Raw genomic sequence first — 72,089 nt, forward strand, 5'->3', positions numbered from 1 at the left:
GCATCGTTAAATTACGGAGTTCCCAGGCCTCTATTGTAGAACATGAATAACCGGTTCGGAAGACATTGTGCGAAGTTCAGTAAATTTTTCAGAGATGTTTTACGAACATCAGAAAAGCTCACGAGTTTTTGGAGTAGTCTCAATAACCTCAGAAAGACCCAAAGAACCACTTAAAATCATTTTTTTTTTTGTTGGGGGGAGTTGAATCACTGCGTCCATTATTTGAACTTTTGTGGTACCCTTGTTTACTGTTCGTATCATGCAAGCTGACCATGCCTGGACATGTCCTTTCCCAGTCAGATATGATATGGTTTATGAAACCAACTATCTTTCCAGGATTAGCAGACCAAATTCCACTAGGTTGTATCACCCTTTGTTCTTCCCAGCGTTTGAGTTCCATTTTTACCGCACAGTTTGATATTCCACAGTATGGTTCTGGGCCAATAAACGGTGAATTGGAACCTAATTTTGCGAGATCGTCTGCCCTTTCATTCCCTTCATTGCCACAGTGTCCAGGAACCCAATATAAGTTTACTGAGTTCTGTTTGCACAGCTGCCACAACAAGAGAGTACATTCCCAGACAATCTTTGATGTACATTTGTAAGCATGAAGCGCTTTTAGTGCTGTTTGACTGTCAGAAAAAATACAGATATTTGCACATCTATATTTTCTCCTCAGGCAAACACTTACCAATTCAAGTATGGCCACGATTTCCGCTTGAAACACTGTTGGACAATGTCACATCGCTACTGAAATATTTGTCCCAGGGCCAAAGATTCCTGCACCTGTTTGTGTTCCAATTTTTGAGCCATCTGTGAAAAATATGATTGAGCCTTGACGAACGCTAGGACCACCGACTTCCCAATCCGAACGCAACATTTCACATACGTTGAAGGGAGTGTCATAATTGCCCTCTGGTTTCATCCAGTCTCCATTCATACTCATCACTGGTCACTCAGCTTCTAGTTGGCTGAGGAGTTTAGTAAAACTATAGTAAATTTAATCATAACGTCAGAAATAGTTCAACAATCCATCGTTGCTTATGTCTTTGTTGTCGTTTGGAACCAGTTTTGCGAGGTAGGCGACGATTGTGCGTATTTCTCGCTTAACTTTTGAAAAGAGCCTATTTATAGCCTGAACAATACGTAAAGAGCAAATTGAAACATTGAACGTCGCGTGAAAGTGGAACTTAATGAAGGCCTAAGTACTTTTTCGTAGTTTTTAGTTTTCGGATTTGAAAGATCGTCGGTTACAGTGGCCTGCTTACTGAGCAGAAAAACGCGGTCCCAGGTCCTTACATATCAAAGAGATTTATGGTAAAATCGCTTGTGTATCGTGTATTTTGCGAAACTCGTTGTTGTCGTTGGTTCCGGGTTTGAATGGATACAAAAATTTGTGCAACGGTATTATGTGATATGAGGGGCTCGGTGGCCTTAGAGCAACCGTTTTTGCTTACTGAGCAGAACATCATGAGTCTAATCTCAGGCCCATCCACATTCAAGATTCGTCAATCGTTTTATTTGTTAATATGACTACATGGTAATAACAGCAACTCGGTGATTAAAAAGGTTCTCGTCTGCCTAGTGGCAAACGTTTTTGCTTACTGAGCAGAAGACCGTGGGTTTAGTCCCAAGCTCCTTCGCGTTATATGATCGTTAGGACATCAATTCAGCTTATCGTTTACCAAAACGAACCCTGCTGCAAACCCAACCCTCTTATCCAACATCCCAGGGATTCCTCGTGGAAGTACAGAGGTGTTCTCGGCTTCCATCAAAGCGAGTGTCATGTCAACACAATCCTTCCCATTCCTTTCTTGACCTGTGTTCGGGCGCGGCCGGCGCTGGTATTGCCTAATTTAAGATTACCAGTTTTTACACATTGAGGATGATTGCTAGTCCCAAGCATCGTCTATTGGTTCTCTGTGTAATTACAGCTGATCTGGCAATAACAGAGTAGCAACCGTGGGCGGTCAATCAAGCTCAAGCTCAAGCTCAAGCTCAAGCGCAGCAGAATTTTATCGTAAAGTTTGGAAAAGCTGGGGACCAAACATCAGTCGAGGTTCAACTGTTTTTTATACAGACGGTTCAAGATTGAACAATCGTGTGGGGGCAGGGGTAACTGGTCCAGGAATAGAAATCTTAAAATCTATGGGTTACTAGACAAAACGTGTTCCAAGTTGAAATTCAAGCAATTCTTGAATGCTCTGTAATGTGCTTGCGCAGAAATTATAATCATTCGAATATCTGTATTATGTCTGATAGTCAAGCAGCATTAAATACTTTAAAATCAGCTACATGCAATTCAAAACTCGTATGGTAATGTGCAATGTCCCTTCAGAAATTGGCCTGTCAACACCATGCAAACTTATATTGGGTTCCTGGCCACTGTGGAATTGAAGGGAATGAAAAAACCGACACGTAAGTCAGGCTAGGAGCATCTCATCAATTCATAGGACCAGAACAATTCGGTGGAGTTTCTGCTTGTTCTCTTAAAATGAAGATCAAGAAATGAAAAAAAATGAAACCAATTCGAACAACACTTCCATTTCTAGGTAATTGAAACGGTACATAACTTCGAACATTTCAATTACTAGCAAAATTCTTGAATTATCAAAGAGAGATCTCAGTGATCTCTATACTGGTTTGATAACTGGACATTTTCCATGTCACTTGAAGTTAATAGGAAAACTTCAAGAGGATATGTGTCGATTCTGTGACATAGAAAAGGAATACTTTGAACACCTGCTATGCTCTTGTACATCAGTCAGTAAAAGGCATATTTTTCTGGATAAGGGGCTGGCAGAACCCTTTGATATTTGAAATGCAAGGCCCAGTCAAGTAGTATATTTCATTTGAATTGTAATACCTGGCTGGGAAAATGCTTTTGGCTAGTCTATGTTGGTCGTTTCACAAAATTTAAATGTAAAACGGGGAATATATCGCATTAGCTTAATCAAGACAAACAGAGGCGAGAGCCCCTGCTATCGAACTTAGTTTCCGTGCTACAATGGGCGGTAGACCACTATCATCATCACAAGATCTAATTTAAACAAGGCCTTCAACTGTTCAATGTATTCACTAGCAGATGCTGAAACGATCGCCTTATCTATAACAAGTATCCTAGGATTGAAGGATGGTTTCGGATTACATGACCAGTAAATGGAAATACAATCTAGGTGAGTTTTGTTCAGTACTTTGTGAGCTAATTCCTACATTGTTAAAGTTTGTTTGCATTTTATAGAAGCATGTTCCTACGGTTCCCTACCTAGAGGCAAGAGCTTCATTGTATCAAATACGTCCAGGAGGACATACATAATAAAACGCTACCTAATAAATTTAACAGATCCAATCAAACGTGTTGATTGCTACTCGTTAGCAAGCAACTACTGCCCCGGTACAGTCATGTCCCTTCAAACTCAGGCAAACTTCCGTATTCCGTTGCACCTGAAGCAAACTGCACATGACGTGGACAGAAGAAAAAAAATGAATTCAACTTAACATCATCGATTTGCCTCCCGTGTGGTTGCACCTTACGGAACCTTACCTGTCACGACCAGAACCCTTCTATCTGGGATAGGCTGAAGAAGAAAAAAACCCGAGCCAAGCTGACTCATGCACGAGAGCCCCACGAATTCATCAATCTCCATCAACAGCAGTATGGGGCAAAGTCCCTCGATTTCGTTCGAATGTGAACTAGTGAGTATTCGGTTTTTTCAGCACCGTCTCACACACATCCCCTCACCCCGCCCACTACGAAGGCTCCACTCACTTTATTCAATTAACGCGGTTTCTATATCGACTCGTGCTGGTGCTGGTGATTTTTTTTTGTTCTGTTCGCCCGCATCGAACGGTGGGAAAATATTAAAACAAAAGCACCTGTTGTACCAGAGTCGAACACAGGGTTTCGTTGGTTAAGAGTTCTAGAAACTAGAAACAACAGAATCAGGACCTGGTCGACCCCGCCAGCCTGCCTGTCGTCGTCGATGCTAATGCTGGTTTCGTTTTGAGTCTCGCACATAAGCACATAAATACAGAAAGCGTTGGGGAGGGGTGAAGGGGTGGTAAAGTAAGAGGCAGGCATGACATTTTCCCGGGGGCCCGGTCCCGGCACTGTAGCTAGAGCAGTAATCGCGTCAGGTGAGGAAAAGTAGAAATCAATTATTTCCCACCATCAGCCAGCAGTCGGCAGTAGCAACAAGCAACAACAGCTAGCGACTGGAGCTGTGATTCTGCCGCCTATATTGACTGGAGCAAATTTAATTATATCTAGCTTGGAAATCTATTGCTGACGGCATGAGTGAGATGTGGGTATATGGCTCCGTTCGAGTGGATTGATTTTAACGGCGGAAAACAAAGAGAATTATCCCATGGATGGAAAAGAACAACGACTCAGAATGATGAAAGGTTTTAGGTTTGTCGTTGGGGCAAAGCCAGTAAACAGATACCGAGAGCAACGAGCACTAATTGGTCGATTAGATCATGTTTAATTGCGGGACCGGTGAGATCATTTTTCGTGTGCCGATTTCTGTTGAAAGTTGAGAGATATTGCACGATATGTACGATATTACAGTATGTGCTGGTATGGTGTATGGGTAGTTAAAGTTATGCATTAGGGTGCTTTATTAAAAAAAAAAGTATTTGCAATCTTATAGCCCTTCTTACAGTTTGATTAATTACCCCAAAATATGAGTCTGCAAAAAAGAAAATGGTAAATATTGATGAATCAATTCCAAGCAGAAACGTTTTTAAATAATATAAATGGTTAAGTTTTTCAAACTGTGTAAAATTAGATTGATGTTCTCATTCTTTGTGCACACGCAAACATTGTGTGTTCCTGAGCTGCTAAAAAGTTTACATTGCTTGAGATGGAGGTTTGTATATGAAGAGAATCCAATTTTTGCGTGGATTTTATTAAATCGTTTTTAAGCAATCTTTTTTGAATGGCTTGTCGTGTGCTTTCATTTTGCACAGACACATAATCTTTTTGACCAGGCATTGCTCGGCTTATATCATCATCTTCAAAAAAATGTATGACTAGGTACCTCTTTTGTTTCATCACTTTAGGTTTTGCCATATCTTGCGGTTTTCGACGAATGACCTTTCTTTATCAACTTCTATTGCAATATATCTACTTGCAAGAAATTGATCCATAACTTTTTGTGAAGACCATAACTTTGGCAACAACGATAAAACTAATGTGTTTTCATTTCTTGTAGTGGTAAGATTTGAAAATTGTCCCTTCATGTTTTTAATAACTTCGTTGAATTCATTCTTGTCATCATCTTCAGGCTGTTATTTGAAAAGATGCTTCCTAATACCTTCGTTGAGTTCACGGTGCTTCTTTTCGGGATGGTGGACGTAGTTGAGCTTTTCAATGTCTATCGGTGATTCCTGGATTCCTGTAATGCCTCGGTTGAATATTTAAATGTTGACTGGTTGAGTTAATTCCTGGTACGATTGAACTGTAGTTACTGATGTCACAGATGGTTCAGTTGTAAGGCTTTCAGAGCTTGGGACCTCAGATGTTATCGCTTTTTTGGCGTCTTTGAGCTTCCGGCAACATGTTGTTCCTTGCTTGATATAAAAAGAGCTTGTTTATCAACACGAAGACGGCAGGACGTGCAAATGCGAAAATCAGTACTCAATTCTCAGTCCGCATCGTGCTCTCTTGCCGTGCGGATCTATTTGCTTTTTGCTGAAGGAAGTGTTACTACTACCTAAAGCTACAACAAATTTAAACAGCACTTTTCAGTGCTCAACCTGTAAAAATTTTTCTACCTTGTTCAACTCTTATTCCTCTTCGATCCTTGTTTGGACCCTACCCGAGGTAATCCTTCTTGGATATCGATTTGGAAAATTCCTCTTCGATCCTTCAGATTCTTATAGTAATCTGCTTGGAACTCGATTTGGATAAAAATTTACTGCCGCCATGGCGCCTAAACGCAAAAGAAAGGGGCAAACTCTTGACCCCCCTTCTGATGAAATTAATTTGAGTAATCAATTTGATTTGCTCCCGAATGATGAGAATGATCCATCATCCAAGAAAAATTATAGTAAACTTTCCCGGCTTAATGCCAAGAAGGAAAAGATTCCCCCTATTGTGATAACCACTACCGATTTCCATGCTCTTCGCATGGAACTTTTGAATTTCGTGAAAGTTAAGTTTTCACTACAAATTGGACGTCGGGGTGAATGCCGTGTATTGGCTGAAACCTTGGACGGATTTAAATGTCTTCTCAAGTATCTTACTGAGAAGAAGCACAAATTTTTTACTTACGACACCAAAACTGAACGTGTGTTCAAGGTTGTCATGAAAGGACTGCCCAGTGGTGAATCCCTGGATCAGATCAAAGATGAACTGGCAAAATTACTTGGAGTTGTGCCACTCCAAGTAATCAAAATGAAAATGAAATCCCGTCCTGGCGATTCGCGCAACGGGATTTCTAATGATTTTTATTTAGTTCACTTCAAGTCTAGTGAACTAAACAACCTTAAGGCCTTAGAAAAAGCTAGCCTTATGCTCCATGTCCGAGTGAAGTGGGAACACTTCAGGAAGACTGGAGGAAATTTCCAAAACCTCACCCAGTGCCGTAAGTGCCAGGGATGGGGTCACGGAACTAAAAATTGCTACATGCCAGCTAAATGCATGAATTGTGGTGATTCCTCTCACGCAAAGGACGACTGTCCTGTGAAGGAAGATCCTAAGAAATTTAAATGTTCAAATTGTGGTGAAAACCACAAATCCAATTTTTGGGAATGTAAGACTCGCAAAGCGATCCTACAATCTCGTTCTAACCGTCAGGTAGGAAACGCTCCACGTTTCCGACCAGGTACAAATTCCTCTGCTGTTAACAACGGTCAGCGAGGAACAAATTCTACATTCGTACCCGTAGGTACAAATATCTCCGCTGCTTCAAATGTTTCATCTGTACCTACTCCCCTCGCTGCTAACAATGTTCAGCGAGTTAATGGAGCTACCTATGCTGCTATTGCAGTGGGTAGAAATCAAAATACTAACCAACGTTCTAATGGAAATTTTGACAATTTTGACTTAGGAAGCATTACTGCCCCCAAAATGGAATTTTTACAGAATTCATTAATTGACATGATTTCTGATATGCTTAAATCTAACTCCATGTTTGATGCTATTCAAACTGGAGTAAAATTTGCAAATAATATTGTCATGACTTTAAAATTCAGTAATGGATTTTAAAGCATTAAATATTGTAAATTGGAATGCTCGATCTCTTAAAGATAATGAAGACGAGCTATTTAACTTTTTAAGAGTTCATAACGTGCATATTGCCGTTATAACTGAAACGTTCCTTAAACCTGACCATAAGGTTAAGAAGGACGCAAATTACTTGATTTATAGAAATGATCGTCTTGATGAACCCTGTGGTGGCGTTGCCATCATTATTCATAGACGAATCAAACATAAAATTCTTTCTTCATTTGAAACCAAAGTTTTTGAAACTTTGGGGGTTTCTGTTGAAACAAAATTTGGACAACTTACGTTTATAGCTGCCTATTTGCCATTCCAATGCGTAGGCCAGCAAAAGAATTTTCTCAAGGGTGACCTCCAGAAACTTACCCGTCATAGGTCTAAATTCTTCATTATTGGTGATTTTAATGCAAAACACCGCTCATGGAATAATGCTCAAAGCAATTCCAATGGTAATATTCTGTTTGATGATTGTTCTGCAGGTTATTACACTATTCAATATCCAAACAGCCCAACATGCTTTTCTTCTGCAAGAAATCCCTCCACTATTGATTTGGTCTTAACTGATTCATGTCAACTTTGTAGCCAATTGGTTACCCATGCTGACTTCGGTTCTGATCACCTTCCAGTAACTTTTGAAATATCCCAAGAAATAATTTGTAATCCCAACAGCTCTACTTTCAATTACCATAGAGCTGATTGGGAGCAGTATCGAACATTTATGGAATATAACTTCGATCCAAACATTCCTTTGCAAACCAAAGATGAAATTAATTATGCTCTTGAATCTCTGGTTACTTCTATAGTTGAAGCAAGTTCTGCCTCAGTACCAAAATGCGAGGTTAAATTCGATTCAATTATAATAGACGACGGTCTTCAGCTCTTGACCCGTCTTAAAAATGTCCGTAGGAGACAATATCAAAGAACACGCGATCCTGCCATGAAAGTTATCTGGCGGGATTTGCAAAAACAAATTAAAAAGCGATTCTCTGCCCTGAGGAACAAAACTTTTGAAAATAATATTTCTAAATTAAACCCGAGTTCCAAACCCTTTTGGAAACTCACAAAAATTTTGAAAAAACCTCAAAAGCCTATTCCAGCGCTTAAAGAAGGTGGTAAAATTTTGATCACAAATTTGGAAAAAGCTCAGAAACTTGCTAAGCAATTCGAGAGTTCCCATAATTTCAGTTTGGGTCTTACTAGTCCTATTGAGAATCAGGTTGCTCGGGATTTTCTGAATATTTTCTCTCGGGAAAATATTTTTGATGATTCCTGGGGGACTGATTTGGACGAAGTAAGGTCTATAACTAAAAATTTTCAAAATATGAAAGCTCCAGGTGATGATGGAATTTTCTATATCCTCATCAAAAAACTCCCAGAGAGTACCTTGTCTTTCTTGGTAAAATTATTTAACAGATGTTTCCATTTGGCATACTTTCCTGATAAATGGAAAAATGCAAAAGTTGTTCCAATTTTGAAGCCGGATAAAAATCCAGCTGAAGCTTCTAGCTACCGTCCAATAAGTTTGCTTTCTTCAATAAGTAAACTTTTTGAAAAGATAATTTTGAATAGAATGATGCTTCACATCAATACGAACTCAATTTTTGCAGATGAGCAGTTTGGATTTCGCCATGGGCATTCAACTACTCATCAACTCTTAAGAGTTAACAATTTAATTCGTTCAAACAAATCTGAAGGCCACTCAACTGGAGTTGCTCTTCTAGACATAGAAAAAGCATTCGACAGTGTTTGGCATGAAGGTTTGATTGCTAAATTGAAAAAGTTTAATTTTCCACTTTATATTATGAAATTAGTTCAAAATTATTTAACTGACAGAACACTGCAGGTAAATTATCAAAATTCCAAATTTAATCGACTACCTGTTAGAGCAGGAGTTCCTCAGGGTAGCATTCTTGGGCCTATATTGTATAACATTTTCACTTCGGACCTCCCTGATTTGCCTCAGAGTTGCCACAAATCTTTGTTCGCTGATGACACAGGCATTTCCGCTAAAGGAAGAAGTCTTCGTGTTATTTGCAGCAGACTGCAGAAAAGTTTAGATATTTTCTCTTCTTATTTACAAAAATGGAAGATTTCTCCCAACGCTTCCAAAACTCAACTTATAATATTTCCACATAAGCCTAGAGCTTCGTTTTTGAAACCTAGTAGTAGTCACATAGTCACTATGAACGGAGTTCCAATTTCCTGGTCTAACCAAGTGAAATATCTTGGATTAATACTTGACCAAAAATTAACTTTTAAAGATCACATTGAGGGCATTCAAGCCAAATGTAACAAATATATTAAATGTTTGTATCCTCTTATAAACAGGAAATCCAAACTTTGCCTGACGAATAAACTTCTAATATTTAAACAAGTTTTTAGACCGGCCATGCTTTACGCTGTGCCAATATGGTCTAGTTGCTGCACTACCAGGAAAAAAGCACTTCAAAGGATTCAGAACAAAATTCTGAAAATGAGTTTGAAGTTGCCTCCCTGGTACAGTACAACCGAAGTACATAGAATTTCGAATGTTGAGACTTTAGCACAAATGTCCAACAAAATAATTAATAATTTCAGGCAAAAATCGTTGCAATCCTCAATTGCAACGATTAATTCCCTTTATACTTAGATAAGATTTAGTTTTAGTTTTTAGTTTTAAGATATCAATTGTTATACTGACATGCAGGTTAAAAAACCTGTTTAAAATACTGAATTGCCAAGACATGAACAATGTAAAAACACTTAGATATATATCATAACAATTAAGGCTGGTACGTTACTGCAGTAACTGGAGCACCTAGGTTAAAATGAAATGTAATTTATTTTGAATTTGGAACAAATAAAGAGTTAAAAAAAAAATAAAAAAAAAAAAAAAAGTACTCAATTCTGATGCTTTGGAATATCCCATGGATTTTAATTTACTATCCAAAAGGCTCCTCAGCTATTTCGAGCACTTTACTTGCTCAAACGGCTGAATGCACCTGATTATATATGCTCGTTTACTCTAGCAATGGGCGATCTTGGATCGAAACACAAAAGATCGATTCTTTTGGTTCGATTAATCGATTTTTTGAATCGATCACATACGACAAAAATTGACTGAATCGATCCTTTTCATTCGATTTTTGTTTCGATCCAACAACAGTCAGTGGCACGTCGGTAGCATTGGTGCTCAGCACGGAAAACAAGATCGACGGAAAAAACAAACTAAAAGAAAAAAAAAGTGCATTTGTATTTGCAATTTAATATTGACCTGTACCTGTAGTCTTCAGTTAACGTTTGGGCAGTTAAAATTGTGTTTGAGCAGATTTCTAGTACCGAAAGAGTATACGATATGCATAGATATGCACACACCTGTCCCCCTACCAAAACCAACTGGAGGCCTGTGGGATATTCATGACGAAATGGTAACGAAAGTTATTAATCTACATATGTACAAACATTCACTTCTTATGACATATTTCAGAATCATCAATCCTCTGCTATGTCAGATCTGGATCACCATGGGGGCATATCGGCAGAATTACAAATTGTCTTGCATCAGCCTGTTTTCCCACGTTCTGTCGATCCTTTCGATTTCTTTGGATCCCTTTCGGATGAGTTTTGGGATATCTGAATTAAGTACCTTCCGTACTTTCCTGCTCTTACATTCTAACCATCTAAACCTTTTGTTTCATATGTTTATCGTTCGTTTTTTAAATCGTTCATTTAATAACAATAAAACGAATATGATAACCTGTTAAATCACTTACCTAATCAAGTATACTGAGCAAAAACTTCCACATGTCAAATTAAATCAAAATAGTCATTTACTATATTCTCACGTACTTAGACCATCCGGAAAAGAGTTCGATCCGCGGTACATGGTAAAGACCGTAAAGCATGGAGGTGGTAGTATCATGGTTTGAGGCTGTTTTTTTTTGTATGGAGTAGGTCCCATTTTCCGTATTAATTCCATTATGACCAGGTTTGAATACGAAGAAATCATGGAAGAGGTTATGCTCCCATATGCAGAACAGCATTTTCAGCAAGACAATGATCCGAAACACACTTCTAAGTATGAAAAATAATGGTTTCGTGCATACAAAGTGTCGGTTATTTCATGGCCTAGCCAATCTCTTGTCATCAACCCCATCGAAAATTTATGGAACGAGCTTAAAAGAAAGTTATCTGGTCAAGCATTTTGAAATAAGGATCAACTATGCACCACAGTTCAAAAAGAGTGGAATGCTATACCTAAGGAAACTTGTCAGTGATTGGTTGAGTCAATACCAAGAAGATTGAACAAGGTTCTACTTAACAATGGAGGGCTCAGCGGTTACTAAGCGTCATTAGTGTAATAAAACTTTTACGATTATTTTCAAGCTGTCTATTCTATAGTTTTATGCAACACACCTATTTCACTGACCAGGCATATTTTATGTTTGAATCTAATGAGTGAGTCATTTCATGTTTTAACATTGAGTGCAATAACTTCATTTTTAGTACACTATCAAATGTTTAACTTTAAAGTCGAATAAAATGAAGTTGAATGAACATAACCTAAAATTTCACATTTTTTGGCCTACACCTATTTTAATAACCAGCAGTGATGTATGTTACATTCACAACATTTACTGCGTACGTACTACACCATTTATTTCTAAATGATATCAATCATCACACTAAATGACTATTATAGGTGAAATGTCATAACAAGATAGCTAATGTAACGTAATTTGCACCAACTTTCCTATGATCCGTTATATTTGAAACATTTTCGTGCCATTTTGAAAAATGAATCGGATCAAAAGATCGATTGAAAAAGATCGATTAAAAATGATTGATTAAATCGGTGAATCGATTATTTTCCCAAAAATTAATCGATTCAATAACATCGATCCTTGCCAAGATCAAGATCGCCCAATGCTAGTTTATTCATGTTGCTTCCTAGATTAAAAAAAATATCAGAATTGAAAAATGATTTCATTCAAATACAATTATTATTAATGCTTACCTTTTTACCAAATAGTGTTAAATTTATTTCCTTAAAACCCTTTATATCTTTCAATCTTCAAATTCGTTATAATGCGGCAGTAAGCAATCTTTGTGAACAACTGCTAGTTTTCACCTTTATAACTCCTTTCAGTATCAGATTGATGTGTTCAATTTCTACATTTAGTACAGACAGATGTTTTTGGTGTTCACTACTACAACGTTGAGCATTGGACTGATTATTGTTAATGTCACTGCTACGGATCGAAATTTTAAGTTTAAGTTAAACATTCATCTTGAAGAATTTTCATTTCTTTTTAATAACAAAATCCCAACTACTTCTCCAATAGTGTAGAAAAGCGCTAATGAGATAAATATAAATACGCTGCAAAACGGCTTTTTTGATTTTAATGTTGTCATGAGGAATGTTGTGCGGTACTTGTAAAAATGTACACTGTTTAAGAAAATGTGCTTCAAATAAAAATTTAAAAATCGTAAAATTTTTGTTTATTACCAAATTTTGTCAATAAGTTGCAAACATTATGAGCTTTAAAAAATAACAATTGTGCAACATTTTAGTAAAATCGTAAATAGATTTAAAAAAAATAAATTCGTCAACTTGAATGGAATTGCTCCATAATGAAACAAGTGGTGCTACAAACTTATACTATTTTGATGATGTTCCACGTTATTATCTTTCTTGAATCGCTACCGAATGAACAGTAATAGCAACAAATTCAATTTTACATCGTTTGGACAACTAGAGCCAAAAATACAGCGATGTTTGTGAAATTTAAACTTTTTTTCCATTTGAGTGATGAACCAGCTCACGGCTGAAAATCACCTCAATACAGTTTTAATAAAAAATACAACAAAAGATAAACTTCTTCCTTTGTAGTATTCAAACCTTTTCCTAAACCTTCATCAATCTTTACCGCTTCTTATCACAGACTCATATATTGGGGTTATGAATCAAACTAAAAGGTGGCATATAAGATTTTAAACATTTTTTTCAAAATGAAGCATTGATTATTTCTCATTTCTACGACAAGTTAAATTTGAGCTAGCACAAATCTTAGCTTTCTGTTTTTTGCAGTGACGCAACCAAGAAGCAGCAGTTTATATATTTAGTGGAAGACATTTATGCTTTTGGTGCTTCACGCTAATACGTTAGTATCACCTATAACTCTGCCTTTTTTATTATGGGGGGGGGGGCTGAAAGGTCACTTCCTTTCATTGATGAAATTATCACCACTTGACAGTGATCCAGAATGGGAATTTAGCAGTAAAGATGCATTTAGAGCCTGAAATTGAAACATTAGAGAGTCTGCTTAGCTCGATGAGGGGAAGCGGAAAATTGACATCCGCCGCCATTTTGAAATCCAAAATGGTGGACAAAAATCCAATATGGCAGCCCCTGGACAGGGAATATGCATCTAAACCCAATATTGCAAAATTCAAAAATGGCGGCGGATGTCAATTTTCCACTTCTTTTCATCAAGACCATTCTGTAGATACTGATTTTGCATGGGTTTAGAAGAATATTCCTAGTCCAGGGGCCGCTATATTGGATTTTGGTCCGCCATTATGAATTCCAAATCGCGGTGGAAAACAATATTCATAAAACTCTGGTCAAGGCTATTTTGTCATTAATGCATCCACCAAAACCTCATTAAGACTAGAATATGTCTAGTTGGCCCACCCTGGAGAAGGTTCTGAAGGGTGTATTCTCGAAGTTCTTCAAGATTGGTTTACTGCAAAAGGTTGTATGACAAACGCATTGAGAACCATTTGAAAGCTACAACAAAAGCTAATTAGCAATAATAAAAACCCTTTCCGAGCCATTTCCCCTAGCTACTTGCTAAATCTACTAGTAAAGCATCAATCAAGATAGAAAAGGATTTATGAAACCGATCCTACCAAAATAATTAAAATAGAAAGTGATAGTATAAAAATCTTGTTGAGTATCCAACTTTATTACAATAGTTCTTTTTAAGTGCCTAGTTTTATGTGCCTTATTAAATATTTTGTGAAATTTACGTGAAAACATTGAAAAAAAATAAATCCGCCCTCGTAAAACGTCGATTTTAATAATTATTTCACATTGAAAAAAAAAATTATTCTTCTGATCGAGCTAGGCCGAGATTGTTTTTTTTTATGATTTTCGCATTTAAATTATTATTATTATTATTATTATTATTATTATTATTATTTAATTTTATTCATCTGACTATTGTCTACATGAAACAACCTTAAAGCTAAAACAATTCAAGTGTTTCTAATCCGTGCCAAAAAGCGAGATGAAGATTCCCCAAATTCGAATAATTCTTCGACAGCCGTGTACGTACGCATCATAGTTGTTAGTGGTTCGTTGTAACCGAACGCCGTTCGATGGTACCGCGGTTGGAGAAGGGTACCACTTCGTAATGTTCTCGGTGGTGCTCGGATATCCAACAGCGAGAGAAGCCTCGAGCAGTCGACCTCACCATACAATAGCTTGGCAACTAAAACTGCTTGCTGATTTTTCCGTCGGCATTCCAGAGTATCCAACCTCAGCAGATTGCAGCGATCAGAATACGGCGGGAGATGGTAGATTACGTAATGCTATCCTGATAAACTTGCGCTGAACACTTTCGATCCTCAAGCTCCAAGTCAACTGATGAGGAAACCAGACCAAGGAGGCATTTTCCAGGATTGGTCGCACAAGTGAGCAATAGAGAGCTTTCAGGCAGTGTGGGTCAATGAAGTCCTTCGATATTTTCGACACAAAACCTAGCTAGCGATTCGCCTTTGTGATCAGAGCAGAGCGGTGGAGGTTGAACGTCAACTTATGGTCCAGTAGAACACCAAGATCGCTGAACTGGTCGGTTCTTTGAAGAACCACACCGTTGATGGCATAGTCAAAAACAATCGGCTGCCTGATGCGGTAATACGACATTACCATACATTTAGGAATGCTGATGGTAAGCTTATTCCGACGACACCAATCAACGAACAGATCCAATACCGATTGAAGACGAATGCAATCCTCAGCAGTCCGCACCACGAAGTACAGCTTTAGGTCATCGGCATACGCAAGCTTACAGCCATCTCCAAGTAGAAGAAGTGCGTCGTTGATGTACAACACAAACAGCAACGGGCCAAGATTGCTACCCTGTGGTACACCTGACGAGTTCGTGAAATACGAGGAAGTACTGGAATCGAGTTTCACTCGCAGAGACCTGTCAGTCAAGTAGGAGCACAACCACGAAGTCAAACGGTCTGACGCACCGAGTTTGGATAGCTTTGCCAACATAATGTCATGGTTGATCGTATCAAACGCTGCTTTTAGATCAGTGTAGATGACGTCTATTTGTGCCCCATTTTCCAGTTGCTCAAAACATGTCGTGGTAAAATCTAGAAGATTTGTGGTAACCGATCGTCCAGGCATGAAGCCATGTTGGTCACTAGAGATATAGCATTTGGTGTGCTTAAGAATGAAACCACTCACAATTATCTCAAACAGTTTTGATGCTGTTTTGTGTACCGGAACCATAAATGACTCTTTCCAGATTGCAGGAAATTTCGACTCTACAAAAGATTTGTTGAAGATTCTGCAAATCGGTTCAACAAGCGCTCCAATGGTACGACAATACACTGCAGAAGGAATGCCATCTGGTCCAGGCGAGAAGGTACATTTCATTTTCTTGGCGGCATTAGTTACCATAACGGGCGTTATTTCAAAAGTGTTTATGTCAACAAGGTTTGAAGGCACATCCGAAACAGCCGAGACAAGTTCAGTCGAGGTGATGGATTCTGCGGCAAAAAGCTCACATTTCTCCCCGCCTATCGACGATTCAACGTCATTGAAAAAAACGCTTGCAGGCATTGTTGAATTTTTCCTCTTCGAGTTTACATAGCTCCAAAAGCTCTTGGGGTTTCGCCTTAAATTAGTTTGCACTCGTAAAACGTACGATTTGTAGAGCGAAGAGTTTAGATTACGGTACTCGTTACACGCCAAGTGAAAACTACGCTTATTTACCAGGGAACGGTATCGCCGAAGTCTACGTTGCGAAGCATTTCTCTTTCGTTTTAGTTTTCGTAGCAAAGCGGTGCTCCACGCAGGAGAAACAGCAGGCCGACGAATCGGTACGTTTGTATCCATCCAATTATTTAGCACAGCACACAACGTTTCAGCCATTTCATCAGCATTCAGTCCATCGAAAAGAAGATCCCAGTCAGTGACGGAAAGGAAGTCCATTAGAACATCGAAATCAATCTTGCTATAGTCTAACGCAAGCTCATCACTCGCATTCAGCAGCAGTGCACCGTCATCAACTAGAGATGGTAAGCAGACGACTAGTGGCGGATGATGAAGATCAACTGGCAAGAGTGGTGAAACAGATCTCGAGATTTCCACAGGAAAGTCCGTATGGCAAAAGAACAAATCCAGGATGCGTCCTAAGTGGTTGCGCTCGAGATTTCTCTGATGCAGGTTGTGGAAATCCATGCCATCAATCAAGAATGAGCTAGCAACAGGTAAAGGAACAGAGTTCACCGGTCGAATCTCGCCATCAGCCCAACTCCAGGATATCCCAGGTTGATTGTAGTCACCGCATACCAGCAAGCAATCGCTGTCAGAGCCAGTTTTACAAAGCTCTTGGATCGATTCAATATGCCCATTCAAAACGCTGAGATCCTTGCTCTTGTCTGGAGGAACGTAAATTGCACACAGCAATAGTCGCTTGGATCCAATCCTCGTCGATACACACACTTGTTCTATCGTTTCTCCGCTCGTTGCAACGACACTGCTACTGATGAAACGATGATGTACGGCAATTAGAACCCCTCCGAAACGAGATTTGCTGCTGTTTATATGGCTTCGGTCACATCGGTACACATTGTAGTTGCTTCCGAAAAGCTGCGTCGAATTGATAGCCTCGTTAAGCCCCGTCTCGATTAAAATGATGACGTCAAAATTGCACTCCAGGACGTTGCAGTAAAAGTCGTCGATCTTGGTGCGCAGTCCACGTACGTTTTGGTAATAAACCCATAAACGACTAGCGTCACGGGTCGTGTTCTGCAACATGGAAATATTTGGCGCAGGAATATTTGGTGAATGGTACAGATACTCACCTCTGGTGGAAACCCTAGGGTTTCCACCGTCCACAGATTGTCGCAAAGAATGATTATTGATAATGGTGTTAACCCTAGGTTTTCCACCGTCCACATGATAGAGCCTTAAGTATTTGTCAGTGGATTGCCGTTGGATCCAGACTGGTTTTTTGAGTAGTCGGTGAATTCACGGAATAATATCCAAGCCAACTTTGAAGGAAATGAAAGTCAGCTTCGTCATATCCACTTCCTTGGGAACGAGACGCACGACGTCATCAGGTGTTGTTAGATCCAAGCAGCGAGAAGTAATTTTTTGAATGTCCTCAGCAGTTATTAACGGGTGTAATCCGGACAGGTAGAGCCAGAACTTTGGAGGGGAGATCGGTGGTGTTAGACACGGTACAGACAAGTCACTGAGATCAATTGCATTGGTCCCACGCACAGAAGAAGTGCCAATCGGTTCACCTTCATTACCACGACGACGTTTAACACCAAGTCTGGGCCAGGCATTTCCTTTCCTTGATCGATTCGATGGTCGCTCAGCAGGAATATCCATGGAAATGCACTTGTCAACTTTATCACTCAGCGATTCCACCAAGTTGAACAGTTGTTGAACCTGAGCCGGTAAGCCATCAGGTGACGGAGTCGTGTCGTGTGCGAGCTCATCAGTAAAATTCTGTTTCACACTTCTGCCATTCATTTTATCCCGGCAATTTGAACAAACGAATACAGCCTTGCCTTGCGAGAATAGGTATTTGTTTGCTTATTGCTAAATTTACCAAAATATAGTTAAATTCAAGGAAATATAGATTGAAAATCGATGATTGTAAAAAAAACAAGCAAACTAATTGTAACACGGCGGTGGCAAAAAAAGTTGATTTTCATGGGTCATTTGTGAAAAAGATGTTTTTTGTGGATTGTATGAAGAAAACTTGCAGGCTGAATTGTATTTATCTAAAGCCATTTGGCTTGATCATAACCTGTTTAGATTTATGGCAGCATTTATGGAGGCAAAGTTGCCTGCAAAAAGTTAAACGTCAAAGTTTGTTTATCTTTCGATATATAGTTGCACTGTCCAGGGTTCCTCCAGGCGATTTTGGGAGCAGTTACTCAGATAGTTTGCAATACTGTTTTGCAACACTTCGTATTTTGAACAGCTGGAATCGCAATCGTTCCCCAAAAAGATCCCCTTCCGGATGGTTTCGTGTGTGCACCATCCAACGATGCAGGGATGTACGCTTGAATAAAATTTTCGAAGAGTTGATTCTTTCGCTGAATAAAATCGCTGCTATGGATCGGAAGCCGGCTAGCCTCCACTAACAAGCAGTTTCAGTGGTTTGCTGTCGGTAGTTATTTCTAATGTCGTCTTTTCGCAAGATCTGGAGAAGGCTGGTATGTTTTTCAACTTTCGACAATGTTTTATGAATTTGAGGGCCCCGCTCACTTTACTCTTCTCCGCCAGATGGTCAGTCGTTGATGGTGTGCTGGTTCTCCTAAAGAAGTGAATTTTGCTGAAATCGACATGAAGTTTTCATCCTACTTCGTCCATCCTTCGAGATTTCCTTGTCATAAATTTGGATTTTATTAACTACGAAGAACCATCTTTTAAGCTGTAATTGGGGAGTTTATGATGCACTTAAAAATCCTAAAAAGCAACAATAAATGCTTTTGCTCTAATGCACAGGCTAATGGTTTTATGGTTGCTTTTATAATTATAGAACACATTTATAGAGTATTTTATCAAGAAATTAATAAACAATAGCTTGACGTTTATGCTTGAATTACAGAGCAGTTTTAAGGAGGAATTGAGAACTGTTTTAAATTTATTTTTAAAACAAGACTGTTTTTGACTTTCTTGCCAGACTATAAAAGGTTTTCAAAGCAGCAAAAGCTGAATTACTAAGCAGGAATGTTTTACACTTTGAAATGCTGTGTTTATACTTAATAGATTGTTCATTGCCGTTATAAAATCATCATAAATCAGAGTGCCAAATGGTTACTGAATTGTTACTTGGGCTGTCCGGGGGCCGCCATATTGGACTTTGATCGGCCATGGTGGATTTGTGGAAGCCATCTTGGGTTGAAATCCACCATTTTAATTTCATCCTTAATATTGACTTGAATTTCGGAATGCCCCAAACTCTAGAATTTAACATATATCTTCTAATCTTATGATTTTCGATGATTTTGATCTTGGTTGATATTGATGCTGGTTGATTTTGGAAATCGAAAATCACGGCTGATATTGGTCGAAAATCACGTGTGATTTTCGTGGTGATGATGGCTTGTGATATTGGTGCCTGTGGTTTTAGGCGATATTGATCTTGAAAGATAGCTGATTTTGATTTTCTGATCTTGATTTTAGCCAACACTGGTCTGCTCCTTATGCCCTTTTTTTGGTATTAATTAATACTAGGGATGTCATTATCAAAAATAACATTGACTGATTTAGAGCAATATTCTTCGAATGTATAAGAGTGTCTAAAAAAAACAAATGTTTTCGCTCTATTTGTTTTATTTAAATTTTAACGGCAACATTTACTGGAGATAACTTTTAGAACTTTTGAACATTCTTCCGTGCAGACGCATGTTTGCACATAAACGTCACTTTTGATCGAAATGGCGTCTGATTCAAAGTTGTAGGGAAAATAAAATTTAATATGCCCGATAATTTTTGGTACATAATTTTTCAAAAACATTCCAAAATAGTGTTAAAATCTCAAATATCTCTTAATTTCCTTGTTCAATTTTTCAAAGTTTTGTTTTAAACAAATGCTTATAATAAATTCAAACTTAAGCAATGTTAAAAATCATGCACACTTAAATTGATAAAATCGTAAAACAAGAACATGTGGTAAAATGTTTTAACTTTTGTTTAGTACGTCTTTGTATGTAATTTTAACACAGGAAATAATATTTAAGACATTTTAAAACATTTCCTGTGGAAGAATAAAATATAAAAGCGTACTAGCTAAACTTTCAAAACTTTTAACCAAAAATTCTCACATGGAACTGGTCACCCTAATGACACAATGAAAAATACGGGTCTAATATGTTACGATACGGAACCAAACTATTAATTTTTACGAAATTTTGTGAACCACTGTATCGTTTTGCAATGGAATGGCTGTATATAAGAATTGATTAACTGAAACTGCTATAACTTCTTACAGACTAAGGGCTTCTACATTTTCCGTAGCATATGTTTAATTTTCAGCAATGATCATTTTTGTAACATCGTGAGCATTGAATATTTTGCGACCAGAGATGCGGTGTCTGAGAAAGATGAGAAAGAGAAAAAATAACCGAAACGAGGGGAAGGGGTATTTTCATCAAAGATCGCCCGGCATTAACGTCAGTGTTAAATCCAAAATACACATAGAAGTCGTTCATTACTTGTAGTCATAACTTGTACTACTGGCTAAACTCGACCAACCCTATTTATCGTTCGCTTGCAGTCAAAAAGTTTCCATCACTTTCAATTGATTCAACATAATTATCTGGGCGTGTTTGCAAGTGTTTCATTCAAACCCACACAGAGCCCCCGACATCAGCAACAACGCAAAGCTCTCCCACTTTGTATGTATGCAATTGCAATTTCGATGTTCCCTTCTTCTCCTCCGCTCGAATTGAATACTTTTATTACTGTTTGAACTGTGCTCCGATGGATGGCTCGGTAATTTCCAACGAATGTGCATATTAATTAAGCTAACAACCTGTCGGTTGAGCATTCTTTTCATTTATCTTCATTTTTTTCGCTGTTACACCTAGAATCTCGCTGCATTGTGCTTTACACGTCGACATTGAGTGGGGGGAGGCGTTTTCGGAAAAATTGCAATCATTACGCAAATTGCCGTTTGATGATGATAGGTGAGGTTTATATTTGAGATAGGCCTACAGTAATTGCAGTCATTTGCTAGCGGACGACCACCGATGAAAAGATCTCACGCTCTTGAATATCGCTGGCGGAATTGTCGTGGGACCGCGACGGAGATGGAGCCCTTTTAGAATAAGTTTTATTATTAGATCGTTGGCAACGCACCCACGGCCGGCTGTCATCGTTCAGCGGAACATCGCAAGTCATCGAGGCCACATCACCCAAGTTGTTGCCATGGTCTTTCCCATCTCTTTCTATTGAAGATAGGAACATATAGGAACACACAAAAAAAAAACTCATTCCCGGTCATAAACCGAAACTGACAGGTTTAACAACCGATCCGCAATCACTTGGGTCGGAAATTTCGTTCGAGTGAAGGAGAGTTTACAAAAATAGAACTTTGTATCATCACCGCTGCCGCCATCATCATTTGGGAGCATTTTTCATATTCCTGAGCTGACTAGACGCGGTGTCGCCCGACGAGCTCGGTCGGATGGACCACGCTTCGCTGATGATGTTGTCGTTTGTCATTCGGATTGGATGGTCCATGTCGTGTCTCTCAGCGGAACCCGAGTGGTTTGGTTTTCAGAAATTTGCTATCCACTTATTCGGTTCATTTCCCTGGGTTAAATTTGTTTAACCTGATTTGCGAGTGCATTAAGTGAAACCCTTGTTTGTTTTTGAACCACGGCCACCTTCTGTTTTTGGTTCTTCGGACTCAAATTGGAAATACGTTAGTTCAGAAAGCCGTGCTTCCTATGGTTATATCTCCTAATGAATTTAATTAACATTTTAAATCGTGTATGAACAGCATTAATAATTCAGCCATCAATTAACGGCCAGTTACATCACAGCTTCCATTTCCTCTCGAAAATCGTTTGCTGAACTCCCCCTAGCAGATTTCTAGCTCATCCATACAAAATTCATAATCCCAAGTTGTACATTACCGGCTATTTCGATGCAACATTGTTGCAACAATACTGCCCAGCCCGCGGTTCATCCCATGTAAACCTTCCGTAAAGCGTTTGCTAACCGCATGCGATGAAATATTTATCAGCACGAACATTTTCCCTTTTTTGTAGGCCTACCGCGTGACAAACAGCACAGCGCGATGCGTCTCGCCCGAGCTGTGCCATTTGTGCTTCAATGTTGCGTGCCTGCATACGGGGTAAGCCTTCGCACATCCACCAGAAGCGTTGCTGCTGTAACCGATCCTGGCCCTGTCTGGGGCAGTGGCTGGGTTGAAAAAGAAAGACAGAAAGCATCGCTGATGATAGTTTTAAAATATTAATCAACAATTATGGTGACGGGATGATGAACGGCATCGTCGCTGCTGCCAGCCGGCAAGGCTTTCGATCGAGCGTCGTACCGTCCGAGGATGGATTCTTGCCCGTGGACTGGGACGTCGAACACAACCGATCGGGAGGCAGATCCACTACGGTACTTGCACTGACTGGTTTGTAGCCCTTTTGGTCAGAAACACTGCTGGGTTGTGTTTTTGTGCTGCAGACAGTGTTCTTTCCCCTTGCACAAGGAATAAATGATGGTAATTTGAGAGCTTTCATAAATTTACTCAGAGCTATTTCATCGCCCACTGACTGTTTTTAGCGATGCGTGTTCTGGTTTGTTCGACTGGGTTCAAGTGGAGTGAGCTTCGAGGGGCATCTTCGGTGTTGCTTTCAGCGGTGTAGGGCGTAGTGATTGAATCATATTTTAACAAGTATGTAAAACGAATGAAACAAAAAACAAAGCTGAACGCAAATTTAAGCACGGATGATTATTTGGGTAGTAGGATGCACAAAAAAAACAGAATTTCGTAAAGTTAACTGGCTTCCTGCTAGAGTTGTCGATAAGGTTAAACAATTTAAAATGGCTTCATATATGAAAACTCCCTAACAAAGTTAATGTTTGTGTCCCACGGACGCAATATTGACGTAAGACTACGAGATTGTTAACAATAATTACAAAATTATTTATTTCTAAAATTGATTAAAAAAAATTAAGTTCAAAGTTTTAAATTAAGCGACATTTTATATTCTTAAATGAATTCAATTTTGATATTTCAAAATTCAGTTCCTATCCCATTCAAAATAAGGTTCCAAGCACTGGGTACTGGTAAGGTACTGAATTATGAGCATGAGCATGATTAACTGCCCACGGTTGCAACTCTGTTATTGCCAGATCAGTTGTAATTACACAGAGAACCAATAGACGATGCTTGGGACTAGCAATCAACCTCAATATGTAAAAACTGGTGATCTTAAACTAGGCAACACCAGCGCCGGCCGCGCCCGAACACAGGTCAAGAAAGGAAGGGGTAGAAATGTGTTGACGTGACACTCGCTTTGATGGAAGCCGAGAACACCTCTGCACTTGCACGAGGAATCACTGGGATATTGAGTAATAAGGTTGGGATTGCAGCAGGTTTCGGTTTTGGTGAACGATAAGCTGAATCGATATCCTAACGATCATATAACGCGAAGGAGCTTGGGATTGAAACTGTGATTTTCTGCTCAGTAAGCAAAAGCGTTTGCTGCTAGGCAACCGAGCTCCATTAATTACAACAAACCAATCATCGATTTGGTGTTATTCCAATGTATTCATATTAACAAATAAAGCGATTAGCGAATCTTGAATGTGGAGGGACTTGAGATTAAACTCATGATGTTCTACTTAATAAGCAAAAATGGTCGTTCTAAGGCCACCAAGCCCTTCATATCACATCCTACAAGCTGCGATCGCGTTGTTATTGCAACCATTCAAAACCAGCCCCTATGGTGACGTTGATAACGATGTTAAGTTTCACAAAACACACGATAATACTAGTTAACAATTAAAAAAAATTAAAAAAATACGTCAATGTTCGACCAAAGACATTCGTGTAATCTCCAGTCCACAAGTAACGACGGTAGTCCCAAAACATCAGATGAAGTGAAAGTTTAAGACAAAAGCAAAGTTGCAGTTGGGACGTAATAACTATGAAGAATAAGAAGAGATTATAAACTTCGGGTTAAAAGAATCAGCGTTTCAAAAGCACACTTACTGCCCTGGTGGCAGAATTCTGAACTTAATTGTGCGCACGGCGTTCCTCTGACTGTTATTATAAAAAATATATACCATGAAAACTATGACCGCCCGTTGGTTTACATGGCCACTTCTGAGTGGATTTTGGGTCAGAGTCAGAGGAATTGTTTGTATCATAAGGGCTCAAAATCAGAGTCAATGGTATTTCAAGCGGTGGAATAAAGACTGTTGTGGCAAGATACTGGACTTCGGATATTAATACGACTTTACTCATCGATTGAAGTTTAACAACTGTGTCTTTATTTTGGATGAAGCTTAAGTGGTAACCTAACGTGATGGTAAAGAATGGTGTGCAAGAAACAGAAACGCGACGCTTAACTTTGTTTTGTAAACTGCGTAACTTGGTTTATTGAAAACATGTGGTAACACTTAAGTGTGTTTGAAAACAAGGAAAAGGAAAGGTTTAATGCTGACTGTGTTCTTCTCGGGTCATGATGTTTTGTTGGAATGGAATGCAGGTTATGGTGTCAGGGTGTATTGAAATGTTTAATTTATGACTGACAATGAAAGAGAAATAATGTTTCGTTATGGGTGGTTTAAGAAATAGGCAGGATGGTTTTTCAAAGAATCATATTACAAGAATGATTTATTTGAGGATGATAATATGAATGATCATATTACTACACTGTACTCGAAAAAAAAATGCAACAGACAAAAATGATCATCGAAAATTCATTTCAAGTCGGATATTTTTGAAACTCTTAGGGAATAAATGAACACATGTTAGTAATGTTGAGTACTTGGCACTGATGAAGTTTGCAAGTAGTAGACGAAATACGCGTGTCTGTCAAAATATAAGCAATTATTAGGGAATTAAAAGTAAATAAACCAAAACACTCAAAGCTCTTCATAATAGGATTCCGTTAAGAGGTTCGACAAATTTAAAAAGATTGACATATTAGCTATGTTTTTTGCAAAGTTGAATTGTTCAACCTTCTCTCCTAGACAAAATTCCCACACCTTGGATATCAAATCCTGTGCAACACTTGCGCCATCTATCTGACACACTTTCATCCACTCTTTCTTCAAATCCTTGTCGTTTTTGAAGACCTTTGTTTTCCGGAGCTTGCCTTTCATATTTTTTGTATTGGGCGAAGTTCTGGCAAGTTTGGCGAATTTGCCTGCTTCGCACCAAAACAACACTGGTTTCGCGTAATGGTACGATGCCAAATCCAGCCAAAACAGAGTGTCACCTTCGGAGGAAGAACAGCAGGCGCTTCTGGAGGCATTCTTCTTTATATATTTGGCCATTGATGGTGCCGGTCGTTATTCACGGCTTGCTGAATTTGCCGCACCCACAGATCACCTGCCACATTAAGTACTTCTTGGCAAATTTGTCAACCTTCTTCTTCCGGAAGATCCAGGCGGGACTTGCCGACGAAAAACGCCAGGCCGGGGATTTGCTTCGCGTCCACTTTAATGTACGTCTCGTCGTGCATTACTATGCATTTCGGCTACACCAACTACTCGCGGTTCAGCTTCCTGGGGCGGGATTTGGTCAGCGTTTTATTTTATCGGATCGGTTAGGCACCTTCTTTACCTTGAAGACATGAAATCCGGCTCGCTTCCTTGTCTGCTGGACGAACCAGACGAAAGAATTAACCTTCTTGGTCACGTTTCGAATCGAAAGGTTCGGATTGCGGTTGAAGTAATCTCTCACCTTCCTTGCGTTCACGGGGTTAACGGTCTTCGCTTTTCTTCCGCTGCCAGCTCGCCGCTGGGTCGTCTGGATCTCCTTGAACAATTTTACCACACGAGACACGGTCGAATTGTTGATTCCAAACTGTTTCGCGATCTACCTATGGGACTGACCTGGATTTTCCACGACCGCTCCCATAATTTGTTTGTCGAAGCACTTCTTGCTTGGAAGCCACCTCGATAACCACTTGACAAATTGTGACGAAATTTTTCATATGTACACATTGCACTCTAAACTAGTTTTACTCGAAATTTCATCACTTTTATCCCATGCAATAAAAAGGTTTACACAAAAGAAAGTGTTGCATTTTATTCGAGTACAATTATTATTAGTAAAAATATCACTGATTATCCTGATGTTTCAAAAATGCCTCCCACTCTGACCCGACTGCGGTTCAGTTCCGGAGCCCTGCTGTAGTAGGCATTGATTTTTACAAGATTGATGGAAGTGTGCATTTTCTACGCCTCTCAAACAACAAAAACGTTCGACCAAATTCCAGTGCAGTGAAAAAACGTTACCCGTGAACATTATTTGAATCTTGTGCTGAGCATCGTGGAGTCAGATCTGAGCTGTACGATTCCCTTCGGGCTCGAAGTAGACAAGCTAATGTTCCAGTTCAGGATGTTTTGGCTGAGCGCAATCTAGAGTTTATGAAACTCATATATGATTACTTTAAGACTATTAACCTTCGATTGTAAGTTTGATTAACATTGTATTTAGTTTGTATTTTGTACGTGTGGGTTTTTTAATAATTGCTTTCAAGATGAATAGAAATAAACTCACCTTTTAGGATTAATTAAATATTGAATCTTAAATCACATTGAAAAATTTCATGTAAATTTAAATCTTTTTAGATGTACTCAAAAGAAGCGGCTTAATCGACCTAAATTTACGTCTTTTCTTAAATTTACTCAAACCACAAACTGAAGACATATTTTTACATTTCGTGACGTAAATTTCTGTCACTGGTGCTCATTTTTACTGATTTTGATAGTTTTTCAAAATCCTGCAATTTTACATCTTTTAGACATAATTTAGTGTGGATTCTCAAGCTGTTTGGTGTTGCGAATGGTTTGGTTCTCCGGCAATTCAACGGGCAAAAAATAGGCTCTCCTGTGGATATGTGGTGCATTGCATGCTTGGTGATTGATATATTTTTTTAACACTACAGGATATTATCGGACATTCGTATAAAATTTCACTTTGCCATTCAATATGGCGCTACCTCAAGTGCTGTCGATATGCCACAAATGACTTAAATATCACTTCACATCCGAACGCGCACTTAAAGACTTGTGAATTCCTATGCAGCCGGATATGTTGTTTTATAAAATGTGGAATTCGCGTAGTCCAAACCACATATATTGCACCGGATACTCATTTTTTTCAATACCGTACCGTAACGCGATAAAACTGCGGAGTGCGTTGCCGATGACGATCGAAGCTTTACGTACTGCTTTCAGGTGCGTTGTCACTGAGGTTAGGCATCATGTAATTTTACATCTATTCGGACACAAAAATCTGTCACGAATTTACTTTTCAGTTTCGGTCATGTAATTTTAGGTTTTTAGACACCTGATTTTAAAAGCATGACATATTTTTCAGAAGTTGATGTGATATTCAGTCATAAGACGCTATTTCACATCTAGATGTGTTTATTTATAAATGTCGACCTTTATTTTTTTTGAAGTGCGTCTATGTGCACATAAAATTAAGTCGTTTATCGAATTACATGACAAGAAAATAAGGTTATACACACTTCGAAAAAATCATGTAAATTTAGGTGCTCTGAGAGTGACATATACGAGCGTCAATTTTGACATAAGTTTGAGTCAAAACAGACGCGAAATATAGCTCAATCAAACGTACATTTCGGCGAGCAACGAACATTTCAGTCTTGGAGCACTTAATATTACATGACATGTTTGTTTACGTCTCATCTTTTATGTCAACGACGGATTCCGTCACGTGTAAAATTAGTTATTTCTAAGTGTGTACGTCAATTCAAGCTCGTGTAATTTTCTGTTTTTTTAAAGTGTATGTAACATTTGCCTGACGGAAATTAAGCAAGGAAAACAGCGTGGATGCAACTATTCTGAACGAGCAGATAATTTGTCTAAAATTTTGCGGTGTCTAATTCTCAGCTGAGAAAGTAGCATCTTCCGGTAATGAAACGTATTTATTCTTTGATTCAATTATAAATTGTATTCCATATACTTGGGTGGTAATAACAATAGTATTTCCAATCGTAGAGGTAAGGCATCCCATTTATGAAAGATAACACCTCCATCAGATTCAAATAATCAGCACAAAATGCGCTCAGAGGACTTGTTCCAAATAAAGACGAATAATTCTTTATGCATGCAGAAAATTCTGGGTAATGTTAAATATAAATGCATTAAATCAATTGTTCTTAAGTGGTCCAGAGTTAAGTTTGAAACTGGGATTAAAGATAAGCTTTTGAAGATGAATTCACAGCTAAGTGATCTTTTTAGTATTATTGAGCTGGGTCACCTTGTTTTTAAATAATTAAACATAAACATAAGACTCGATCAGCATGCAAATGTTCTAATAATCTACTGCAACAATGTTTTTAATCTCATTGAACATTGATAGTGGAGGAGGTTTTTTGAAGGTCCCTTTATCTGTCTTATCAAGGAATCTTGTTCATCTCCCTAATTCGTTCGAGGATAATGGTGTAAAGCGTTTGCATATCATAGCATTGGCACCAAATCTCCCGGAGAAAGACGAATATATTAACAATGGCACATTGTTCGTCACATCATTGTCCATACTGCTATATTTGAAAGAAGGATCTAGTATCGCAAAGTGGAATACCAGTCAGATTATATTGAGATCTAAAAGATGAACCTGGCGGAAGTTGCATTAGGGGACAATTATAGTTTTCACTAAAACATACAAATTTATAGCTCTTCTTTCATGATTGTATCTGTAGTCTTGTAATGGGTTGCAATTACTTATTCGAAATTGATTTCCAGCTACGGTTTTTTTTTTAATTTTATCCTCGATTATTTCATAAAAGTTTATGATATATGTTATGATGATATTCTGCACTTGAATGTTTCAGAAAGAGAATGTTTGTTGTGTTTGGTACATAAAACATCAATTTCCCAATTAGAGAGCCGCAATCAGCAATTTTATGACCAACGAATATCCACTCTTGCCGGCGCCGGTGGTGTAGTGGTAAGCGTGACTGCTTTCTAACAACCCAATGGGTCTGGGTTCAATCCCAGCCGAGGTTGGTGGGATTTTTCTGAGGCATAAAAATCTCTGGTCACGTCTTCCTTCGGAAGGGAAGTAAAGCCGTTGGTCCCGGCCCATGTTGAATGGGTGCGATATCCTACGAGGTGTGGAAGCTGCCTTCCTGCACATTCGATTGCCGTCAATGGATGGCAATCGATGTCCGTCGGTGATTGGCACTAGATTGCGGAACAGAGACCGACGTTACATAAAGGAATGAAGAATATCCATTTTCTAATGATCTCCCACTAAAAACCCGAGCGAGAGTGATTTACATCTTTTCTAAGAACAGCACCACATTTCTGTCTTGGATGGAAGATTTTGCGCTGCCCCTTTGGCACGCTCATTAACATTTGGAAACATCGAGAAGCAAGTGTCGTACGCAAACGATCATAGATTTGACATCCTGTACGTGAAGCACCTGTGCGGCTGTTGCTACCGAATGAGTTCAGGTTTCATTGTACTTTCTTTTAGGGAGTATCCATCAAATACGTCACGTTCTTAGGGGGAAAGGGGTTTGCAAATGTGTGACAAGCAATGCATAAGGTATAGGAAAAATGCATGGCGAAAGGGGAAAGGGGATAGGTTTCGTGTGTCGTACTCAATGCATGCTCCCTTAACAAAGTGAGATATTTGCTTGTCGAACATTGTTCCAAATTTTCATTTGAACTCATTTCTTTTCAAACAGCGCGTTTCTTTTTTTTTATTCAGCAAGAAAAAAATCTCTTAGAAGAAGCAGCTACAAGGAAAATTCAACCGATTCTATGACGATAATGGTCTCAAAATATCTTGACAGCAAACGACCGTTGAGAGATCTGGCAGATTTCGCGTGCCTTTGTGAAAGAAGCTCATTTGACATGCTGCTCAGATGTTCAGACCGCTTGGCGTTGGCCCGGTTAGTTGCGCAATCGATTCAAATGGTCTTCCCGAAAAACGCGATGTATCTGTCTCCCGGGAGACGGAATGAAATTTGTTCCGAGAACGAAATTTTCCCTTTGAACTGACTGGCTACTTCCCTTCCGAGACTAATTGGCACGAAGAGGGTGGAAAATTTTCCACTTAACAAAGGCAAATGCACCACATACTCATTACCCGGGAGCTCGAATGGGGGATGACATCAGAATCTCGCGGTTGGCCGTGCCAGATGGGCCAGCAAGTAGCAGCTGCTCGTTTCCCGCGGTGTCACCTCCCACCACCACCTTTGACGACGGCTGATATAATGGACCGGGTAGGATCGCCGTTCTGTCTCCTCGGGTATTGTATCAGTGCGGTTGTGTGCGGGAATGTACATATATAATTTATTTATTAGTAATCGGTCCCTAATTAAATGCAATGCAATTGAGATAATTGTACTGCTATTTGCTCAGTGACGGATGTCTCATCTCATTCGATTCAAATGAAGGAATCAGCAGAAACGGTGAATTGACGATAAGTGGTGGACAGTAGTTAATAGTTAAAACTACCGGTGTGAGGGAAAGTGGCAGAAGAAGGCCTTTCCACCTATTTGAATGTGTCCGATTGGTAGACCTGCATTGTACAGGATCAGAAATATTATTCGTACCATATCAGTCACGCTTCAGTCATGCCTTGTTTTGTACATTTTCACGGTTCGACATTACTGAATCGTTCCTTTACGTAAGAATTTTCAAAATAGTTTCGGCATTTAGGAAAAAATTAGATTTGCCTACCGGCAGTCAAGTAAAAAAAAAATTACACGAGCTACTACTGAGTGCATGACAAACACATTTAGTTATAGTGGATCATTTTAGATGGCTGAATTTTGAACCCACCACTGTTTTCATTTGGCGCTACTGTATACGGACGAACCAATGTAAAATACTGTGGTAGCCACAGTACGGTGCTGTCAAAACCTCAGCATCTTCAATGATCCGTTCTTGACCAGATAGATCGTTTCAGTCTTCTGGATCGAAGTGTGCCTTGGCCGCGATTAAACGTGTTTGTTTTCTATTGTCGGGATTTTTTTGCGATAATCTTCTGTCAGCGTTTTGGCATCCGGAAGAATTTTCGTTTGAATTATTTCCAAATGTATAGTCCAGTTCAGTTTTTACGTATTCAGTAACCGTGTTGTGCCAGTGTTAGTGATTTAGACCGTGAAATCAGCATGGAAAGAAAAGATTCCTATTGGTTAAACCCTGTTAAGCCGTGCCGTTCTTTTCTGGATACTAATTTGGTGAGCTTGTTCCTTAATTTTTGTGGTACTATGTGGTACTGTATGATAAATTTTACGCTACTGTTTTAAAGAAAGTTTCAGTACATTATCAGCATCGATACTGTACCGGAGCGGGGCTTATTGTAAGCAAAATCTTCGGAAGCATGCGATCTTGAAATGGGCTAATGGGTATACGGTAAAGCTATCACCTTCGAACTCCAGAGTTCAAACTTTTTGCAGTCATAAAAAATGGTTACAGGTAGATTTTATACATAATACCACTGCCAGACAGGAGTGTGATTGTAGATACATACAGTATATACAATAAATGAACGAATAAAAAATTGCATCAGTCAAATGTGTCAAAATTAGTCCATTTTTTTTATAAAATCTTTATTCTGTCTCCCTAACATATAAACATGTCTTACAAGCTAAGCTATTCTAAACTAATTACAGGCATTTATTTCTAAGAAGAATTTGAAGCTAGGCAAGGAGATCATTTGTCGTTCTGTTTCCAAAATATATTGACTAAACTGAACAAATTATCTTAGAATCATAATTTTGTCATCCCTGCTAAACTCTTCTAAGGCTGGAGCTATCAAACTGGAAAAGGTTAAGAAGCGCATTAAACGAGGATCAAATCTGTTTGGTAAATGTCTAATAAAATAGTTCCATGACTGATTGACCGAAAAACGTTTACAAAATATATGCTCAAGATCTTCGAGGAATCCGCATGATAAGCAATTAGGGTTGTCAGCAATACCTATGCGATACAAATGAGCTCTGTGATCAATTTTCCTATTATAAAGTAAATAAAGAATAGATTTTTCATATGAGTTCAGGTTCTTTAAGTTAATATTATTCCAGACACGTGGCCAATTGTTTTGTTCTTTAGTTTCAATAGTTGGTCTAGGCAATGATCCAATTTTATCAGAATATAGTTTTGTCATAGAAAAAGGTTGTGTTAGATCATGTTCGTAAAACAAATTCATGAAAGAAGGATACATATGTGGTAATATAGTAACAGGTTTCCTAATGACTACTGACTACTGATATTAGGCAGAATATATTTTTTCAACAAACACGTGTCGGTCGAATTAGGATTTATCCCAGGCTACTATTTTAGAAAAACGTAATTGATTGATATTGGGCGGAACGCGGCGGAATGTTTAGAAAAATAGGGCACACGCTTGATCCGGTTTAAGATACATTGTTGACTGCTTTCGGGAACGTGATTTCATTTTAATAACTTGTTTACTTGTTTAACCATTGAACGTCGCGTGAAAGTGGAACTTAATAAAGGCATCAGTGCTTTTTCGTAACTTTTAGTTTTCGGATTAGAAAAATCATCGGTTGCAGGACAGTGTTACCGATTTATATTGGATAATCCAAAGCTATGTTGATCATTATAACATTAAATTTTGAATAACAAATGATAAGACAATCTTATTCAAATGTCGTAATAATACCTCTGACCAAGGAAAAATGATTTATATAGTTTTCATAAAAGTTGACGATACAAATACTAATGAGGAAAGGAATTCCGCATTTCCTTTTCCCAAGTCCTTTTCCTCTCCTTTCCTTCCCTTCGTCTCTTTTTAGAAAGCGAGTAATGGCGCTATAACCATATGCCATATAGGGCTAGGACAAGAGTTAGTGCTCAGGTCCCAACCGCTAGAAGAAAATGGTAGCGAGCAAGGGCGCTATAACCTAGGCGAATACAGCATTCCCTCCGTATAGGTTACGTCCGCACACCGCTCTCTGTTGTCCTTCGACTGAGGTCAGCTGGATCGATTGAGGGATGGCGCTTGTACGGAGGGAGGACTGTACGCTCGAACACAAGGGGTAAATACCTGTGTTCCATCCCAGGAGATCGGACAACCAAGGAGTGTACATTAACTTTCTTAGCTCTGTCACTCCCAACGATTTATATAGCCTATTTTCAAATCCTGCATACGGTATGTCCCCGCTCTTTGATTACCTGTGGATTAAATGTTAACCACTGTCTATACTTATTAAGTAGACATGGTAAACATTCACTTCCACAAAAATTAACTAAACGCTACACAGTAGGCCTGGCCGCTTTATTGTTTGTTTCACATCCTTGATGTGCCGCAGGCATTAATAATGACAAGAAAAATGATAGATGTATCATTTTCCAGGATTCTTTCAAGTACTGGCTGTGTATGTGTAGACTAGACTAGACTAGATAGATCGTTTCAGTCTTCTACAACGTTGTTCAGCAGGACAATAAATTTATTTTTTTATTTATTCATCAATCAAAAATGGTTTCGCAGCAGCTAGACATTTTTTTTCTCCTCAATTTTAGCGGAGGCAGATTTAGGTCTATCATTTTGCATTGTAGATTATAAACAGACATCGTCTGATTTATCAATCCATATTTCGAGAAGTTAGTGCAGTGACGATCTACCGCGAACAAATGTCGATGACACAATTTACGAGAAGGTACAGTTGTATAGATTGTTTCTCCTTTACTTTACTTAAATCTTTGGCTTTTATTAGTTAGGTAGGTTCCGGTTCAACACATTGTAGTTTCATTTTTATACCTGTGATCTTGACTTTTTTACCTAGGAGATGAGTACTTAAGGGGGTTAGATTTTGATAAGTTCTTTAGTGGGAATAACATTGATGAAGACTGCACATTGTAGTCGAAATACGTATCTGTCATGGATACCAAATATAAGGTTACCAAACAACACTTCAATATTCTAATATTGGCCTTAAAAACGTGTTTTACATATGTAAGAATCTTTAAAGTGGAAACCCAAACGCTTTGTAAAATTAAGCATATTGCCTGCCCTACGAATGATTGAGCTTTAACGATCCACACACCACATATAAAAAAACATGAACTTCATTATGAAACGTATTCATATCATCACCATTTCTTATCTCTAAAAATAGTTTCATGTCATCAACTTTGAATTTTTTAAAAAATAGAGATATATTATTAACGTACAACACGAAAAGAAGAGGTCCCAAGTGCTAGCCATGGGGACGCAACTGATCACCAGGCAGTGGATAGTTTAGCTCCAGACTAACCTTTGAAAGGGGCGGACGAGCACTAGAACTACGAATTATATTGTTTTAATATGCCAAACTAACTGATTCTGAAGTATCTAGTCACGCCCGATTCATATTTCACGTGTAAAAAACGAACAAAAATAAGACCAAAAAATATCCGGGCGTAATTCCACTCTTACAAAATTTACGAACGAAGAACCAAGGTAGAACAACAAACAAAAAATCCCGAGGGTGTACTTCCACGGCGTATCACCAGTGTTGGCAGTTCAAAGGATGGAAGATCCGGAGGGTAACAACATGTAAGAAATTATCAGGGCGTATGACGTTTTCTTCTCAATTTCACAGTAAAGAAAACTTTTTTTGAGTTTTTAGTGATGCATGATGATAGATTACACTATTAACTGTATGTCAAGCTTATGAAATCGTCCAGAAAATGGAAAGTCGTGAAATAGGATTAATTTTTAGGTCAACAGAATTCGGAAGCGATTTTCTCAGAGTTATACTCTTTTCAAATGTTAGTCTAGAGTTCAAAGCTGATTCATTCAATTTGATAACGCAGAATCGAGACCAGATTGAAGTTTTCTTTCTTGAGCAAAGTTATTCAATAGTGAACAGTTCAGTTGGGAATTGACTCACAAGGCGGCTTCAGAGTGCAAGTAAAGTTCTTCTAGTACAACTAGGGATCAAGAACAGATAAAAGTTTTTTGACTGCAGCAAAGTTGATCAAATAAATGTGACCCGTTCAGTAGTGAACGGTTTAATTGGGAATTAATTCATAAAAAAGAGGAATAAAAAGTTCCTCTATTGATAACTAGGAATCGAGACCAGATAGAAGTTTACCGATTTCAGCAATGTTGTTCAAATGGATGAGACCCGTCCATTAGTGACCATTTTAGAGGGAAATTGAATCCCCATGTAACAATTCAAGCTGAACAGTAAGAACAGAAGCTGATTATTGGTTCATTTAAAGTGTACCAAGCTGATTAATATCAGACTGAATATAAAGTTGAGTAGTAGTGTATGAAGCTAATTGTATTCCCATAATACAACCTCAATGAGTTAGCTGATCTTAAGATTCAACAAGCCTTATTTAAGCTTAACACTACTCCACAAATCAACAATGCACTACAAATATTTTGATAGAATGATTTGTTAACTCCCGCGGAGTTTGTGAAACACTGTTGATTGTTCTCCCAACAGTTTCTCAAACGTGAGATCTCTTCATCTGCGATAAGAATTGGTGTTGCCCACCCATCATTTCTTATAGTGCAAATTTATATGACTGTCCAATAGTTTATAGGTGTCTGTTTCCACCCATGAAATATCAACAAGTCTTCACTATCAAATATATCGGACAATATTCATATACATCTTACCCATCGCTAATCTAGAACGTGAAATGCCATGTACTACGTTTGTGAAATTACGATAGAACCATTCCATATCGCAGTCGTAGTTTTCTACTGATCAATGGAATCTATCAATCATCACATAAGTCTTCTGACATTGCTATGTTATAAGATGGATCCAATAAACCGTACATGAAGATTTGTTTCAGTGTAGGGACGTTACAAAACCAATAGAATTAGAAAGACGGTTTCAATCAATTCATCATAAAATCAGTTTTTAAGTACTTAGAAGGTTTGGTGTGCTAAATTGTTGCGTAGAAATTCATTTTGGTCCACTGTACAGTATTATAATTGAATGATTAAAAATAGTACAAGACTGTGCAGTACACTGATGCAAAATTTGACTTTTTCGCTCCACAGTGCTTAAATGGTTTCAAATCGGGTCCTGATTAGCCTCACAAAGTTACAACTCATTTGGTTAGAAACAGACTTCGTACAAGCCATTTGAAGTTTACATGTAAATTACTATGCGAAATCTCAACTTTTTGTTAATTGCCTTCTAGACTTTTTCCATATTGAGCTGCGAAACAGTTCGATAGCCATTCTTGTAGAAAATTTTCTCAGCTACAACTTTGCTCAAGGTTGTTTCTATGTAAAATGACACAGGAAAAAGTTATTAATTATTTAAGAGATTGGTAAACTTATGACATGATCAAGCAGCTGCTCTGTACGCAACACTGTATTTTGCAGTGTGACATAGTAGCCATGATTTTTGTGTCCTATTCAACGCCCCAGAAACACCAATGTTACCTGCTGAGCAGTGGATTGAGCATGATCATAAGACATCAGCGCATTGAACCATTGATAACTTTCGATCCTTGCTTTAATAAAAAAGTGGTCTTTAGCAAAGTTGTAGCTGGGAAAATTTCCTACAAGTAAAGTTGAAAGTTTTTGAAGCAGACCGATATGGTGAATTATTAGATAGACATGAACAAAAATCTTGGTTTAACCATAGTAATTCCCATACAAACTTCAAATGGTTTGTGCGATCTCAGTTTCTCACCAAATGGGTTCAAATTTTGAGAGGTTAGTCAGGATCCGATTTGGAATCGTTTAAGTATTGTGGAGCGAAAATTTCAAATATTTCATCACTCTACTGTGCAGTGTTAACTTCCTTTAATCAGTCCCATGTGTAAAACACATGGACTGCCACAGTGAAATTGTAGAATTAGTTTGAGTCCGTTGTATTAATAAATAATATGAAATGAAGTTCACATTGCTGGTGTATATCGTTGTTATATCTAAATTTCCAAAAATCCATATGGCACTGATATGCGATTAAAGGTAATTAATGTATTTTTGTGTTGAAGATTCAATAACTATATGTGAAGCATCAACACAATCCAAACATTTCTATCTTTTAGTCGATAGTAGATTTTCTTAGTCCTGGCTGCATTACCTACTAACAAAAAAACAAACAACTGTCAAATTTGTGACAGAAGATCAGTATGTGACCCAAGCAACAAACATGTTCTATAACAGTTTATATAACCTTTTTAGGACTGAATTAAGTTGTATAGCAGTTTATTGAACAAAATTATATAAATTTGTGTTGCTTGGATAAGCTGTCTGTTTGTGTGTCAAGACGATGGAATTAAATTTTAAAAAATCCTACATTTTGAAATAAACAAAAACACATTGATAGCTTTTAAACAAGGCAATAACATTTGAGAACACTGTACCAAAAACTTTATTTTAGATTCACTGGGCAGTTATGTTCGGAAGGCATTCAAAAGAATAGATCTGAAGAGGGATTCTATCTGCTTTGGAAAATTCCTCAAAAAATCATTTTCTTGAAATGTTTTATTTAGTTTTCTTCCAAATTTCCAAATCTCAGCAACTATAGTTTAAACTTTAGTTATTAATTAATCTTTTGTAAAAAAGATGAAATAACACGATTGTCCTATAAAACTGAATACTTAGTTCAAATAAATTCTCAAAAATTCAACAAAAGTTTTAATTGGAAATTTAAACTTAAATTTGGCAACACTGTATTTGTTTCCATAATTTCACGTTTTCTTGTAAATAGTTATTTTTGCAACATGTTGCAAAATCAAAATTTAATCAGCGAATAGCGCTGGAAAAATCGAGTTTTGCAACGAGTTGCTTACAATTTATGTTTGGCAGTTTTGAAAAATACCCTTTAAGTTTTAATTATTTCCATCTAAGTTGATTTCTGTTTCATTATGAACTGCGTATGACCTACGCTTTCTGATCCATGAAATATTACTGTCACAAATTTTCAAGTTCAAGGACACGATTATGCTGCCAGATAGCAAATCTAAATGTACTCATTCTGCGAAAATTCTGTTTTAAGTTTTCTAACACAAATATAAAATATTTGGCAACACTGTTCGAAAGAAATAAATTTATATATTGTCTGATTTTCTTATAAAAATTATAGTTTTATTTTTTCAAAGATATTGATAAAAGAAAGTAGTGCTTTCTTGAAAATCATGAAAAATAGAAACTAGACCAAGAAGTAAAGGGTGAAACGGTCAAAATTTGGTCAATATCAACTTGACGTATTTCTTTCAATTTTGCATTTAAAAAACCTGAACACCCCTCATTTTGAAGGTGTGTGTGTGTAGAATGTTGCTCCTATTTTGATTTTGGAATTCACTCTTTAGTTGTCAAAATGCCGTCCAAGCAAGAAGAGCAGCGTATCAAAATTTTGCTCGCGCATCGCGAAAATCCGAGCTACTCGCACGCAAAGTTGGCAAAATCGCTAAAAGTTGCCAAATCAACCGTTACAAATGTAATTAAAGTGTTTGGGGAACGTTTGTCGACAGCCAGGAAGTCTGGATCGGGGGAAATCGAAAACCGGAAGCCGCTGAGACGACAAAGAGAGTTGCCGGTAGTTTCATGCGAAACTCTAACCTCTCTCTCCGAGATGCCGCAAATAAGCTGGGTGTATCGTCTACAACCGTGCATCGAGCCAAAAAACGAGCCGGACTATCGACTTACAAGAAGGTAGTGACTCCAAATCGCGATGATAAACAAAATACGACGGCCAAAGCGCGATCCCGGAGGCTGTACACGACGATGCCGACGAAGTTTGACTGCGTGGTAATGGACGACGAAACCTACGTCAAAGCCGACTACAAGCAGCTTCCGGGACAGGAGTTTTATACGGCAAAAGGAAGGGGAAAGGTAGCAGATGTTTTCAAGCACATGAAACTGTCAAAGTTCGCAAAGAAATATCTGGTTTGGCAAGCCATCTGTACCTGTGGCTTGAAAAGCAGCATTTTCATAGCTTTCGGGACTGTCAACCAAGAAATTTACGTGAAAGAGTGTTTAAATAAACGTCTGCTGCCTTTCCTGAAGAAACACGGTTGTTCCGTACTGTTTTGGCCGGATTTGGCATCTTGCCATTACGGTAAAAAGGCCATGGAGTGGTACGCCGCCAACAACGTGCAAGTGGTTCCCAAGGACAAGAACCCTCCCAACACGCCAGAGCTCCGCCCAATTGAGAAATACTGGGCTATTGTCAAGCGGAATCTAAAGAAGACCAAAAAACTGCTAAGGGCGAGCAGCAGTTCAAGGCAAACTGGCTTTCTGCGGCGAAGAAGGTGGACAAGGTGGCTGTACAAAATCTGATGGCAGGGGTCAAGCGTAAGGCCCGGCAATTCGGATTTGGAAAAGCGGAAGTCTAACTGAATATTTTTCCTGAATTTTATACTAATTGAAGTTGAAAAAGAAATTTAATTTGATTTTTTAAATAAACGATTTCACCGATTTACACGCGTTTTCCCTTGACCAAATTTTGACCGTATCACCCTTTAAATTAGTCAAGGATCCGTGAAAAAAGATGTAAACCATGAATTAGGGATCCTGTGTATGGAATTAGTTTGATTCCAAATACTTGGCGTTTTGAGATATTGAAACTTTTCAACTAAAATCAAACATTTCTAGATAAACATTTCAAAAGGTCCTATCTGCATTGATCGATTCTCTTCATCGACTTTCTCTTTCGTTAATAATTCAGCTGCAAAACCTTTCCCTGTTGTATTTGACGTTTTGGACGCTTGATAAGAATCTCCTTAATCAAACTATGCGATACAATTAGCGCGAAATCTGTTTGCATAGCAGTGATTATAAAAAGAGAAAGTCGATGAAAAGAATCGATCAAAACAGATAGGACCATTTGAAATGTTCATCGAGATTTGTCCTACCATACTTTACATTCTACACAACAATGTCACGGCCCGAAAAATTCCAAAACAGGATCAAGAATCTAACTCAGCTACCTTCAGATTAGACTTGCATTCCAAGCTGGAGGGAAGGAGGCAGTCTCAGTCTCATAAAAGTATTCCTATTTCCATCGAGTTTGGGAGGAATTTATATTGTTGTATTGTTACATTGTAAGTACTTATATAGAAGAGAGGGTCCTCATAGCTAATGATTTTAATGCCATTATCAAGTCAATGGCCTTTTTTTTTTTGAAGAAATGTATTTCGATATTTAAAAATTATCAATTTGCCTCCGGCTTACGATACTATTTTCAATGGGCACATTTTTATTAATTTCCTGAACATTACATTTTTGGACCACTGCTTTCTTGTATCACTGATGACCGCTGCGTAGGTTCACCTTCTAGTGTACGTATGTGCAGTACACTCGAATGCAGCCGAAATCCTTTCCCTCTGAAAATGAGGTCACTGCTGCTGCAGCTCTGCCTCGGATAATCCCGAGGCACCTTCAGCGCGGACAATGGCAATGGCACATTCATCACGCATAATACATAATCTCAATTGTACCAGACGGAGTCGTGCGGAGGAGAGCGAATAAAAAAAAACCGACGACGACCCTTGGAGACACCCCGGCCAGAAACAGGGACGATGACGACGGCAACGACGACGCGCATTTCGTAATTTATTCATGAATATCAAACAATGCCATCAACCCTGTTGTACATTTATCTCTTATTCTACATCGCCGGTGCGACTTTTCTGCAAAGTCAGCTCTGGAGAGCCTCTTCGCCGTGTTAAATCTTGACACTCCCATCATGAATTAAATATATTTGTATTTATTACCCACCGGCACATAAAGCATCGGCTCGATCTTAACCCGACCGTTGTTGCTAAGTTCAGTCCTCCATCATCATCATCATCATCACACCCAGCTCTGAACTCCTCGACGAGAGCTCGCGGGCGTTGCTGTTCTTCGAGTTGACATAATGATCGAGCTTTAGTGTTGTTTCGTGCGTTATTTAATCAATGGCAATTGACATGTGAGCACCCCCTCGCGCCCCCTCCACAACACAACAGTCAACATCAGTGTTCGGGCTGCTTTCGAATTAATTTAAAAATTTTGCAAACATCAGCACCCACTCTCGAATTTCAGCACATCCATAAACGAGATCACGGTGGTTGACAAAATATCCGCGAAACTGGGACGATGTACGTTCCTCAGCGCGGTAAAGTAATCAAAAATGCCATCAATCATAAACTTTGTACCGACAGCACAGAGACTAGCATTGACTTGCTTGTTGCTGTTGCTCAATTTGCTCTAATCCATCACTTTCGGCGGTGGCGTCCAGGCGGATTTGGAGGTGAAACGGCATGAGGATTTCGAGTCGCTGAAGCCGCGGTTGGCTGTGTAATTAAAAACTTTTCATCCTGAGCGTGCAAACTCACGCTACATTTCAAGTTGTGACTGGCATGTACGTCCGCACTTACCTCCCTACATGCATTACAGTGAGTGGTGGCTGGTGGCATTCGGATGTTTATTGCTTTCGAAGATTGATTGAGTTCTAGATTAGTTTGAGGAAAAATTAGCACCCGTTAGTGCCGCTGGATGTTGAAAGGCGATAATTTACTGGTCGTGGTTAATTATATGTGCTTATTTCAAAATGACAAACACTGCTCATTTTTTTTTTCTCTCGCATCGACCGATATCGATGCATGCAAAGCGAAGGTAGGTTGCAATTATGCAGACAATCAACAAAACACACATAGATTCGATGAAATAGTATCTTATATGCCTCATATATCCATCTGCTTGCTTTGCCAGCCTGATGTAGCAATCCGTTCGGCTACTCGCTCGGTGTGTCTCTGGCTGTTTCCATGCACGGAACTGAAAAGTCCACTGAAGGAAATATGTACTGACTGAACCCGCTTACCTCTGCACCACACAACTTCGTTTGGTACATAGACACACTGGTGGAGACAGGCAGGGGCACGGGGCTTTCCACTGATACGGTGCCAAAAATAATTAGAAGCGGACTGTCCTTAAATCCCGTGGACCGCTTTGGAAGGGTTGCTGATAAGTCATTTAGGGTAGGGTTTTGGAACAGTTTCGGCAACTTTTTCAGTGTTTGAAAACCATCCAGGTGGTCGACCTCAGAATGTCGAGTCCGCGATGGACTGTTGAGGATAAGCCTTCTTCTACATTGCTTTTCAAGCTTTTTGCTTATTGCATATTACCTTATTGTGTGCTCTCGACTTAGTGTTCTAGATGCATTTTCACAGTTATTAGAGCTTTCGATGCCTATACAATTTTTGCATTAGTATAATTGTGTCGCAAGTACAATCATACTCTATGCCCAGTGAAGTCGAGAAATTGTCCAACCCAAAACATTACTAGACCAGACCAGAGTAGGATTATTTGATTGTGGAAAGCAAGCTTGTTTTCCAGGGACAAAGTGGACCAGGCCGTCATGGTGGTTACGCATGGTTACTCCTCAATCGCTCCACAAGCGCTCCTCTAATCAAAGCTGCTCCAAAATGCATAAGGTAATATTTGGACGCCCAACTAGATTACTACGCGCTCATAAAGGGTGATACGGTCAAAATTTGGTCAAGGGAAAACGCGTGTAAATCGGTGAAATCGTTTATTTAAAAAATCAAATTAAATTTCTTTTTCAAGTTCAATTAGTATAAAATTCAGGAAAAATATTCAGTTAGGCTTCCGCTTTTCCAAATCCGAATTGCCGGGCCTTACGCTTGACTCCTGCCATCAGATTTTGTACAGCCACCTTGTCCACCTTCTTCGCCGCAGAAAGCCAGTTTGCCTTGAACTGCTGCTCGCCCTTAGCAGTTTTTTTGGTCTTCTTTAGGTTCCGCTTGACAATAGCCCAGTATTTCTCAATTGGGCGGAGCTCTGGCGTGTTGGGAGGGTTCTTATCCTTGGGAACCACCTGCACGTTGTTGGCGGCGTACCACTCCATGGCCTTTTTACCGTAATGTCAAGATGCCAAATCCGGCCAAAACAGTACGGAACAACCGTGTTTCTTCAGGAAAGGCAGCAGATGTTTATTCAAACACTCTTTCACGTAAATTTCTTGGTTGACAGTCCCGGAAGCTATGAAAATGCTGCTTTTCAAGCCACAGGTACAGATGGCTTGCCAAACCAGATATTTCTTTGCGAACTTTGACAGTTTCATGTGCTTGAAAACATCTGCTACCTTTCCCCTTCCTTTTGCCGTATAAAACTCCTGTCCCGGAAGCTGCTTGTAGTCGGCTTTGACGTAGGTTTCGTCGTCCATTACCACGCAGTCAAACTTCGTCAGCATCGTCGTGTACAGCCTCCGGGATCGCGCTTTGGCCGTCGTATTTTGTTTATCATCGCGATTTGGAGTCACTACCTTCTTGTAAGTCGATAGTCCGGCTCGTTTTTTGGCTCGATGCACGGTTGTAGACGATACACCCAGCTTAATTGCGGCAACTCGGAGAGAGAGGTTAGGGTTTCGCTTGAAACTACAGGCAACTCTCTTTGTCGCCTCAGCGGCTTCCGGTTTTCGATTTCCCCCCGATCCAGACTTCCTGACTGTCGACAAACGTTCCCCAAACACTTTAATTACATTTGTAACGGTTGATTTGGCAACTTTTAGCGATTTTGCCAACTTTGCGTGCGAGTAGCTCGGATTTTCGCGATGCGCGAGCAAAATTTTGATACGCTGCTCTTCTTGCTTGGACGGCATTTTGACAACTGAAGAGTGAATTCCAAAATCAAAATAGGAGCAACATTCTACACACACACACCTTCAAAATGAGGGGTGTTCAGGTTTTTTAAATGCAAAATTGAAAGAAATACGTCAAGTTGATATTGACCAAATTTTGACCGTATCACCCTTTATAAGAAAACTATCTCTGCAAATATATTCTGCGAAATGTTCTGTCTTCATCCAGAATCCATCTTCGCCCTTAAATGTGGATCGGAAACATTCCAAATGTTTGCGCTCTTTTAAGGCTGCATCATGCACATCCTCTTTTCCACCCGTCTAAAAAGGGGTCCCTCTTTGCTCAGTTGTTAAAGGTGCAGCTACAAAGCAAGACCATGCTGGAGGTGGCTGGGTTCGATTCTCGGTCCGGTCTAAGAATTTTTCGGGTTGGAAAATTTCTCTACTTTCCTGGGCATAGAGTATGATTGTACTTGCCATACAATTATACTAATGCAAAATTGGACAGGTATCGGAAGCTCTCAAATAATAACTGTGGAAATGCATCTAGAACACTAAGTTGAGAGCGTGTAATAAGCTAATATGCGACAAGCTAGAAGCTTGAAATTCCAACCACTACTCGCTAGATGCTCATCTCAATAGAATAAACCTCGTGGACAGCAACATCTGTCGGTGTGGAAACGGTTACGATGACATCGATCACGCAGTTTGGCAATGTACGGATAATGACGCCGCCAGAGAGCGACTATTGAATACCCTCGAGGCCCAAGGAAGACAACCCTATGTTCCTATCAGAGACGTGTTGGGAACGCGATATCTGCTATATTGCAGTCGGTTTATGTGTTTCTTCAAATGTCTAGTATAAGAATTTAATTACTTTGTCTTTTGTCTCTCTTTACTAGTTTTTTTTTGTCTTGTCCCACAGTCTCGATTAGTCTCATCGTCGCCCACTGGTCACCCACCATAGTCGGTCGAACTCCAGCCGTATCTAGAACCAAACTACCGTTCATACTGGCGACAACGCTCTGATGAGACAACGACAACCCACTCCTAAGCTCCTCCCCTGATCCTACCCTTCGACAATATACCCTTCTAACCTCGAGTAAGCCGCGACTATTCAGCCCAACCCCCACTAGACTTAGAATTACTAAGTTACTAGAGTTAACTTTGTTACAAACAGTGCACAATGAATTATCGGCTAACGTGATTCAACCTTTGAAATAAACGAACTGGATAAAAAAAAAATCTTGATATGCAAAGAAGAAGAAAGGAAGTAGAAGAAGAAGAAAAAGAAGAAGAAGAAAAAGACATCGTTAAAATGTAATCAATGCTTACGAAGGAAAATAATTGACGAAATAATGCTCCGCCCTTAGTGAAAAAATAAGTTTGGAAAAATACTGCCAGCAAATGAAAAATGTTTTGCGTTCAGTAGATACTTACAAACAGTTTGATATTATCCATATATGTTCATGAGGGTGGGGCTTATTTTTAAAAATCGTGCGGGTCATGTTTTCCCATGTGGAAAATAATTATTGGAACTAGAGCTTCCATCCTCTGATGTCCCGGGATTTCAGAATCCCGGGAAATTAATTTAAAAATCCCGGGATCGCGTGTATCCCGGGATTTTTCAATTTGAGACTCTTTTACCCCTATAAATCTTTCTTGGAATATCTGTAGCAGAATTTGAATCCAGAACTTTCACATCTTATGAAATATATATCTTCCCTTCGTTTGCCATTCATTCTGATTTATCGAAAGTATTGCACACAGGCATCACTTTTTGTATATGATCGTTGTACAAGAAACATTCGTGAAAAATACGATCTAGCAGTGAAACAAACCGTGAACATTTTGATTAAATTTTACATTCGCGTATGTAGATGGTACATAGACGAAAATCAGGTCGAGCGTCGTGAGATTTCCATCATCCATAGTTTATCGAAAAACCATTGAAATGCATTGTTAAGATGGTTGGAAGTACGTAGTACTAGTTTCAACTGATGAAAAAATCAGTATTTGCAGTTTTCAGAGTCCTTCCCTAGATTAGCGAGCTGAATCTTGTAAAATGCTCACTCCTTCTGGAGGAACATCTATATGTCACCGTTTTCTATTTTGGCTTCCATAGCTTTCCCTCGCTGTCATTTGTTACGTCCAAAGGTATGCATTACCTTTACCCGTTAGAATGTAATCTCTGTAATCCTAAAGCACGGCAAAATAGTTTTTACAAATACATTCATGAGAGAAATCCTCCACCATAATCATCATGATCTGCACGGACTATTGTGAAATTTGGTGGACACACATTCCATCACGTCACATTAGGGAACTTCTTAGATGTCAAGAGACATTCATTTGATTTCAGAGAACTTCATTGAAGTTCGTAAAACTTCAGGGACCATCATAGATCTTCAGGATACTTCGTAGAATGTTAAACAACTTCTTGGACGATGCTTACGGAACATCGCATGAATTATTTGAAATTCGTACAAGTTCATCAAATGGACAGAAATTCAATTGTAAATACCTAAAGAAAAATTAAAAGATGTAAGCTATGGAAAAATCTTTGAAGTACTGGGAACATCCCAGAATTTCATCGAAAATTCTACATATTCAGGGAACTTTATATAGGCTTTGAGTTCATGGAACTGAGTTTAAGGTCAAGAAACTTCTTGAATGTACAGGAATCTTTGTATAAATGATATGAACGGATTTGCGATGATATCTCTGGATATTATTCAAGACTTTCCAACTTAATCAAGTAATGTTCTGAAGATCTGCAAGTGTTCAAAAATTCAAAGGACGTCTTTTAGACATCCTGCCCAGACGAAAGTTTGATTAATGAGTATTTAATGGATGTACAGCTGGTCGGAGATTTAAAGACCTCTGAATATTTTTCAAGAATTCAGGTTGATCAATTATTATTCTTAAGATATTCAACTGTTCATAAAATTCAAATAACGTCTCTAGATGGTCTCTCAAGATTGCTGGTTGGTCAGACATAAGTGAATTCAGATCTTAAAGTGGTCAAACATTCAATTGGTTCTCTCAAGATGGCAGATCGGTTAGGAAGTACTTAAAAGATCTCCAACTGATCAAAGATCACAATAAAGTCCTCTGGATATTTTTCAAGGCTGCAGGTTGATCAAGTATTATTGTGAAGATATTTTCCCAAAACTGTGCGTTGATCAGGAAGTATTCAAAAGATCTTCGAATATTTCAGTGAAGTCCTGTGAATATTCAATTGGATCAAGTTTTATTATGAAATATCCGATGGTTACATTATTCATATTCAACATATTCAGGAAGAAGCTTTAAATATAAAGTAAAAAACTTCATTTATTTCACAAAAATCTTCATATGCCAGCATAACATTTTAAAAAATCCATCGGAAGTCTGCTTCAGCTTCCGCATGTCTTGAAACAACATAATAATACCTTCACAGAATTTTAAATGTCTTCAAAATGAAGATATGTCTTTAAATCTGGTGTCCCTAGTATTGAAGAAATCTTTTTTTTTTTAATCAGTCTTCGAAGGAGATGAAACATACATTTCAGAACATCGTTGAAAGAAATTAGAAACATACGAATATTAAAACAATTTTCTATCTTTATTCCCGGGATATCAAATAAATATTTCCAGAATTCCGGGATGGTGGAAACCACCGGTAAATGGAAGCTCTAATTGGAACCGATTATGTAACATATCAAAAATTTAGCTTATTTCTTTGACATGTAGAGGTTACTAAGTCCAAAATGTCGAAAGATGAGCTTTTTCCAAGAAACTATATGCTTCTATAAGTGTACACACGTGATTTTGTGACCCTTATGGGCGAACATTTTGTCCATTTTACAATATCTTCACTCGTTCTCGAGATATATGGCATAGAAAGGTTCCCGTACATGGACTTACACTAAAAGATTGATGTATCGAAATCAGCATCCTTGTAGTGCTATCAATGATGAAAAAATATCAATAAATCAAATCTAAACAATGCCCAAGATCACGCTTTATTTTTGTAGACAACAATCAATAAGCAAACATCTGCGGTTGATTTTGCAAGCTGTGATATCGCAGCTCGGAATATCAAGCTAACAAAACTCACCAACTGCAAATCTCACCAAACTGTGGTGAGATTGAGTTCAATGATTTTTGCTTTACACCCGAATGCAACCGAATATTTCAATTAAGCTGGCTTTAGACAGGGCAAGTCAATTGATCAAGTCAGTTGAATTCAACTGACTTGAACGCGAATTGAACGTGTAAACTTGATCAACTCACTTGAATTGAAAAAAGTTGAACCAGGCTCAACTTTTCATGCCAATTGAATTCAACTGAGTTGATCATTTGACTTGCCTAGTCTAAACCCAGCATAACGGCTGACAGCAGTCATTTCGTGTCTGCCTTCGGTGAAGCTTAAAAAGAGATAGCAAACTATACTTTCTCTTTCTAAGAAAACGATGTGGAACGGAATCATGTTGTAAATAGTCACGCAATATCAAAGGAGCTTGCAAAATCAATATCAAGCATGATATTTTGTTCCAATATCCAAGGTTGCAAATACTCATTTCAGCTAAAACAATATTTTTCTAAATTATGAAATAATTAGACGCCATTATCAAATTTTGAATTGGTAGGATACAAGAAGAGGTTGCAAAGAATGTGTTTGACATATTAAACCTGTTTATTTCACTTCATGAGAGTCACAATCAGCGATTTTTCACAAACTCACTCACTCACTCACTCAGCGATCAGAAAATCGCTGATTGTGACTCATGGAAAGCAAAATTTACAGGTTTTATGTTTCAAACGCATACTTTGTAACCTCTTCTTGTAAGTAACAAGTAAAACATGCCGTCATACCATCTTTTGGTTTTATTATTCCGAAAAACATTATTTTAGCTGAAATGAGTTTTTGCAACCTTGCCAATATCACGCGTGATATTGAGGGCGTATGAGAGCGGAAAAATATTATTTTATTGAAGATTTAGCCAACACTGAGTGCTTAAAAAAAAGAAAATGGTAGAGATAGAGAGAATGAGAAATTAAGTAAAATGAGGGAATATCTTAAAAGATATTCAAGTGAACAACGAGATAGAGAACGATTTCTAGACTAACATTTTAAAAGGGCGTAGCTCCAAAATGTAAACAAACCATATTTTGCCACATATAGAGAGAACAGTCAACAAACTAGTCGATAAACACGAAAAAGTAGAAGAAAATATCACTTCAATTCAACAAAAGCGTTTCTTTATAAATGGCGTATTTCCAATTTTCAACTTTATGAACCATCTAGTTGTTACGCCTTGCACCATAACTACGAATTATATTGTTTTAATATGCCAAACGTACTGATTTATTTGAAATGCATCCGATTGATATTTCACGTGTAAACAACGAACAAAAAGAAGACCAAAAAAATCTCCGGGCGTAATTTCACTCTCACAAAATTTGCGAACGAAGAACCAAGGCGGAGCAACAAACAAAAAATCCCGAGGGTGTATTTCCACGGCGTATCACCAGTGTTGGAAGTTCAAAGGATGGAAGATCCGGAAAAAACTTATTTGGGTTTTTAGTGATGCATGATGTTAGATTACACTATTAACTATATGTCAAGCTTATAAAAATCATCCAGAAAATGGAAAGTCGTGAAATAGGATTAATTTTTAGGTTATCAAAATTCGGAAGCGATTTTTGCGATATGGTCATTACGGAGTTACGCCCTTTTCAAATGTTAGTCTGGATTTCAATTAACCCTTACCCAAGATACCCTCCGAGCGAGAAGGAGAGTAGATTGTATTTGAAATGTGTTCTGATTTCAACGTTCAGTATTAGCAATACTAACCAACAATTCAGTGTCAACATTTCAAAGGGGCGTAATTGCTTTTGTAAACAATGACTTTAGCCGTCAATTTCTCGCGAATGATATCTTACCTCTCCAAAATTACAATGCTAGCTGGTAGAGGAAACATTCCTCTACCTGGTGGTGTTATTATTTTTCATGAGTGAGCTTTTATTTGCGAGAAATCTATGGCTAAAGCCATTGTTTACAAATGCAATTACGCCCCTTTGAAATGTTGGCACTGAATTGTTCTTTTCTTCATGTTGGGAAGATTTTGTAGATTTACATTTACAACTAGGATTTGGGGAACATCGTTGTTTCGACTTATGCTACCGTTGCACACTGGGCCAGGAGCCGACATTAGCAATACAAAATTTCTAGCGCATTGGGATTGTATTATATTGAGTTGGTGTCTTTAAAAACGATTCTCAGTTTGACATGCGCCTTCATCTGGTCATGGAAAATAGTTCAAATTTTTGCCGCATAGATGGTACTGCGATATTAACTTTTTTTATTTCGCATGATAGAGGTTTGCTGTCTTCGGTAATGTTTTTTTTTCCTTGATTTGTTTTTCGTTGATCTTGTTTTCCGTGCTAAGCACCAATGCTACCGACGCCAGGGAGGCAGCTCCCACACCTAGACCCTAAATATCGACCCATCAACTCATGAACCGGGGACGAACGGCTTTACTTCCCATCCGAAGGAAGGCGTGGTCAGAGATGTTATGCCTCAGAACATCCCGGTGGCGCCGACTGGGATTGAACCTAGGCCTGCTGGGGTGAGCATACAATCTGCTTTCTCCCTGTTAACTGGGGCCACATTATGGAACCAAGTCGAAACGACTGTTTTCATAGAAGCGTTCATACGGAAAAAGGTTCTTTTGAACTTTCCCAATGAGGCTACTGATCTTAGTTATAAAGGAGAGGATTTTGTCGTACCATACCGTGATGGTTTTCATTGATAATGGCATGACCCATTAGTACTTTACGAAGATACCACGTGTGTGACGAGTGCTTTTATTTAAAACCTTTGAGTTTAACTAAAAAAAATCTGTAGATCTCCAGATGATCCCGTTCAGACGCCAAGACTCAATGACTATTACTAATAAAATCGACACTCCATAACCTAACTCATACTTTGATGGATGAAGGGATTTGAGGTAGAACTATTCCACAGCCGCAGAGAGTATATGAGCAAGTCAAACGCACACTCTATTGCCTGTGGATTTGAGGAAATGCCGCACATCCTTTCATCCATCAAAGTATGAATTACGTAAATAAGTGCGCATTTGTTAAGTATTATCAGCTCTTCGCTCAAGGTATGTCTATTTTTATTAAAATAAATAAATTTCAAACTGAATATGATGGCATAAACTATAGAAAATGTACCAGAGACTGAATCGATCTACAAGAAACCATACATTTTATTTAAAATTCAATGCCAGTTATTGGGACAATCCATCAAAATTAATCCATTATGAGCATGATAATTTGTAACCGATAAGTGATGGCAGCGCCACTACGAGCAGAGCGGTCGGTGTAGAAAACTGAACACATAAAAACAGGTACAACAAAAATTGAGAACTCCCGTAGATTAGCCTCGGATCGTACTACTTTTTTGATGGTTGTAGTCTTCGCTAAATATTATTGTTTCACAATTTAAATTTGTGAAGCGCAACAGCGTATGATGTTTTTTTTTACCCAATCAGAGCAGGACACGTAAGAATTCTATTAAATTCTCGTACCCACGAAGTGGATGATAATTGTCCTGATGTGAGCTACATTTCATTCCGGTGAGACCTGTGCGAGCGATCGGATCGTTAAGCAGATTTTCTGAAGTATTATTGTACCACCAGTAGAGAATACCGTGTGTGCTTTAGACATTTGCCACAAGTGTAGTATAGTGCGGTTAAGTGAAGCCTAAAAGGCTATAGGCAAAAAGGTAACAATATACTGCAAATAGTTAGACCAACAGGTTTCCCTAAAAGTTTTCGTTATCGCCTGAAGAACCTTCAGGCGAAGGTTTTTTTATTGGGTTCTAGAAGTCACCATCTTCGCGGTCATACCGAGCACCCTGCGATCCCAGAATTGCGCGTGCCACGTGCGGCTCCGAGTAGTTCCTCAGCGGCGTCCGAGTCGAACTAGGCCCACGTGTGGACTTGTCCACCATCGACCGTGTGTGTGACGACGAAATCGAGCAGTTGCGATAGTCGCACCATCGACTGTGTGGTATTCGGAACGCTACGCTCCCCGACCACAGACCAGCGTGCGAAACGAAATCATACCAGGCACCCCACGCTTCAAGATCTGCGCGTGCCCCGTGTGGCTCCGAGTAACTGCAGCAGTAAAGACCAGGTTAGATCATGCCAATTTTATATTAAAAAAACGTGCACGGGCCTTAAAGGGTGATACGGTCAAAATTTGGTCAAGGGAAAACGCGTGTAAATCGGTGAAATCGTTTATTTAAAAAATCAAATTTTTCAAGTTCAATTAGTATAAAATTCAGAAAAAAAATATTCAGTTAGGCTTCCGCTTTTCCAAATCCGAATTGCCGGGCCTTACGCTTGACCCCTGTACAGTCACCTTGTCCACCTTCTTCGCCGCAGAAAGCCAGTTTGCCTTGAACTGCTGCTCGCCCTTAGCAGTTTTTTTGGTCTTCTTTAGGTTCCGCTTGACAATAGCCCAGGATTTCTCAATTGGGCGGAGCTCTGGCGTGTTGGGAGGGTTCTTGTCCTTGGGAACCACCTGCACGTTGTTGGCGGCGTACCACTCCATGGCCTTTTTACCGTAATGGCAAGATGCCAAATCCGGCCAAAACAGTACGGAACAACCGTGTTTCTTCAGGAAAGGCAGCAGACGTTTATTCAAACACTCTTTCACGTAAATTTCTTGGTTGACAGTCCCGGAAGCTATGAAAATGCTGCTTTTCAAGCCACAGGTACAGATGGCTTGCCAAACCAGATATTTCTTTGCGAACTTTGACAGTTTCATGTGCTTGAAAACATCTGCTACCTTTCCCCTTCCTTTTGCCGTATAAAACTCCTGTCCCGGAAGCTGCTTGTAGTCGGCTTTGACGTAGGTTTCGTCGTCCATTACCACGCAGTCAAACTTCGTCAGCATCGTCGTGTACAGCCTCCGGGATCGCGCTTTGGCCGTCGTATTTTGTTTATCATCGCGATTTGGAGTCACTACCTTCTTGTAAGTCGATAGTCCGGCTCGTTTTTTGCGGCATCTCGGAGAGAGAGGTTAGGGTTTCGCTTGAAACTACCGGCAACTCTCTTTGTCGTCTCAGCGGCTTCCGGTTTTCGATTTCCCCCCGATCCAGACTTCCTGGCTGTCGACAAACGTTCCCCAAACACTTTAATTACATTTGTAACGGTTGATTTGGCAACTTTTAGCGATTTTGCCAACTTTGCGTGCGAGTAGCTCGGATTTTCGCGATGCGCGAGCAAAATTTTGATACGCTGCTCTTCTTGCTTGGACGGCATTTTGACAACTGAAGAGTGAATTCCAAAATCAAAATAGGAGCAACATTCTACACACACACACCTTCAAAATGAGGGGTGTTCAGGTTTTTTAAATGCAAAATTGAAAGAAATACGTCAAGTTGATATTGACCAAATTTTGACCGTATCACCCTTTAGGACAAAAACCCCCAGAATAAATTGATTGTCAAAGTTTAGTCCTTGCTTCACATTTTCTTGTCGACCGCTGGGTTGATCTGTGGAAGAATCTAGCCCATATCAGGAGATTTTGGTTTTGTTCGCGTTTTGGGTTTTGCCGGTAATTTTTGGTAGTTCTTACCTGACCTGCCCTGAGAGGACTAGCCGGGTACGGTATTTGAACACGCCCTCTCGCAGTACGATTTATCGAAAGGGTTTTCGAAAAGGTAGTTCGTTGAGGAGCTTGCCGATTTTGCGGACATATGTAGTTCGACAACCAATGTTCTTCTTTTTTAATCTCATGTGATTTGATGTGTTGCGTGATTAGTTTTAGAACGAGTTATGGACACTTCCTCAGAGGAAGCCAAAATTTGCCCGGGTGTGCCGAATGTGGTTTCGAATATGCAATATGACTACAAGTATACCTCGATATAACGTTTTTTTTTTCTCTGTTCGGGACATAACACCACCACGACCAGTAATTTGATCTATTGTAGTGTATCCCGTGTCCTTAATTTAGTGCATGTCGTTTTACTCCATCACTATATTGAGAAATGATGAAGTATTCGATTTTTTTTACAGTTGCCACTCTTGCATTTATCGCAAGGACCCGACTCTAATTGAAAGGTCCCGCTATTTATACCCTTCGGAGTGTTGAAACACCCTCCAAAGGCGCGCCCCTTAGTCAGTCAAAATTGGATTCCTTAGCAACAAAAACAAGCTATGACACCGATAATGACCATGCATCAGAACCCTAGTCTTAACCACTTCAAACTAGGGAACAATGAATAGATGATTTGGAATCACATAGGTGAAGACTAACTAACTCATTTTTTCCTTGTTTCAAGAGCATGCTCGGTCCACGCAACCCGAGGACTTATCACTATCAACAAGGCATAAAAAGTAACAAGGACTAACATGTGTTCATTTGATTACTGAAAAATCATGATCCCCTAGCTTGAAGTAGTCAAAACTAGGAATCAGTTGTAGATCTTACATCCCGTAACGTACCACAAAAAGGTGATCTACCCACGTTACGGGACTCGATTTAACGTAACTGTCACTTTTGACTTCCATCGTCGATATCTCACAAATTACAATACAATTATTCAAATTTGCATGACCAATAGACGAAGGATTGTTTCATGTCTCCGATTGTGTTATTTCTTGATTTAATGATTGTTAGCTAGAAATCAGCGATGGATGTCAAAAGTGACAGCTACGTTATATTGAGGTATACCTGTACCAATTATCTTGTTTTTGAATTCTCACGTGATTTGAGGAATCGCATGAAGGGTTTTGATACAAGTTAGAAACTGGTCACTTATACGGGGGAATAGGGAACATTTCCAGGTGAAGCCAATGTGGTCCTGGGTGCTCAATATGACCGCCACAAATTTTCATGTGATTTAAGTACCACATGATGGGTTTAACACGTTTCAGGTCCGCTCAAGCCTCATGACCCATACACACAGGAACTTGTTCCGGCCATATCGCCGAAATCAGTTGACCGATTTCAAAAATAGCGTTCTATGAGACCAACATACCTTTCATGGGGGGTTGTTGAGTCCCATTCGGTTCAGTAGTTGCTGAAAAACATGACTTAGTCCCCTTGTCTTTGATTTAATGGAATAGTTTCTCATTAACGATCGCTTCAAAAAGCTTTAGTATAAAACAAATAATGACAATTCCACGGTAATTACGTATGTCAGATTATGTGACACTTTTGAAAATAGGCACCGGGAAAGAGCTTTTCCATGTTTTCGGAAAGTTTCCAGATTCCAGCGATATATTAAAGAGCCAATACAATAGACCTACAAATTCCAGTCCTAAGCTCTCTTCATAAAATCAGATAGAATTCCGTCGGGTTCAGAACCTTTGTAGATATCTACATTTTTTTAAAGCTTCTATAATATCCTGGAAATTGACATGATAAGCAATAGCATTAATGTCACTTTTAATTTCTGGGAAAAATTTAAAATATTCCAGGTCAATTACAATTGAATCGCTTAGCCACCATTTTGAGAGCTATTTCATCCAAACTTCATGTAAAAATCAACGCATTCACAAAGTATGCTGAACATACAAGGATCAGATTAAGTGAACTGTATCAAGTTTACCCGTTTTAAAACAACGACTTATGAATTATTAAATCACGGTCCATCCATCGCATGACATTAAATTTTACCAATTGGCATCATGTCAGCAGAAGTGTAGGAAATGCGGAAAAGATCCATGGGGAATTTCCGTGAATACCATTCAAGGAAATTTCATAAGCTTGTTAACATCGAGGATGTTTTTAAACACGTGCTACTTACATCCGATCCTATAAAATTCTGATTTCTTCGTATGAGTTTCACATGTATGACCAATGAACAACTATGTCGAAGATACCAACCCTCCAGAATGAATAATTAACTTTATCAAGGGATAAGTCACTCAGCACATTGTACTGAAATTAGCTTTGGCACAGCTTGGGTACATTCATCGGCACAATCTCGTAGGCATTGGATTGTTGTAAATAACTTGGGAGCACTGCTGGACAACATTCTCTTATTTAATATACTAGAAGAACTCAGACCAGCAGTTCACTTCTCGGTTCACTTGTAGATTTAAATTCGAAATGTAGCTTCTAGCGTGGACTCGAGAGAAAGAGGCAGTTAATCAAATAATGCTACAACTCACACAAAACAAACTACAGAAGTCACATTCATCATCCTCTATATTCGGTCTCCAACAATGTTCCCCACCGGTTCCAACTCTTTCCGGCCGCTGATAGACCGAAAAGTTAGGTTTCTGGTCTGCCTTTGTGGGCATTATAGAACTCCAGCGGAGACGAACCAGCGTTCGGCTGAAAGTCTCCTTAATAAAGATATCTACACACTTTGAAATACCTAATCTTACACGTGACGGAATCCATTTTTGACTTAAAGAATGAGACGTAAACAAACATGTCATGTAAAATTAAGTGCTCCGAGACTGAAAAGTTCGAAAGTAGGCTTGGTTAAGCTGAATTTCGTGTCTATTTTGACTCATTTTTATGTCAAAATTGACGCTCGTATATGTCAGTTTCAGAGCACCTATATTTACATGATTTTTTTCTAAGTGTGTAACTAACTAACTATAAACTAACTAACTATAAAACCCTAATACTTTGGACTTTCATTATCCTATGAACACAAAACACAAAAATATCATCCGCCACTTCTCGCATCATCCTCAATCGGCACATACTTTCGATGGCGGTAGTATTTTTCGAAATTATTTTATTTTCTAGACATTGCATTCCTCCTTGGTTGCCACTAGATCGATTGATCCTTGCGAATTCAAACCAAAATATTCAAGGTGTCAGAAATACCGGGTCGCCGGGTTGGGTATTTTACAAACAATTGCAACTTGCTCTATGATCGGCACACCTGCGGCACACCTGCGGCACACCTGCGGCACACCTGCGGCACACCTGCGGCACACCTGTGGCACACCTGCGGCACACCTGCAGCACACCTGCGGCACACCTGCGGCAGACCTGCGGCACACCTGTGGCACATCTGCGGCACACCTGCGGCACACCTGTGGCACACTGACAAAAATGATGACACAAGATTGGTGTGCGGAGTCACCTACCCCTTGAACCTTATAAATTTTTTATATCATTTTTGGACGCATACACCGGGGTAAGTTGAAACGCACGGGAAAGTTTTAACAGTAGTTTTATCTCTCAGCGGAAGTGAATAATCACTTAGATTATTTCTAATCTATTAGTTTGCGGTACTACACAATGTCTCACAAAAATAATTGCAGTGAATATTAACTTCCGCTAAGAGATACACTTAGCGTTCCAACTTGCCCACGCGTTCCAACTTGCCCCGTTTCACCTTAGATATTTTTTTTAACTCTTTATTTGTTCCAAATTCAAAATAAATCACATTTCATTTTAACCTAGGTGCTCCAGTTACTACAGTAACTTACCAGCCTTAATTGTTATGATATATAGCTAAGTGTTTTTACATTGTTCCTGTCTTGGCAATTCAGTATTTTAAACAGGTTTTTTAAACCTGCATGTCAGTATAATAATTGATATCTTAAAACTAAAAACTAAAACTAAATCTTATCTAAGTATAAAGGGAATTAATCGTTGCAATTGAGGATTGCAACGATTTTTACCTGAAATTATTAATTATTTTGTTGGACATTTGTTCTAAAGTCTCAACATTCGAAATTCTATGTACTTCGGTAGTACTGTACCAGGGAGGCAACTTCTTCACCTTAGATATAATATTACCGTAGACACCATGTGAGTAAAGCGACGCATATTGCAGATACTAATTTTGATCCGCCAGATCACGGCTTACATATACCAGGCTAGATTAGGGAGGGTCTAGTATAAGAGAGGAGCAGACTGGCTGATTTTGAGCCAAACGAACTGTCAAAGCCAGAGCAAATCGAGCAGTGCCTATCTTGATTGCATTGGCAGTGTTGCTAAACATCTCCTAGGCATAGGATGCCAAGGTAGTTTGTTTTGAATCCACTCCTCTCTTATATCTAGACCCTCTCTAGGCTAGATCATTAGAGAGTAAACGTTAACCGAAGTAGGCTGAAGTTACGTTAGTTACGTCATCAGAATCGTTAAACTAAATAGTGTAGATAGGAATATATTTTTTCACAGCTCTCAGATTTTCGACTAGTAAGACGGGACTTGATTTCATCCAGGTTTTGGAACGTGGGAGCAAAGCTGGAACTTTTGCAGCTCTAAAAAAATGCATTTCATGTTGAAGAGGATCCTGATAGCTTCGTGTCCCCTGACATCGAACATCCAACACAAGCTTGAGCATCGTAGACGGTCGTTTCAGGGGCTTTTCTTACGGTACTCGATGAGATCCTACGAGGTGGAAACAGGGATGAAAAACCGTTTCTTCAACAGGCATTTGCTGAAGCTCAGAAAAGCATCACCACGGATACCACATTTGAGGGCAAGAGGTAAAAATCCATTAGTTTTTTAAACCGGAGATTTCACCGTTGTTGCATTTTTCATTGCATTTCATGTGGTTGTCATGAATTTTAACTGATTTTTAAACCACAGGAATAAAATTTTCATTAGAAAAGTTTGAAATTTGTTGTATATGGCCAATGAGAATAGCTCAGAGTAAGAGTTACTTCTACTCAGTTGTATTATAACTTTATAAAAAAATTCAGGTACTTAGCGCTGATTTCCTGTAGTTTTAAGAAATTCCTCCATACCTCTGAAGTGAAGAAGTGACTATCCTTCTGAGTTATTTGCCATGTATATTGACAGTGAAAACTGGTTTGTTTATTTCACCGAAAAAATGACAGGAGCGGAATAGCTAGCCTGGTATATTTAAGCCGTACACTAGATTGCCTTCCTGGACTACTTTGCAGTGCTTGGTCACTTCTCTCAAGGCTTCCATAAGACCATAACTCTTTCACTTGACATAATGGCATGTCCAAAAAAATGATCACTCTTTAGTGTTTGTAAATTAGGTTAAATTAATGGCCTGCATTTTTGCAGAAACATATTTTCTGCAAATCCTAACTTCACCTGTGGTTCGTCAGTCAGTCAAACGGTTTGCTCCACACCATCGTAGGATTTCACGAACAACCGAGAGGAGACCGGTCAAATCATAAGCAACATTGCATTGGGGAGGCAGGGGGTGCTGCACGTGAAAGCGGAGCAGAGAGCAAAGCGTGCGGGGTAGGTAGAACACCTCTCTGTTACCTTTTGTGCTGTTTTTGCCTATTCATAGACTGCTGCTGCTAACCGGCACTGCCGCGGTCGATGCACATAGGTAGATACCTACATTTTCTTATTGGGGGGAGACAACAGCAGAGGATGAAACGCTGCAAACTCAATCCCAGGTTGGGCGGTTGTTGCTAGGCAGAAAAGGCAACCACGGCCGATGGAAAACAGTGAAAAACAGCTGATGGTACGGGGCGAGCGTGACTTGCTCATGTTGGATTTGGCTGTAAAGCAATTTTGTTTTTCTTAAAATCGCATAGACATGCATTTGGCAAAGGAATACATGTCATAAATACACCTTTGGAATTTCAATACTTCTCCGTCCAAACTCCATCAGCTGATTATTATGGCAAATGCACGACACGTGAGCCTAGCCTACTGTGAAACAATCGATGCAAGCGGGTGCTAAATTATTCAATCCAGACACATGTTGAGCGATCAATCGATTTCAAAAAGGAGCGCACATATATATGCCGGCTCCTCAGCTTTCGACTCCGTGTCCATACGAAAGGATACAAGATCAATCAAAGTGCATCGCTCGTATGATGAAGCATTCACAGTGGGACGCCAGGCAGTTTTCAATTTCAGTTCGTATTATAGCGGTAGTGCGTTGGCCAACCAACGAGGCCGACCTGAACACGACTCGCGCAAGAGGTCATCGACTTGGGCACACACTCAATAAGACATAAAAAAATATGTTGTGCCACGAGCGAAGGGAGATGCCCCAAGGGCCCCAAACCGTTAATGGTCACATGTTGATGCTCGCTCGTGCTGAAAACGGAGAATGGCTATGATGACGCTCGATTACGATGCAACAAAGTAGATCTCCCACGGTAAATATGATTTGCACTCGACAAGTGTGTAATCCAGATAAAGATAAGTACCACCACCGATCGATTCCAGACCATAAGCCATCTGTTGACAAAAGGAGGCCAGCGCTAATCGCTGTAATCTGGATCTGGTTGGTTGGTCGATCGGTGGTGGCTGCACTTCAATCGAAAGCAAACAAATACGATTAGTTCCAACTTAGCCTAGTTTGGAGCAGACCCCCCGACGCGGTGATGGCTGCCGACTGCAGCCAGGTTTCCTATCAGTAGGTGCAAACGATGGTGCAAAAAATAGAAGAAAGAGGTGGAAAAGAGCAACCAACTACAAAGAGTAATATTGCATCACAATATCCGGGACACTTTCTACCGGTTGGCCACCACAGCACTAATCGTCACCGTCGTCGTCGTTGTCGTCGCCGGTTGGTGGTGGCTGCAACACAAAAGCCCAACCGCGTAATCATCCCACTACTGTCCTCCCTCCCTGGAATCATCATCACGATGGCTTCCAGCACACTGAGTAATAATGAGAAAAAATGAACGCCAGTAAAATTTGCATCTGAAAAAAAAATTATTTTTTTGACCCAACCGCTGGACCACTGTGTTCAAAAACAGGTCTTCATGACCCAGAGATAAACCGAAAACAGCACACGAAGAAGGCAGGGGAACATGGACATCGATGAAGCTCCACCGGTTCATGAAAGCAACCGAGTGAACAAGCAGCGGAATCAATTATTCAACTCTCAGCTGTTATTTAGCGAAAACTGTTCACGTATAGGGCAACGTTTGAATGAGTAGGTAGGCATATGCAGAACGGCACGGGAAACAGAGAAAGATGCATCTACATATAAGCGGGCGGGCAGTCGCGGTAGGCTCGGCTCGACAACCATCAGCGAAAAAAAATGGAGGTTGTTGAACCGCACTACAACCTTAATAGCCGTAACTTAAAAAAATGATGGGCCTGTTTTGTACTCGCCGGTCAGCCGGTTGCTTGTGATGGCTCATTGTTTGGCGTACTTTTACGAGTTGAAGGGGGTTTGGAAAAGGAAGTGGGATGATCTTAAAAAAAATTAACAATGTATGATTTAGATAGATTTTTTGCATACTTTAATAATGCAATATATGTTTTGGAGCGAATTGTGAATTGCCATTCTCAGAGTACACTTTAGATGATTTATAGATCAAATAACGGGCTAAGTTTAGAGGTCAACTCAAGATATGTTATGGTTCAACTTTAGTGGCATCATGGGTTAAGTTCAGAGATCTTACGGATTGAGCTCAGTTGCTCTTTGCGATAAGTGTAGAGATGTCTTCTGTAGAGGCTTTACGGATTAAGTCAAAAAGTCTAATGATATCTTTTTAATTAAGATCAGATATCTATCTAGACTTTTATATTAGTGTTGTGCCTTCGTCTGTTAATAATTATCGAACAATGAACTAAAACTTGGCATCGTGTAACAACTTTATGTTGCAGAATTTAAAAGTTTTGCCTCACTATTTAGACTGCAGCCATTGTACTTTCAACGGATATGCAGTGTAGAACATGTTCTATACGCATCGACACAAATGTGGAGCTGTAAACAATTTGTGAAGGCAACTGTGCAAAAAGGTTTCACGCAACGTGCGTCGGATTTAGTGAAACAGATCTGTGCGGCCTGTCGAAAAATGTAATATGGATTTGTGACAACTGTATGACGCATTTCTGTTGAGTTAGAGGAACGAAACTGAAACCGTCTTTTGTTGAAGCTCAAAATCAAATTGAAATTTAAATTAAAGAACTAAAAAATCAGATCGGTGTCTTAAAGTACCTTCAGTGCTGTAAATTCTCAAAATCAATTGAACATTTTTGATGAAAATGAGAAAAGCAGCTATCCGCTATCAAAGAGGACCTCCTTCGAATGGGTGATATCAGCTGTTTAGTCATTTGGCAAAAGCATGGATCATTCTAATTTGAGAAACGCTTGATATCATTCAATTGAGTGTAACCTACACATAAATGGAGCTCGGGTCGACATTCCGGTGAAAAAGCTAAGCCAACCCGACACTAACCTGACTTCTACCATACCCCAACTCGATGTTGAACCGACATTAACCCGACATAAACCCAAAATGACCCGACAACAACACGACATTGGGTCGACATCGACCTTAAATTTGCCATACATTGATCCGAGATCGGGTTGATTTGTCTGTTCGAGACCATTTTGCTGGGTTTCTTCCATACTTCACTGTCGTATATCAAATGATAGTGAGTGGCTCACTTGACAGTGACGATGAGTTTCGAATAAGAAAGGGGCTCTTCAAATTATGGTCATGTGAAAATTCGTTTTTACAGGATTGATTGAATGGTTGTATTGGTTCATCTTCAATCGAATGATATGAAAATTAACAGCAACATTCGACTCCGGTTACGTCGCCAAATATGCATGATAGTGTAAACACTCGTTCGAGAAATACGTTGCTTCTAACGAACATCGATAGCTGTGTGACGGTAAAGGAGATCACTCGAATAATAGTGTCTGATACACTATGCGCACCAGATGAAGAATGTACGGTTATAACAAAGCTATAACTATAGTACAGAAATGGAAAAACTGTGAAGACCTGGACTACATCTCGTTCAAGGTTTTATTAAACAACAAATGGAAACAACCAAAAATAGTAAGATGGTTGGAGCTTTGCTTACATTGTGCGTTTCCTTCTTAAAGATTGGTTTACATCTTTTTTTACAGAGCTATGATGCATAAACTTGAGACAACAAGTGGTGGGAGGAGGAGGTTGTACCTCTGGGGAAGTGAATACATTTGGTTTTCAACCAAAGCTCTTACGTGACACATCAAATCACATGTGCATTCAGAAATAAAATAAAACCAACAGAGATTCTTCTTCTCTTCTTATACGTATTTCAAGCTTATTGTTTAGAGCATATTAGCTTCTTGCGTGCTCTCAACTTAGTGTTGTAAATGCACTTCCACAGTTATTAATTGAGAGTTTTCGATGCCAATACCAATGCATGAATTTGTATATTTTGTGGCAAGCACAATGATACTCTATGCCCAGAGAACATTTCCAACCCGAAAGATTCCCTCGACCGGACCGGGAATCGAACCCGCCGCCGCCGGCTTGGTAATACCGTGCTTTTACTGACTAGGCTATGAGACCCCTAAGAGAGATTCTGGAGAATATAAAATTAGATTTTTTAAATTCTCCTAGTCTCCTGAAGTTCTCAAAACTTCTTAAAGATCTTACAACTCCTCTAGAGATTCCGCAATTGTTCGGATGTTCACTTCAGCAGCCCAAGAGATACTTTAATTTTCTTTGAAGTTCACAGAACACTCTTGAATGTTACGTAACTTTTATAAAGTACTCTAAACTTTCGAAAATTTCTCTAGAACTCTAGTTCTTTGGACTTCCATGATATTCTCTTGACTTCCCTGAAGTTTTCAGCATTTATATAAAGCATCCAAAATTTTACTTAAGCTCATGGAACTGTCTTGATGATCTTTGATTTTTCCGGAAGTTCCTGCAATTTTTCTAAAGTTTTGAGAGTATGATAAAGGGTGATCGGTCAAAATTTGGTCAAGGGAAAACGCGTGTAAATCGGTGAAATCGTTTATTTAAAAAATCAAATAAATTTCTTTTTCAAGTTCAATTAGTATAAAATTAAGGAAAAATATTCAGTTAGGTTTCCGCTTTTCCAAATCCGAATTGCTGGGCCTTACGCTTGACTATTGCCATCAGATTTTGTACAGCCACCTTGTCCACCTTCTTCGCCGCAGAAAGCCAGTTTGCCTTGAACTGCTGCTCGCCCTTAGCAGTTTTTTTGGTCTTCTTTAGGTTCCGCTTGACAATAGCCCAGTATTTCTCAATTGGGCGGAGCTCTGACGTGTTGGGAGGGTTCTTGTCCTTGGGAACCACCTGCACGTTGTTGGCGGCGTACCACTCCATGGCCTTTTTACCGTAATGGCAAGATGCCAAATCCGGCCAAAACAGTACGGAACAACCGTGTTTCTTCAGGAAAGGCAGCAGACGTTTATTCAAACACTCTTTCACGTAAATTTCTTGGTTGACAGTCCCGGAAGCTATGAAAATGCTGCTTTTCAAGCCACAGGTACAGATGGCTTGCAAAACCAGATATTTCTTTGCAAACTTTGACAGTTTCATGTGCTTGAAAACATCTGCTACCTTTCCCCTTCCTTTTGCCGTATAAAACTCCTGTCCAGAAGCTGCTTGTAGTCGGCTTTGACGTAGGTTTCATCGTCCATTACCACGCAGTCAAACTTCGTCAGCATCGTCGTGTACAGCCTCCGGGATCGCGCTTTGGCCGTCGTATTTTGTTTATCATCGCGATTTGGAGTCACTACCTTCTTGTAAGTCGATAGTCCGGCTCGTTTTTTGGCTCGATGCACGGTTGTAGACGATACACCCAGCTTATTTGCGGCATCTCGGAGAGAGAGGTTAGGGTTTCGCTTGAAACTACCGGCAACTCTCTTTGTCGTCTCAGCGGCTTCCGGTTTTCTATTTCCCCCCGATCCAGACTTCCTGGCTGTCGACAAACGTTCCCCAAACACTTTAATTACATTTGTAACGGTTGATTTGGCAACTTTTAGCGATTTTGCCAACTTTGCGTGAGAGTAGCTCGGATTTTCGCGATGCGCGAGCAAAATTTTGATACGCTGCTCTTCTTGCTTGGACGGCATTTTGACAACTGAAGAGTGAATTCCAAAATCAAAATAGGAGCAACATTCTACACACACACACCTTCAAAATAAGGGGTGTTCAGGTTTTTTAAATGCAAAATTGAAAGAAATACGTCAAGTTGATATTGACCAAATTTTGACCGTATCACTCTTTACACACGGAACTTGCTTCAAAATCATTCAAATTCGTAAAAATCGCAAAAGCTCCCTGAAGATTCGTCATTTTTTCCAAATGTTCATGGATCTTTCCCGAATTTCCCGCATTTTTTTGGAATTATTAGAACTTCCTGAAGAACGCAGAGCTTCCTTAAAATTTATTTTCAATTTCCCTGAAGTTGAAAGAGTTGCTCTGAGGTTTTTTGATCTTCCTTGATTTACTCGGTGCTTGTCTGTAAACCATAAGGTTCTCCTAATTTTTTTAGAACTTCTGTGAAATTCCAGAAATGCATCTAAAGTTTTCTAAACTTCTTTGAAGTTTCCAGGCTTCCTGAAAATCTGGGAGCTTCTCCAAATTTCTTTTGATTTTTCTGAAACTAATGGAACTGCGATAATCTTACTTGAAGATTCCGCAATACTGTAAATTGCCGTGAAGTTTACGAAACATATTCTGAAATGTTTCTATATGATCCTCTGGAGGTTTTTACTATTTCCCAGAATTTGTTGGAATCTCCATTGGAATTCTACGATATTCTGTTAAATTTCAAAAGTTATCCTAAACAAATTTAAATTTAACTGGACTTCTAAAAAGTTCTGGAGCTTCCTTCAGGCTCCTGTTATTTTCCTATAGATCTAATTGTTCAAGAGCTTTACACTTCTCTGAAATACTAGAGATTCCAGACGTTTTTCAAGCTTCCCTAAAATTATTTTGACTGTAACAAAGTTTTCAACTCTTTTCTGATTTTTGTTTTGGTTTTTTTTGTTTATTAAGGACATTTTACATCTCCGCGCTGCATTCATGTTTTCTAGACTATTCTGAATTTCTATGAACTTTTTAAAAGTTTTCGCTTATGTATTGATATTAATTGTACTGCCATTAAGTGCTTTGATCTTCCCTGAGGATAGCAAATTTTTTCTGAGGTTCAAGAAACTTCCTTGAAGCTCTCGAAACATCTTTAAAACTCCCTAAACTTACCTAAATTTACAAACATTCATTAGCAGGTATATATGCATGTTTTTAGATGCATTAGACTGATCTGCAGTTAAAATTGTTTGTTGGATTCTAAGACCTTCACTGAAGTGTTTAGTGCTTCCAAACACTTACGCAGTAAGTTTAGTAAAGTTGTGATTTAAAATTCTTGCAAAATGAAGCCAAATAGTTGACGCGGAACTTTTTTTTTGTCAAGGAAACACTGTGTCAGAGATTTTAAAGACGCTGAATATGGCGAAATCTACTGTGAGTGACTCAATAAAACTATTCCAGGACTTGGAACGCTACAGGACCGCTTCGGGAGGGGAAAAACCGCACCGTTCGGACTTCACAAATGCGCGAGACAAATCCGCGACGAATCAAGCGAAATTCAGCAATTTCCATCCGAAAGTTGGCGAAATCACTGGAAATGTCGAAATCTTCCACTGCTGCCATAGTTCATGATGATTTGAAGCTTAAATCATATAAACTATGCAAAAAACTACTACTTGAATGACACCATGGAAACAAATCGGTTCTGAAAAGTTAAGGTTCGTCTAAACCGGTTGTCCGAGGGCCGCCATCAGTCAGTGCTTTGATTTGTTTTCCGTCGATCTTGTTTTCCGTGCTGAGCACCAATCAATGCTACCGAAGCCAGGGAGGCAGCTCCCATACCTGAACCCTACCTATCGACTCATCAACTCATGAACCGGGGACCAACGGCTTTACTTCCCTTCCGAAGGAAGGCGTGATAGAGATGTTGTGCCTCAGAACATCCCGGTGGCGCTGACTGGGATTGAACCCAGGCCTGCTGGGGTGAGAGGTAATCACGCTTACCACTACACCGCCGGCGCCGCTGTGAGTCAGTGCTGTTTACCAATGAAATATTTTTCACTATCGAGCAGCATCAAAACCACCAGAATGGTCAGTAGTTGCCTCCTGCTACTTCTAAAAATCGAGGAAGTATTTTAAGGAGTCATCATCTGGCTTCCGTCATGGTTTAAGGCTGGAATAACTCACACCGGCAAAATCCCGTTGATCTTCATAGACAAAGAGGTAAAAGTGAACCAATCAATGTATCAGAAGCTGTTGACTGACTCAGTAGCTCCCTGGACATCACAGCATTTCGGCAAGAACGATTGGATTTTTCAGAAAGACTGGGCACTGGCTCATGGGAGAAAAGACTATTAGACTCTGCGAACAAAAATGTTCAGATATGAATATAACTTCTCTGATGATCCTGCCATTTCCTGCAATTTTAGGAACATTTAGGATTTTTTTGGAATTTCCCATATTTCCTTGCAACTTATTGGGGGCTGCTCATTAACTACGTAGATAGTTTTGCGAGATTCTTGCCTCTACCCCTGCCCCTCACCCTGCGTAGGAAATTGTCCATACATTTTTTTTTTCAATTTATATTGTTCGAGGATAATTGCCCCACCCCCTCTAAACTGTCTACGTAGTTGATGAACATTCCCTTGATATTTTTTGCAACTGAGCAGTTCCACGCCAAATGACAATTCGGAAAATCTGGATCCACTCCGATTTTAATGGAACTTTGAATAACTGGTTATTATGGAAAATGATTAAAATTTTTTTTTAATTTAGCCATTTTTAATCTTATCAAAATTTCACAATGACATTTTTGAAATTTTTCATTGCCCATATTAAACAGCTACGCAAAGTTTCATTCAAATCAGACATGGTCGATTGAAATATTATTTTTTTCGATTTTTGCCTGGAACTAAACAAATTTTCTAGAAATTCATAGAAATTCTCTGAAGTTTTCCGATATTGCTTAAAGCTCTCGGAACTTTCCTGAAGTCAGGGAAACTGTCTAAAATCTTTAAATTTCTTTGTAGTTCTTTGCATTTCCCTGAAGATCTCAGAAATTCTTGCCCAATCTTTTTTTTCCAGAAATTAATTAGACTGCCTTGTAGATCTATGATGTTCGCAAAAGTCTCCAAAAATTTTCTGAAGTTCTCGAAGCTGCCACAAATTTATTAGAACCTTCCATTTTTTTTTATTGAATACGATCAAAATTTAAAATAAGCAATACATATTTTTCATTCTTTTCTTCTTGTACCTTAACCTTTTTCCTTGTTTCTGTATTGCTGTCATTTTTTAGCTTCCCTTAACCTAGCTTAATACTAACTTTAACTTGGAAACCGATTACCCACGGCGTACTCAGGGTTAATAACACACTCACTCATATACACTCACTCATATCCACTCATTCTTTATCATCCATACCATATGTACATTAACGAACACACTTTAAGAAAGGGAAGGGAATCCTAACCTAACTTAACCTATCTTAACCTAACATGAAAAATCAGAATACCATAAAAAAAACCCTACAGAGCATTTATAGCTTTGAATTACGTTATTAGTGTAATTACTAAATTCCTTTTCCAAAAATTGTTTTCTTCGATTCATTTCTTTCATTCCTTTTGAAATCCTCTAAATTTCCATTCATATAATTCTTCAGATTGTAATTAACTGTGTTGGCTAAAATCCACAATCCCAACTTTTCGTTTTTCTTCCCTAAACTTTTTTCCAATATTTCTAGAGGGTCTGCAACATTGGTTCTAAGGTTAGTTATTATTTGCTCCGTTGCATATTTCCAAATAGTGCTTGAAATAAGACAAGATTTTAATCGAAGGTTTATATCATCAGTTTCTTTACACTTGCTACAAATACTATCATCTGTTCCACGAATCTTGTGTTTTAAAAGCTTGCTGCGAGTTGGAATAATATTGTTTATGAAGTAATACAAGGCTACTCGAAGATTTGGATCAATGAACTTCATATTCATGTTAATCCAAACATTTTCCCAAGTCAAGCTAATATTTTTCATTTCTATTGCTGGTTGAATCTGCAAAATATCAATAAAAAAAAGAGTAATTTTGTTTAGTCGTGTTCAAATGTGTCATCCTCGCAAGATTTTCTGCTTTTCTGCCATAAATACCGAAGGTTCTTCCTAGTTTAAGGTTATTTCTATTAATGAATAGAAAATCTTGTGAGGGATTTGAACCGTTCTTAACTGAAGTGTATAACATGTTACGAATAAACAGTGCTTTAATTTTCATGCCTACATGAACCAATACCAAACTCCCTTCTCTTTTTCCAAATATAGTTGATTTCTATTGATTTTAAATAAGTGTCCCATCCACAAATAGTTACCTACAATTTTAGTAACTTTTGCAATGAACTTGTTAGGAGCCGGAATTATCTGACCCACATACCACAATTTGGATAAAATGTATGTGTTTAGGATCCAAATTCCTAAATTTCTAAGCAGACATCCTTGTCGAACCGAACAATCAATCATTATCGCGCTTGTCAAACATCCTGATTCTAGCAATCTGGAAAATGCTCCTTCGTATACATTTTTTAAACAAGCAATAAAAACCGAGGGGAACCCGAATTTTGTCAAAACTAGCCAAAGGTAATTTCTATCGACGCTGTCAAAGGCCTTTTGAAGATCTAGGCTCAAAAAGGCAATATTAAAAGATTTTTTCTTATGTCGACGCAAAATTTCTCTTTGTGGCAGGCAGCCTGGTAAGGCCCAATCAAGTCAGGCAAAACTAATTGAATTCTGTTTGCCAGAATTCTTGAAAACAATTTATAATCTGTGTTCAGTAAGGATATTGGTCTAAATACTTGTACTGATGGGTTGCTGGCTTTTGGTATAAAAGTTACCACACCATCTTTAAAGCTAGAGGGCGGCACGATTCCTTGAATGAGATAACTATTGAAAAGGTTTAAAATATCTTCTCTTAGAATTTCAAATTTTTTATTAAATTAAATTTCTACGATAGACCATCACATCCAAGTGATTTTTTTCTAGGATGCATTGTTTAAAACGTTTGCTAACTCTTCCTCATGTATCGTTCTTATCAAATATTATTTTTGTTCAAGATTTAATCCTTTCGTGATGAAGTTCATGGATTGATAATCCAAAAAGTCAGAGTTATTATGATTGTTTTTGAAAATAGATTTGTAGTACTTAAAAAAATAATTTTTTATTTTATTGCTATCGGTTGTAATTTCACCTTCAATCTTTAGACGTGACGTTGCTTGTTTCCTATTGAGCAATTTGAAACATTTCCATTTTCTCTTCTTCAACTAAAGAATTTGGTTGGAAAATTTGAGAGAATTCCTGAAGTTTTTGTTTTTATATTTCAAATAATCTTTTTTTTTTTAAATGAAGTTCATCTCATGCGTTTAACCTGGTTGAAAATTCTTGCATGGCTCGATAATAAATGCTCTTTTCATTCATTATACTAATGTTCCTATTAAAAGTGTAACTTCTGAAATTTTTTTTGTATTTGTTTTAAAATCTGTGTTCCACCATGAATTAAAATCAGTTTGATATTTACATCTGCGCTTGCAGTTTTCAAATTTCGATTTGTAATCTGAGATACGTTGTAGCTGGGCTAGGAAGCTCATTCATTTCAATCTTTAATATTACCGCATGGTGATCTGAGAAAGCAAGAGGTACTGTTTTCAACTCACATGCTTTATATAGTACATTCGTGGAAAGATAAAATCTATCCAGTATTGATGCACCATTTCCTCGGAAAAAAAGTGAAAGTGCTTTCACTTTTTTCCGAGGAAATGGTGCATCAATACTGGATAGATTTTAGTTGGTTTCTGCTCAGGTTTCTTTGACAACAATTTGGCCACGTCTGTAACCTTAATTTTGTCAACCAATTGTTGCAAACCCTGGCAGAAATTATTGGTTCCTCTACTATCCTCTTTATATAAACAACAATTAAAATCTCCTCCTATAACCAGACCGTCAAAGTTCTTATTGAAGTGTAGCGCTGTGCTTTCTGTGCAAAAATCATTCCTTTATTTTTTGTATTGAGATCCTGACTGTGCATAGATGTTGATGAAATTGATTCCACTAATAATCAAAGATATAATTCGGCCATTAGGGTCTACTATTAATTCAGAAAAGGTAAAAATTTTCCGAATAGCCACTGCCGTAGATCGACTGAAACTACTGTAAATGAAAATAATTTCATAATTTGGTAAAAATGACGATGATGTAATGTTCATTCCTTGAAAGAAAACTTTGTCAATATCATTGAAATAAACAAAATCTCTTAATAATGATTACTTTTCCTTACACACGATCCCGTTTAAATTTACTGTTGCAACTTTTAACGATATTCTTGGCAGCTCAGTTGGCCGCTTAGTTGAGTACTTATTTTTCGTTTTTTTCGGATCCAGCTCAGACATTTCACTTTCACTTACATCATCCTTGAGACCAGCAAAAACGTTACTCACCGCTACATCTGTTCTCTTACTCCCTGAAGCTGCTTGAATCATTCTCACGTCCCGCTCATACACCGTTTCATACAATATCAAAGGAAAAAAAAATCATCGCTACCCATTTTCTCGTCACTTTCAGAATTGTCGCTTACTTTTGTTTCACCATCGGTTCATGCATCGGTAGATGGAACTAGAAGAGTTTGAGCATCTTCGGACAAAAGCAGCTTGTTTTGGAATGGGTCTTATTGTTGAAATTAACGGGTCAGATGATTCAAGGACCAATGTTCGTTCAGTTAACCGGTTACTACAACAAACACCGAGATTCACATTCTGGGAAGAATAAGGACCACTGTTCGTTCAATCATTCGGTCACTACTACCGACACTGTGAATCACCTGCCGGGGGTTCAATCGTATCAGGCATTTTTTTAACAATACAATAGACACCGGGACTCAACTGCCACGAGAAACAAGAACCACTGTTTATTCAGTCAACAATAGATACTACGAATCACCTTCTTGTCCAGTCAACCGGTCATTACAATTTAGAATTTGGAATCAAAACATCTACCACACGCGGCTTTGCAACGCCTATTCTTTTTTGCATGCCTACTTTGATTTAACCGAATTCAACACCAAGAGTAAGTGACGTGTGAAGGAGCCTATATGTACAAAAGCAAGAAAACGATTATCTCAATACGGTTTACTATAGTTTGGTAATAACTAGATCAGCAGAAAATACTAAAGAAGACTAATGATTTGGTATGCAATGGGTAGCATTTTAAGTATAATTTCAAATGTAATCAACCAGGTTTGCCCAATTTTGCCCAAATTCGAGTTATTGACCTTGGAAATAGTGCTAATTTTGGATCAAAACCTTGAATATCTTAAGAAATATTGAAGATAGGTACTTGCTTCCCAAGACAAAATGGCGTATTTAAAAAAAAATAAACATTTGTGTAGAACATACTAATGTCAAAAAATTACTTGCTGATATGTTATTTGGAAAAAATTTGATTTTCTGAAGGCTCTTGCCACAACAATTACATATCTTTGTAAACATAAGGGATAGAGGGTTGACTTATCAAGAAAAAAATGTTTGATTTTATATTTTCTAAAACTTTGCTCTTGACATCATTTTGCTATCTCGACAAA

The sequence above is a fragment of the Ochlerotatus camptorhynchus genome, unplaced genomic scaffold (assembly GCF_037179485.1).
Source record: "Ochlerotatus camptorhynchus isolate MF236.1 unplaced genomic scaffold, CSIRO-AGI_Acam_v1.1 ptg000128l, whole genome shotgun sequence".
In the NCBI taxonomy this organism is placed as follows: Eukaryota; Metazoa; Arthropoda; class Insecta; order Diptera; family Culicidae; genus Ochlerotatus; species Ochlerotatus camptorhynchus.